The 63,568-nt window shown below is 41.7% G+C and overlaps 2 protein-coding genes across 5 annotated transcripts; one reads left to right on the top strand and one right to left on the bottom strand.

Moving 5' to 3' along the window:
* Positions 1-5,387: 5,387 nt before the first annotated feature.
* Positions 5,388-7,372, bottom strand: DDX28 (DEAD-box helicase 28). Its single transcript, XM_073307572.1, has one exon. It carries the CDS (start codon positions 7,312-7,314, stop codon positions 5,647-5,649), a length of 1,668 nt encoding a protein of 555 aa, XP_073163673.1. The 5' UTR covers positions 7,315-7,372; the 3' UTR covers positions 5,388-5,646.
* Positions 6,878-61,474, top strand: DUS2 (dihydrouridine synthase 2). 4 transcript variants are annotated; one of them, XM_073307577.1, is made up of 17 exons: positions 12,580-12,658; positions 15,184-15,254; positions 15,721-16,551; positions 21,383-21,428; positions 27,067-27,158; positions 28,594-28,637; positions 29,702-29,766; positions 36,117-36,160; positions 39,356-39,421; positions 43,903-43,973; positions 44,535-44,621; positions 46,105-46,273; positions 49,103-49,224; positions 51,206-51,349; positions 53,223-53,310; positions 55,042-55,115; positions 57,895-61,474. In XM_073307577.1, exons 4-17 carry the CDS (start codon positions 21,401-21,403, stop codon positions 58,133-58,135), a joined length of 1,335 nt encoding a protein of 444 aa, XP_073163678.1. In that variant the 5' UTR covers positions 12,580-12,658; positions 15,184-15,254; positions 15,721-16,551; positions 21,383-21,400; the 3' UTR covers positions 58,136-61,474. The 4 variants fall into 4 exon arrangements, with proteins under 4 accessions (XP_073163676.1, XP_073163675.1, XP_073163678.1 ...); XM_073307575.1 differs by lacking the exons at positions 15,184-15,254; positions 15,721-16,551 and adding an exon at positions 6,878-7,508 and having other exon boundaries at positions 12,516-12,589; XM_073307574.1 differs by lacking the exons at positions 15,184-15,254; positions 15,721-16,551 and adding an exon at positions 6,878-7,508 and having other exon boundaries at positions 12,516-12,658.
* Positions 61,475-63,568: the final 2,094 nt, after the last annotated feature.

Here is a 63,568-nt window from a genome sequence, read left to right as displayed (position 1 = left end):
AGTGTTTCTAGTGTATGTGAGCTGCATTTATTTTTAATTAATTTGCTGAGACTGGGTCTCCCTTCTTCATGACAGGTTTTCCTAGCCCTCTTTGACAGAGTAAAAGCAGCTCAGTGCATTCATGTAACTGACTAGAGTCACAATTTATGTCTCAGAGGTCTGAATATTTATATTTGTCTGCTCTGTATCACCTTGTATATTTCCTGGTTTGAATGTTAGTACCAGTTATATTCAGGAAAACATCATCAATCATTGTCTCTAATGCTGGTCTGTTTAGGACCAGCGAGGGGGAGACAGCGAGATTTAAAACTAAAACTCTTAAGAGTATATTGTTAAGTGTCAGTGTCTTTCTGTTCAAAGGTATTGTTTACACAAGGTTTTGTTTGTACACATACTGTGAGCCTACCTTGCCAAAGCATCAACTGTACCATAGCAACCATCATTCTGAGGCCTTTAAACTGAGCATTATTGCTGTATAAAGCTGGTGTTTGTAAATATACAAAGTGCCATGCTAGTTCATTTTTTACATTGTATGGCTGAATATTTTATTTTTTCCACTGTTACGTAATTTGAAAACATTGCATTAAACATTGTGTTTTGCAATTCGGATTGAGCAGTGTTGAAGTGACCCAACAGAAGGGGGGGGGGGGGGGGGAGAACGGGACGGGACTTGCAAGCTGCTCAAGGGACTTAAAATAAAATCCTTTTCACAAAACATTACAACAACCACCTTTATTAAGGTTTTATGGTTTTCAAAGGGTTAATAAATGGTTTATTGATTAACCAATGTGCCAAACAGGTTGCTTATACCCACGTATAAAAGCTTCTACTGCTATAATCATCTGTAACATATACTAATGTCTGCAGCATGGTTATAATACCTGTCAATCACTTAACCCTTTACCACTTTATAGTTTGTACCTTAATATGTGAGCAAAACATAGTTCATAAATTTACTGGGATCTTAAAACCATACCAAAAAACTAAGGCTCTCTTCACTGTCCCTCATCATAACCTGAGGGCAGAATTATCTTGTCTGATCCACATAGTGGATACCTTATTACATTTCTTCGCTCATTTCCCTTGAAGAACTCTTGATATCAAGGAAGTGTGTGTAATGAGGAAGAAAGAGCATTATCGAGTAGTTCCAGCATGGGACTGGAAGTCAAGAGTCAAAACTCATGTAACTGAAAGAGTCAGGGTAGCTCAATTTCCCCTATAACATGGGGATGCTATATACCTCCATATTGGCTGGTGGGAGCTTAAACTGGTTAACTACAAGATGTACTATACACAACCAAGATTTGCAACAGTGAAGAATGATGAATTTTGTCCTGAGAACTTAATTCCACAATGAGACATATAGTCCATTGCATACAATAGCTAAATAATGGGAAGAAGATTCAAACTCGGTATCAAAAATCCAAACCAAAAGCCTTTACTAAAAGTAAAAAGTCTGCTCCATCTGCTCAGCTAGTAGACACAGCCATTAAACCTAAGGAGGACAACACATTCCATTAGACTGGTGCCAACTGAATATAGAAGCTAATGAAGTAAGCTGCTACAATATAGCTTTGTCCCTTGTCTTGTATTAGATCAAAGACATTTAAACACCACATGCATTTCAGGCTCCCTTTCTCAGTGAACCTCTGACAATGGACTGGAATAGAGATTCAGGCTCTAATTGTGTCAGCATTTTGCCTTCAGAGACATGTAGTTGCCCAAACAAAAATATACAGCCTCCCTCTTTAGCATCAGACAGTTTTGTAATCTTTTAATGGAGCACAAAACACTGGAAACAGGAATCTGAAAAGGAGAAGAAGTTTGAAACCAAATAATAGAATCTAAAGCCAGAAGGGACCTCCAGATCATCTAATCTGATCTCCTGTGTATCAGAGACTACCAACACCTTCTAGCATTCACACACCAAGCCAGCAACAAAAATTAGATCACGGTTAATTACACCCCTAAGACGACTAAACTATTATGTACCACAGGCAGAGAATAGGTGGGACTGAGGAGCGCCAATGCTGGAGGCATTGCAGTAACAAGGGATTAAGGGAGAGAGACCCAGATGATCCTGACAAGCAACCCACACACCACCCTGTAGAAGAAGGTGAAAACACCCCACAGGTCACGGCCAATCTCACCTGAAGGAAAGTTACTTCCCAACTCCACAGATGGCAATCAATTAGCAGCCAGCTAAGCACCTGAGAGAGTGAATGCTCACTACCGCCTCAGCACACCAGCACACCCCATCGAGTGTCCCACTGCCAGCTGTGGCCATCTGATGCTTCAGAGAATGGAGATAACTCCAGCACATATGCTCAGGGCTTCAGCCAATCACCTGAGATTTTAGGATCAGACATAAACCAGAAGAAACCCTCAGGGCTGCCTCCCACCATCACAAGCCACCTTATCATATGATCCCACTCAAATTTGTCCAGCTCTCTCAAAACTAGTTAAGTTGTTTGCCCCAACTCCTCTGAGCAGGCTATTCCAGAATCTCACTCTGATGGTTAGAAACCTTCTAATTTCCAGCCCGAATTTGTTCATAGCCAGTTTATACCTATCTGTCCTTTGCTGTCATTTAGCTTAAAAAGTTCTTCACCGCCTCTGAGGTTTATCCCCACCTCCCCCACAATGTATTATAGAGACCAATTATATCCCCTCAGCCTTCTTTTTGCTAGACCAAACAAGCCAAGCTCATTCCAGTCTCCTCTTATAAGACAGACCTTCCATTCCCCTGATCATGACAAGTAGCCCTGCTCTGCACTTGTTCCAGTTTGAATTCATATTTCTTGAAAATGGGTGACCAGAATTGTACACAGTATTCAAATGACCAGTACCTTATAAAACAGCATTAATACTTTCCTAGAAATGCCTTGCATGATACATCCTAGGATCACATTTACCTATTAAGGTCCATCTGTAGCTCACGAAAGCTTATGCTCAAATAAATTTGTGCCACAAGTCCTCCTTTTCTTCATCCCATTTCTATTACTCCAGTCTTCAAGGTCATTCAGTTCCTCCTCTATAATATTCTGATTCTCTTCTGTATTGACAATGCCTCAACACACTCCTACTTTTTGTACCAAGATCACTAATGAAAACATTAAATAAGACTGGCCTTAAGACTAATCCTTGAGGAATTCCGCTGGTGACTTCCCTCCAGTCCAACAGTTCACCTTTCAGCACAACCCACTCCCTTCTGCCCATTAGCCAGTTTCTTACCCACCTTATCATTTGTTTATTAATCCCCATCTTCTCTAATGTAACTAATTTCCCATGTGATACCACAACAAATGCTTTACTGAAGTCCAACTGTATTAACTGCATTTCCCATTGCATTTCCCTGATCTGAAAAATCATTAAACTTGATTGGGGTGCCCTATTTGTCTTAGAGAACCACATTATTAATTATTATTATTACTACAGACTGCAATGCGAAACACAGAATTACAGGCTCTCTTTACATAGCATGACTGTAATTGGGTCGCATTCATCTCTCACGAACGTTCCGTGTGCCTGCATTCACTTTCTTAAGTTTGTGGTGGGTCTTTGGTGACTTAGCCCTCTGGCCGAGTCTCACACTTTGTATGTGAAATAAAAACTCCTTCCGGGGAAACAGTCCAACCGGGTTTCAGAGTAACAGCCGTGTTAGTCTGTATTCGCAAAAAGAAAAGGAGTACTTGTGGCACCTTAGAGACTAACCAATTTATTTGAGCATAAGCTTTCATGAGCTACAGCTCACTTCATCGAATGCATGCCGTGGAAACTGCAGCAGACTTTATATATACACAGAGAATATGAAAAAATACCTCCTCCCACCCCACTGTCCTGCTGGTAATAGCTTATCTAAAGTGATCATCAGGTGGGCCATTTCCAGCACAAATCCAGGTTTTCTCACAACCAATTTATTTGAGCATAAGCTTTCGTGAGCTAACCGGGGGCTCTCAACCTTTCAGGAGTCTGATTTGTATTCTGTACCCCCCAAGTTTCACTCCACTTAAACTACCTGCTTACAAAATCAGACATAAAAATACAAGTGTCACAATACTATTACTGGAAAACTGCTGTCATTTTTACCATATAATTATAAAATAAATGGGAAAATAAACATTGTACTTACATTTCAGTATATAGTATGTCAAACAGTATAAACAAGTAATTGTATTAAATTTTAGTTTGTACTGACTTTGCTAGTGCGTTTTATGTAGCCTGTTGTAAAACTAGGCAAATATCTAGATGAGTTGATGTACCCCCTGGAAGATCTCTGTGTACCCCAGTTGAGAACCACTGCTTTAAGGCTCTCTCTCTGGAGGCAATGTCCTCACCTTCTCTGGGCCTTTCAGGCCTCAGCTCTCCTGCTGGGCCTCTAAAAGAGTTCATTTCCCCATATGGGATGCATCAAAGTCAAAGCCACTTTCCTAGTGGCTTCGGGGAGGGGAGGAGCCCATTCTCTACTCGATCCCAGCTCAGCCCAGAGATCCTAAAGATAGCACCTGTCTGCCGTGCCCCTTTAACTAAGAAGCATTGCTACTATGATTCCCCGGGCCATTTCCTCACAGCCCAGGATGTTCTTCATCCTTACCTCAGGTCCCAGCAACCAGTCCAGAGCTCCTTCAACCAGCCACACACAACATCTATGCTTCTCCAACTCCAGCAAGGAACTAATCTCACACTGGCCCTGTAGCTCCTCTTATACTAGACTGCTGGGCCCTGACTGGCTGCCCCCTGCAGCCCCTTTCTGATTGGCTGTTTCCCACACAACCACTCTAAGTAGCTTGGAGGACTCTCTCCATAGCCCTTCTCTGGGGTGAGGTGTGGCAGGGTCACGAGGCCTCGAGCAGGGGGCATTAGGGCCTGGTCCACCGTGCCAAAGTGACCATACATCCCGTTTTTGCCAGGACAGTCCCATTTTTAAGCTCTGTCCCGGACATCATGCCATTTTTGGTAAATCTGGGCATTTGTCCCATTTGCTCTTACCCCATGGGAGCACAGAGGACTGTTCGGGCAAGTGCAAATGGGACAAATGCCCAGCTTGGGGGAAAAAAAAGTTTTAACGGCCCCTCTGGCCAGTAGCAACACAAGCCCTCTTGTGCCAGCAGCCCCTGCAGGGCTGGCCTGAGCCACCTGGTGTTGCCACTGCCTCTCTGAAGAAGTCAATTATTATTTCTGCTTTTAAGTAAGTTGCATCTAATAATCACTGCCTACTTGAGGGAATATTGTGATTATGCACCGATACCTTATCCTGTACTATGTTCAAGACTATAATAAATCAACTAATAGGTAATATCTTCAAGTCATGCCTACTTTAAACTGAAATGAAAATTACAAGATTTCAGGAACTGATCAAATGCAATGCAGCCCTTACTAAACAGAGGAAAAATTTAGCATTTATTTATTAGTTGTGGAGTTTGTTACATCTGTTTAGATTTAAAAAAGCATGAAGTAGCAGTTCATACTGATATGCATCAGTGCACCTGCCAGTAACTAACCAGGCAGAAGTGGTAACTTTAACACTTTTGTTATGTTGTTTTTTCGCACATATCCTCATTTTGACTCACAAAACTAAGTTTAGCTGATTTAGCCTTCAATAGACGTCATTATCAGTACCCTAAATCCAATTTGAACATTAGCATTTCATTGTTCGTCAGCCTGAGTCGGGTCTGTTTTAGGCAAAGGCTCCTTAATGGCAGTCTCCATCCCAGGGAGACTGGTCCTTCTCCGGGCTGCAGTCTCTATCTTCCGCACCAGATCAACATCCCAACGATGGGTTACAAAACTAACCACAGTCCCAGGCACCTTGCTGCCTACACGCCCAACCCGCCCCACCCGATGGAGATAGTCCTGCAACGTGGATGGGAAGTCATAGTTGACTACAAGCTCCACACGGCTGGTATCCAGTCCACGGGAGGCTAAGTCTGTGCAAATGAGGACATCCCTTTGTCCCTTCTGGAAGGTGGTGAAAATGCCTGCTCTCATAGCTGCAGGCATCTGTCCCTGGAGCCTCAGGTGCTTGATTTTGTGATCATCTAGGATGTAGCCGAGCCAGTTGACGGTGCTGGCATTGTTACAGAAGACGAGAACGGCTCCGCTAGAGGGGCCCTGGTCTTTGATGAGCTGCAGTAGCTCAGATGACTTGTCGCTGCCTTTGAGGCGGATGAATTTCTGCTTGACATGGGGCAGGAGGTGGTGCAAGTTCTGGCTGGTGAGAGTGATGAAGTGACCCAGATCGGTGACCTTGCTCAGCAGCTGACCTAGCCCTTCAGGGAAGGTGGCTCCGACGATCACTAGCTGGGTTTTGATGTCCCACTGGTCGGCCACCTCCTTGGGGCTGTGGGCGATGGGGGCTTGCATGAGCACCTCCTCCACCAGATCCAGGAAAGAGGAGTCCAGCAGCGTGTCAGCCTCATCCAGCACCAGCCAGCACAGCCGCTCCAGCCTCACCATCCGCTTCCGCAGCGCCTTGCACAGGGCCCCAGGCGTGGACACCAGCAAGTCGGCATCGGGGTCCGAGCGGAGCTGGTTTTTCACGCTGGCCATGCCCCGGCCCCCGCCAATCTCCCGCACCCGCAGTCCCAGGGAACGGCCCAGGGAGGAGGCCACGCTGCGCACCTGCTCCGCCAGCTCCCGGGAGGGCAGCAGCACCAGGCTGCGAGGGGAGGGCGGCCAGGCCGGGCCCAGCGCGGGCCGAGACAGGAGTTTCTGGAACAGCGGGAGGAGATAGGCCAGGGTCTTGCCGCTGCCCGTCTCGGCGGCGCACAGCGCGTTCCCCCCGCGCAGCAGGGCGGGGATGGCGCGGCGCTGCACGGCCGTGGGCTGGGTGACGGAGAGGGACCGCAGGGCGGACACCAGCGCCGGCCCCAGCCCCAGCGCCTGGAAGGAGGCGCCCCCTCCCGCGGCTCGGGGAGGCTGCGGGGCCAGGGCCGGCGCCTGCTCTTGGGAGCGCTCCAGCTGGAAGTAGTCCCCGCAGGCGCGCCGGTGCTTCCAGCCCGCCGAGACCAGGAGCGGCCGCTCCCAGCGCCCCAGCGTCAGGCAGCGAGGCTGGCTCAGCTGCGGCCGCCGGCTCCGCAGCAGCAGCTTCCCCGCCCGGGTCGGAACCACCGGCACCTCCCGGCCCCGCCTGCGCGGCTCCCGAGCCAGCCGCAGCTGCAAGGCCCGGGGGATCCGCACCACGTTCTCCGGGGGCCGCGGGCCGCCGCCCTGCGCCCAGCGCACCAGGAGGAGCCGCGCGGCGGAAGTCCTGGCCCCGCCCAGCGCCAGCTCCCCGGGGGCCGCCATCAGCCGCCCGGCCTTGCTCAGCGCCATCCCGGGCGGCTACCGCGGCCCCGCGCGAGAAGCACCCACGTGGGGAGGCGAAGGGGCGCCCCCTGATGACGTGCGATACGAGCGCCGGGAGGGGAGGCGCATGCGCAGCGGGAGCCGGTGCAGGCTCGGGGGGTGGTTGCGGCCGTGCAGCGCGAGGGCGAGCGAGGTGCCGCCGGCGAGGCTCAGTTCGGCAGGTGAGCGGAGCTGGCGAGGCCTGGCTAGGGGCGGCGTTAGCCGGGCGGCTCCAGTGTGTGTGGGGCGCCCTGCCCTGGCGGGCTGGTTCTCCGCGATGGGGATGGGCGCCTGCTCCCTCCCCCGCCCCTCAGGGCCGGCCCTGGGGCTCCCGGCCGGCCCTGGGGCTCCCCCCCGCCCCCCAATAGCTGCCTCATGCCCTGCTCCACCGACCCCAGCCCCCCCCCCGCGGCCGGCCCAGGGGGCCCCCTCCCCTCCCCGGGGCGCCCCCGCGGCCGGCCCAGGGGGCCCCCTCCCCTCCCCGGGGCGCCCCCGCCCCTCCCCGGGGCGCCCCCGCGGCCGGCCCAGGGGGCCCCCTCCCCCCCTTCTGCTCCAGGTCCTTCCCCATAGGCCCCCATTCTCATAGCCCCTTGTGCCTCCACACACACCCCTGTCCCCAGGCTCACCCATGGCAGGCCTTGTGCCCTCACAGTGCTCCCGCTCCTCTCCCTCCTCCAGGTCCAACCCCTCCCTCCCAGGTCCAACCCCTCCCTGCGGCTGCCCCAGTGCCCCTTTCCCCCCTTTATTGCCATGGTCACCGCCCTGTCATATCCCCCTGGGCTTTTAACATCCTCACAAATCCTTACAGTTGCTATAATCTCTCCTTCCCCTGGCACGCCGGGCTGTTACCCCCATCTCCATGGCTGCTTCAGTAGCCCCCGTTTCTCCCCATTTTTATAACTGCTCCAGTGTCGTCTTCTCTCACTCCCCAACCCCTGGTCTCCTTAGTCCAGGGGTGCTCAGATTGTCATATAAAAGATGCAGGCCCTTGAGCACCATCCTGGGACCAATCCCTTGGCAGGAATCCTTGTTATTGGGTGGGAGCCAGTACTGAGAAGACCGAGCTGCCCCCTAGGGCACCATGGTGATAATTTGTAGAGATAGAGATTACAGTGGTGCTTAGCATGTGCCAGGCACTTTCCAGTCACTCCCTGCCTCGTGCAGTGAGAAAAATTTTTGTCTCTTCCACTGCACTAATGGCTTCTTTCTGCACCCCCAGATCTTGCTGTATCCGCTTCTAACTAAGAGGCTTAGTAGTCACCTCTAACTAGTAGATATCTGCCCAATTTTTAAACCATAGGGTTGTGTTCTTCAGATGCATGCGCAGATGGTAAGCGTTAATAATGCTAATGGGTGTTGCATGTATTGACAGAACTCTTACTGACTTATCTGGTAGCAGAAGCAGGTCCCTTGTTTGTAATTAAAATTGGTTGGAAATAAGAAAGTGATCTGGTCAATAGGGGCCTCATGCACCACCCATGGAAGTCAATGGAAAGACTAATTGACTTAGTGGGCTTTCAATCAGGTCCTGAGAGAGTAGCAAAGTATGCTACAAAATATCTGAATGCAAATCATTATTAAAGGTGATAAAGACAGCTGCAACAACCTCTCCCAGTTTTTATTTGAGGACACTGGCTCCTGGCATACTTGCAACTTTAAAAGTTAGATCACGTGCAGATGTTATATTACACGTTACAAGTTGTTTCTAATTAGCCAGTTCACCTAGATAGGTGCTCCTTTCATATATAGTTTAGACTTATTCCAAATATGCTGTTTTCCTATTTATTCTAAACTCTAGTTGCCTACTTTAGATCAGTCTTAAGTATACGCTGACCCAGTAGGCAAAGAAGAAAAACTATCCCCCAGACCTCTTACCATGAATTGTCATCTTGCATTTGTCGCTTCTTTTGTGGTGAGGAACTGCTTGAGAATGTAGATTCTGGGTGCTCTGATTCTTTAGGCTATTGACTCCGGTTCTGCTAATGTGTCAACTTTTGCCTCTGACTTAAAATTAACTGATCAGTTGTGTGAAAAATTGACTTTACATCCGCAAGGTAGAGGATTGAAACCCTAATAACGAGAGGCCAATAGGAAAGATGAAGAGGGACTTTCACAACAATGAGATCCAAAGATGATATGCAACGGCAGGAAAATGTCAGGGAGAATGCTAGAATAGATCAGTCTGTTGTACCAGAGAGCCTCAGCTCCCTACACCCAAAACTCCCCTCCGAGCCTTCCAAACACCCATCCCACTGAGCACCACCCAGCATTAGGGTTGCCTTGGTCGGTGGCTCATACCCTGCACTGGGCTCAGCTGCTAGTCCCGGCTGAGCTGGGGGTGGGGAAGGAGCACAGTTCCCCTACAGGGAGTTGCTGGGACTGGGTCAGACCTACCCCCATAAACTTTCCCTGGCTGCAGGAAATGCTGCACCCCATCTCCCGTTTCCTGCGCCCATCACTACTTAGCCACGGGGGAGCTGCTCTTCCATCCGCCCAAGCCCTCCGCACCCAGACTCCCCCGCTGAGCGCTCCAGACCCCCCCTGCTGATCCCCATTGCCCTCCAACACCCAGACCCCAGAGCCCTGGGATGTGCCTCACCACCAGGGGTGGGGGGGTGATGTCCCACCCCTGGTGAAGTTAGTGGCCTGTTTCTCACTGCAGTGCTGAAGCCTCCACATTTATTTATTGACAAATAAAATATGCAAATTTTTGCAGAATTTTAAAATAGTGTGCACAGAATTTTTAGTTTTTTGGCACATAATTCCCTCAGGAGTAGTATGTAGCTGACTCCAGCTACTGTAACAGTTTGTTGTGAAAGAGGACACAAGCAAGATAAGGCTGCAGAGCTTGAACTCCACAGCTTCTGTTGCACTCAGCATCACGTAGGAAGCCTAGTGCAGCTGCTGAAGAATTGGTGTGATGTGATCTCCATAGCTGATGTCTAATGGATGCTTTCTACATCAGCTGAAAGTGAGCTTGAAGTATAGCCCTAGCAGAAGAGTATTGCAGTTCTCCAGTCTAGAAGTCTCAAAGACGTGGACTGTTTATTCACATAAATTCCACACCACTTCTTTTAGTCAGATAAACTGAGTTCTACTGTGTATATCAAATACACAAACTAAACTGAAATAACATTATTAAGGTTGCAGAGTGAAGCACTCAGAAGTAAGGAAATGCTGGAATTGAGGTTGTCTGTGTAACTTTAATTCACCCCTCTCTTGTGCATATTAATTGTGATAGTCTTTGATTACATGTTCACATGGTATTTTTTTTTCGATGGTACCTGATCACTATAATGTTTGTGAAGCACTTGCACTCAGATTTCCCCATACACAACCCTCTTATCCCACACCTGGAACACTCCCCCCAACACCCCCTGTGAAATTCATTCACACTAATGAATTTATTTTCACAGGAGATCTGTGAAATGAGAGGTTATTATATCCCCATTTTACGGATGTGGGGACGGAGATTAAGATCAAAAGCATCCATAAATTGCCTAGGACTGAGTTTTACAGACTCAGTAACATTATGTAGGACTCTGTGTTCACAGCTCCAATTGACTTCAGTTGTAATTGTAAGTAATCATCACTTTTGCAAATCACATGCCGAAGTCTCAAGTCAAGTATCCAGAAAATAAGCAACACATAATTAGTGACCACCTTTGAAAGGTTTGATTTAAATGAGTTGCCTAGCATCACACAGGGACTCTGTGGCAGAGAGAATCCAGTTCACCAGGGCAGCATTCAACTGCCTTAACTATGAGACCATCCTTTCTTTTCCTGCAAGCCCCTGTTCAGTTACTATACACCTTCCAGATTCTGCAACAAATGAAGCAGGGGTCCTACAGACAACAGTCTCCTTCATTACACACCCCTGATTCATCCACAGAGCAAGTCTGTCCTGTACACTGAATGAGGGAGGAATGCTTTGGAAAAATGATATGTAATTAAAGTTTGTATCGTAATGCATATGCTCAAAGGAGGCAAAGTAAGGTTTCCCAGGCAACCTTAATTCTGGCAATTCCTAAATCTTGAGAGCTTGACTTTGCAACTATAATGTTTTCATCTAGTGTTTTTGATTTCTGTGTAATTTCGTAGGCTATAAAAAACTAAACTGCAAAAGCACAAATTCCATCCTGTGACATCTTATCAACCCCAACATGGGTCATCAGTAGAGTTAGAACCTTTAATTCTACCGTACACACCTCTGGTACTTGAGCTAATGGAGTAACTGATAGTTGATTGTAATTCTGTATGTGTACTAGCAGTAGAGAGAAATGAGACGCTTTGTCAGAGGGTTTCACAAGTATTTGGTGACAGCAGAGGAATGGTTGGACTCAGGCAGAAATCTTTGGTTCCATTGCAGGCTCTGGAAGGGAGTGTGCTGCAATGGGCACAGACCCTTCTGCTCATGCCATCCAAGCTTTATCCCTTTTGCCTTGTTCCCTCCACCCTGTCCCTGTCCTGTTCTGCTCACAGGAACTTCCATGCTCCACTTCTCCGGCTTCTCATGCCAGTCTGTTTGCCCAGACATTCCAAACTCTTCCTCCACCTTGTCTCCTGTCTTCTTACCCAGCCAATCTCAGTTCCTCCCTCCTGCAGCTCCTTGTCGAGTCTGTTTTTCCCATCCTCCTCCTGGTGTCCAGTTGACTCCTCTCTGCCACCATGCCTCATCAACAATAACTGTGCTCCTAGACAAAAGATGTACACCACTGCATGGATGGTACTCCTCTCTGAGTGTGCAAGCTGCTTGCGCACACTAGCGTGACCAAGGACAGCTGCTGGTGAGCCTGGTGCCCACTGGAAGCAGTAAAGCCATGCTGGAGGAGCTGACCGGGCTGGGTGCTGGCTCCTGTGAGCGGCATCCCGACATGGTGCTGCAGTTCCTGGTAGAGCCCTGCATCTGTTAGATGGTTGGCTTATAAAACAATCTACTTTGCTCCTTAGCAGTCAAATGCAGGGATTCCTGAAGAAACTCATTTGAGAAAATGTGAGGTTAATCCCTTTAGCTAGATCCATTTTCTATCAAAATGAAAAAGCAAGCTGACAACTTTTTTTAGTAATAAATTGTAGGTTTAAAAAAACAAGAACATGAATTTTGATGGCAGTGGGGTAAGGAAATCTTGATTCTACATGTACACTGGCAGAGAGAATGTTTCTCTCATTTGTTTTGCTTTCTGTTTCAGAGCATACAACAAAAGGAATGACTGTGAACACTCCAGCACTCTGTTTCAGAAGCAAGAAAATTCTGGCTCCTATGGTGCGGGTTGGAACATTACCCATGCGTCTTTTGGCTTTGGATTTTGGTGCTGATATTGTATACTGTGAGGTATGAAGGCTAAGGAGATGGGGGAGGCTCTGTTTTCTTATGATATGGCAGTTTTATGAACAATATTGGTTTCTCAGTAGTCATATCCTCATGGATGTTAAAGGGATTAGCATTGTTACTGAATGGTCTTCAAACTTTCATGTGTAGCCTTTTATTTTATTTAAAGTGAATTTTGTAATGTGGTATTACACCCCCATGGGTTTGGCTCTGGTGGCCACAGTTTCAAGCTTAACGGAGTGAAAGTCACCTCTGCTATTTGCTTCAGATTTAGCTTCTCTAGGAACACATAAGGACCAAGGATAGTGACCACTCATACATTTACAAGTATAAGTCTGTTTTATAAATTTTATTAAAGTTACAATTAAAGTTATGATTACACACACACACACACACATATATATATAAATAAAAATTCTATAAAGACCTTTGCACAAGTTACGAGTATAGTTATACTCACATCCTAAACAATATTCTTATGGTCTGGTGGCTGCCTTGCCAATTGATCACTAGTAGAGGTATGGTTCCTGCTAGAGTTTTCCATAGGAAGCTCAGTTTTTCTAATCTGGGCAACCTCATTTTATAATATGATTCTGACTACACCTCATTAGCATTTACACAAATAGTGTACCTTGTGGTAAGAGCATGTGTCAGAAGAATGTGACTACCGGGTATCTTGTCAACAAAAAATTATTTTACTGTTCATTTTTCGCAAGATCACCCATAGGTGCATCTTTTCCTTTAATCTTGTGGCATGGGGTCATTCTTTGGTCACTTACCTGTGTCAAGCATTTCTTAAGCCAGTGGCCTAGTATAGCTAAGCTAACATTTTACAGGCCTCAGCCTGTAGGCCTTGCATTTCAACCCTACTTACTTAGGGTATGTCTACACTAAGAAATTAGGTCGAATTTATAGAAATCGGTTTTGTAGAAAGCATTTTTATACAGTCGATTGTGTGTGTCCCCACACAAATGCTCTAAGTGCGTTTAGTCAGCGGAGTATCAATGCAACCGTTGACTTCCGGAGCGTTGCACTGTGGGTAGCTATCCCACAGTTCCCTCAGTCTCCGCCACCCATTTGAATTCTGGGTAGAAATCCCAGTGCCTGATGGGGCAAAAACATTGACGTGGGTGGTTCTGGGTACATATCGTCAGGCCCCCCCCCGCCCCCTTCCCTCCCTCCTTCCGTGAAAGCAACGGCAGACAATCGTTTCGGGCCTTTTTCCATCACAGATGCCATAGCACTGGGAACATGGAGCCTGCTCAGATCACTGTGGCAATTGTGAGCACTATAAACACTGCGTGCATTATCCAGCAGGATATGCAGAACCATAACTGCAAGAAAAGTGAAACCAGGCGAGGAGGAAGCGACTGCAGCGCAGTGAGGAGAGTGATGAGGACATGGACGTAGACTTCTCACAGAGTACGGGACCCTGCAGTGTGCACATCATGGTGTCAATTGGGCAGGTTCATGGTGTGGATCGCTGATTCTGGGCCTGGGAAACAAGCACAGACTGGTGAGACCGCATAGTGCTGCGGGTCTGGGACGATTCCCAGTGGCTGCAAAACTTTCGCATGCGTAAGGGCACTTTCATGGAACTTTGTGACTTGCTTTCCCCTGCCCTGAAGCACAAGAATACCAAGATGAGAGTAGCCCTCACAGTTGAGAAGCGAGTGGCAATAGCCCTGTGGAAGCTTGCAACACCAGACAGCTACTGGTCAGTCGGGCATCAATTTGGAGTGAGCAAATCTACTGTGGGGGCTGCTGTGATGCAAGTAGCCAACGCTATCACGGAGCTGCTGATATCAAGGGTAGTGACTCTGGGAAATGTGCAGGTCATAGTAGATGGCTTTGCTGCAATGGGATTCCCTAACTGTGGTGGGGCGATAGACGGAACCCATATCCCTATCTTGGCACCGGAGCACCAAGGCAGCGAGTACATAAACCACAAGGGGTACTTTTCAATGGTGTTGCAAGCACTGGTGGACCACAAGGGACGTTTCACCAACATCAGCGTGGGATGGCCGGGAAAGGTACATGGCGCTCGCAACTTCAGGAACTCTGGTCTGTTTCAACAGCTGCAGCAAGGGACTTACTTTCCAGACCAGAAAATAACCGTTGGGGATGTTGAAATGCCTATAGTTATCCTTGGGGACTCAGCCTACCCCTTAATGCCATGGCTCATAAAGCCATACACATGCACCCTGGACAGTAGTCAGAAGCTGTTCAACTATAGGCTGAGCAAGTGCAGAACGGTGGTAGAATGTGCATTTGGGCATTGTGGAAGGACAGCATGAGGTCAGAGAACATTTCATCGTGAGTGCGTTTTTTTCACCTTCTAATCTTTACTAGCCTCTGGGAAGGAGAAACATATGCAGCTGGTGGAGGGGGAAAAAAGAAAGGGAGAGTGGTAGTTAAAAAGACACATTTTATAGAACAATGGGTACACTCTTTCATGGTAAACCTTGCTGTTAACATTACATAGCACGTGCTTTCATTACAAGGTCGTATTTTGCCTCTTATTGAAGGTATGCCGGTTTGGTGTGAGAGATCACTCATGCAGGGCCGGGCAGTAGAATTCGGCTTGCAGGCAGCCATGGTAAGCCACAGTCTTTTGGCTTCTTTAACTTTCATAACATGTGGGAATGGCTTCAAACAGCAGCGCCCTCGTTTCCCATACGAAGTCGCCATTGGGTTGCCCATTAAAAATGGGTTGGCAATTTAAAAGGACGGGCTGCAGTTTCCGGGTTCATGTGCAGCAGAAACCCAACTAACCCCCACCCCCCCCACACACCCAATTCTCTGGGATGATGGCTTCACCCCTCCCCCCACCGCGTGGCTAACAGCAGGGAAGATTTCTGTTCAGCCACAGGCAAACAGCCCAGCAGGAACGGGCACCTCTGAATGTCCTCTTACTAAAACCACCCTATTTCAACCAGGTGACCATGAATGATATCACTCCCCTGAGGGTAACACAGAGAGATAAAGAAGGGATATTGTTTGAATGCCAGCAAACACCAGGACCATACGCTGCAATGCTTTGTTCTGTAATGATTCCCGACTAGGTGCTACTGGCCTGGCGTGGTAAAGTGCCCTACCATGGAGGATGGAATAAGGCTGCCCTCCCCAGAAATCTTTTGCGAAGGCTTTGGGAGTACATCCAGGAGAGCTTTATGGAGATGTCCCTGGAGGATTTCCGCTCCATCCTCCATCCCCAGTTGCTGAACTGGCCGCGAATGCCAGGGCAAATTAATCATTAAACACACTTGCTTTTAAACCATGTATCATATTTACAAAGGTACACTCACCAGAGGTCCCTTCTCCGCCTTCAGGGTCCGGGAGCCCGCCTTGGGTGGGTTCAGGGGCGGGGGGTACTGGGTCCAGGTCCAGGGTGATAAACAGATCCTGGCTGTTGGGGAAACCAGTTTCTCCGCTTCCTTGCTGTGAGCTATCTCCAACCTCCTCCTCATTATCATCTTTCTCGCCCCCAAAACCCACTTCCATGTTGCCTCCCACTCCTGGGACGGAGTCAAAGCACAGGGTTGGGGTAGTGGTGAATGGTGTGCAGCTCATCATAGAAGTGCGGCATGTCTGGGGCTCTGAACTGGAGTGGCCGTTTGTCTCTCTGGTTTTTTGGTAGGCTTGCCTGAGCTCCTTAATTTTCATGCGGCACTGCTGCAGGTCCCTGTTATAGCCTTTGTCCTTCATGCCATTGGAGATTTTTTTCAAATATTTTGCATTTCGTCTTTTCGAGCGGAGTTCTGCCAGCACGGATTTGTCTCCCCATACAGCGATCAGATCCCATACCTCCCGTTTGGTCCATGCTAGAGCTCTTTGGTGATTCTGGGACTGCATGGTCTCTTGTGATGATGATCTCTGCGTGGTGACCTGTGCAGGTGAGCTCGCCACACTGGCCAAACAGGAAATGAGATTCAAAAGTTCACGGGCCTTTTCCTGTCTACCTGGCCAGTGCATCTGAGTTGAGAGTACTGTCCAGAGCGGTCACAACTGAGCACTCTGGGTTAGCTCCCGGAGGCCAATACCGTCGAATTGTGTCCACAGTACCCCAAATTCGACCCGGCAAGGCCAATTTCAGCGCTAATCCCCTAATTGGGAGTGGAGTAAAAAAATCGATTTTAAGAGCCCTTTAAGTTGAAAAAATGGGCCTCATCGTGTGGATGGGTGCAAGGTTAAATCGAGATAATGCTGCTAAATTCGACCTAAACTCGTAGTGTAGACCAGGCCTCAGATATCTAATACATACTTATCACTTCTAATTATTGATCATTCTTATACTTCTATAATCCTACAATTGAAATCTATGTAGCATACAATGATTATCTATGATATAGCATATGAGTTAATTATAAAATCACACAACACTTAATAAATGAATGATAAAATGGACCGATTGGCTACACATGCACTTCCTTAATTAAAAAATAACATTAAGAGGAAATAGATGACTCAAGATATTGGTAGATATAGAGCCTTTCATTATGTTGCCATTTGAATCCAGCACAGGTTGGTCATGAAAGTTTATTTGATCACTGTTTGGGAGCCTCAATGAAAGGAACGTGGTGGTTTAATTTTAGTTGCAAATGGAAAATTGTCTATGAACAAAAGCCATCACCAGAACTACCTCTAATTTTCACACTTGTTAGCATTCTTGGAGGAGAGGCAAAGGATTGAAGTGGGCTAGCATTATGGGGTTTGTCTATAGTACTTCTGGGAGTGAGCCTTCCAGGCAGAGTAGAGAAACTTGCACTATCTTGGCTTGAGTAGCAGTTTCCAACTCCTGTCTCTGAATGCTCTCAGAAATTACCAGGTAAGCTGGCCCCAAACAGAGAGTGTACACACAGCTTGACTGGTACAACTCAGGATCTGGTCCTTAATAACATTGCAACACTGAAATATATTTATAGTAAAACTTTAAAAGATAGTGAATAAGGCTGATAAATAGAAATGGTTACATATATAAAACAAAACATAAAATGAAATCTTAGGTCTACACTTATTAGTAGTTCCAGTTCCTGTGTAATGAAGTTGATTTTCTCCCAAGGATTCAGTCTTTGACAGAGCTTCTGGTTTTCAGTCAAAACAAGGATCTGAACTTTCATGAACACCCCCCACCCTTCAAGGAATTTCCTCTGTGAATTGATAACAAAAATTTCGCACTTATTGCTCAGTTATAGTTCAGTAAACCTTTTGAAATGCTCTCTGATTTTAATCTACTCTTCTTGATAATTTCACATCCCCTTGTTGGTTGCATATACACATGGGGCTTCCATTGTATTGAATAATAATGCTTAGCTTACATCTGAAACAGAGAGAGGTGACTAAACATGCTTTTTCAGGCAAAGAACTTGTTTATGAACTCTGCCATGTTACAGCTTTTAAAACGTATCTTCAGTGTGTAAGTGTAACTCCTTATATAGTGTCTATACGTTCATTTCACAATGATTAATTAATGAAGGGTGTATCATTTGATACCTTACATTTAATACCTTGCAAGATGCTATTGATTACTCCTCCGGGAACTCTGCGCCAAAAAAAATTATGCACACAATATTTTAAAATTCTGCAAAATGCTGCAAATTTTATTTGTCAATAAATAAATGTCTCTCCAGCATGGCATGGGGAGCATAGGCCACTAGCTGCATTGAGGTGGGAGATCACCCTGAAGTTCCAACCTCCATCAGTACAGAGACTCAGCAGTGAGGCTTCACCTGACCCTGAGACAATGCAGAGCTGGGCCTGCCCCAGAAACATCCTGGGGCCCTGTCCCTGTGTGCCAAGTGTGGGTGGGCAGGCTTAGCCCAGCAGGATCCAAGTGTGGGGGGATCCAGGTGTGGGGTGAGAGGGTTCTGTGCGGGGCAATCTGGGTGTGGGTGGCTCAGTGGGAGATCAGGATGCACAGAGGCTTGTTGGGGTGTTCCAGGTACAGGATCAATGGCATTCTGCAGGGGATCCAGGTGAAGGTGGTTGGGGCTCAGGAGCGTGGAGCTGGGTGTGGGGAGATGGGGCTCGGCGAGGGGGGGCTGGGTGTGAGGGGGCTCAGTTGGGGGGTCTGGTTGCTGGGGGAGTGGGGCTTGGTGGAGTGGGGATCAGTGTGGTGGGGGTCTGGTTGTGAGGGGAGGGGTCCAGGTGTAGGGGGGTTGGGCTTGTCAGGATGAAGGTTTGATGGGCCTGCTTAACAGAGGAGCACCAGCTTCTGCCGAGCGGATGCCACCTGCCGGGCTCCAGCTTCCCCCAGCGATTCTCCTATCCCCTTTTCTTCTCCATCCCCCTCCCCCATTCCAACCCCCCTTCCTTTCCCACTGCCTCTGCCCCCATCCCTTTACCCTCCTTTCCCTCATTTCCCCCACCCCCCCAACCCAGCCCCACCGCGGGCTCTCACTGTTGCACAGAGTAGAAAACAGGAAGGCTCCCTCTCAGCACACAGAAATGGTGTCTGACTGGCACTAGGACCCAAGAGGCAGCATTCAGCTGCAGTCAGTGGGAGCTGAGATACAGCTTCCTTCAGCTGGGCAGCTCTGCGCTTGTGGAATGAGGGGGGCGCAGTGGCATGTTAGCCCATGCCTTGCCTCTGTTTGGAGGGGGGCAACCGCCCCAAAAAACTGCATCCATGGGTGCACAGTCCCACAGACTCCCCCCCCCCACGAGTATATTGATGGATAAATACTATGAAAGCAGTATGTTAGGTGTAATGAGCTTGTCTGGCCTGATAGAAGTTGCTTTTACAGAACAGTGAGCCCTTTGCCAATTGGCATTAAGAAGTTCTGACGATCACACACACACCCCTTACAATGAAACAGCATAGTCAGCCACCAGCTATTCTGCAGGCTTTTGGTCATAACCCTCTTGCCTGGACAAGTATCTGCTACAATATTTTTTCTTCCCTTAATATGCACAATTTTCATGTCATAGAATCATAGAATATCAGGGTTGGAAGGGACCTCAGGAGATCATCTAGTCCAACCCCGTGCTCAAAGCGGGACCAATCCCCAATTTTTGCCCCAGATCCTGAAATGGCCCCCTCAAGGATTGAGCTCACAACCCTGGGTTTAGCAGGCCAATGCTCAAACCACTGAGCTATCCCTGGCTCCCCCCCTGCATTGTAGTTCACTTTAGAAGTGAATGTAGTTCATTCTCCTGAATGTCCCTGTGTAGAGAAGACCAGAGAAGACAAATCATCCCCAGTTCATAGATGGGGAACTGAGACACAGATGACTTGCCCAAGGCCATGCTGAAAGTCTGGCAGAGTTAAGAGCTGAATGCAGGTTTGTGTCCCAGTCCAGGGGAAGCAGCTGAATCAGTTCATACTCTAGATGCTCTGCCCAAGCATACCCTTTTACTGGCAGCCCATGCCAGTTTTCTGGATTGTACCTGCTGACTTTGAGTTCCTTGGCAAAACAGTGTTGTGGATTGTCTGTGCTGCCAAAACACCCTTTTAGGCTTCCTGCGGTCTGGGGTCTTGAAGCTTTGGTTTCCAGCACAGAAGCCTGCAGAAAAGAACCTATACATTTTAATTCCCAGGCTGAGACACTTTTTATAGTTACAGCCTGCAGCTTTACCATCCAAATTAGAAGCCCTGAAAAATTGATTTTGTAATAGAAATACTGGCAGACCCTTTATGTTGATTGTGGAATGGCCATTGTAATAGTCTTCAAAATTATCACAGGATATGAAAATGTCCTGTTCTGCGGGCCCCGCAGACCCAGAGTGGCCCGGGGGATTAGCGGGGGGCTGGGAGCAGCCCGCTCCGCTTCCCTCACCCTGGCCCCAGCTGTGTTGCTCGGGGGAGGGAGCTTGGGGGAAGGGATCCCTCCCCACACACACTCACCAGCAGCGATGGAGGCGGAGCAGCCTGGCTCCAGCCCGCTCCACTCCGCCAGCTCCCAGCCACGGTGTCTGAGTGCCTGTCAGGGGGCAGGGGTGTGGATAGGTGTCGGGGCAGTCAGAGGACAGGAAGCAGAGGGGTTGGGTAGGGGATGGGGTCCTGGGGGTGATTAGGGACAGGGGGTCTCTGGAGGAGGCGGTCAGGGGACAAGGAGTAGGGGGGCCAAAGCAAGTTTGATATAACGCGGTTTCACATATAACGCGGTAAGATTTTTTTGGCTCCCGCGGACCGCATTATATCGGGGTAGAGGTGCAGTTTGAGCAAAGACAAAAAATCATATTTATTGTTGCCTCGTTTAATGGCTGTTGGATAGTGAAGAAATGGAGAAAAGTTGTCAGTAAAATCTGATTCTTTCAGCATTTGAGAATATCTCCAGGAAACTGCAGAGTTTCTCCGATATAGAGAGGTGGGTCCTGGGCTTCTCATCAAGGTAATGCTACTGGACTTTGCTGATGAGAGGTTGCCCCCTTTTGTATCAGCCTCTGCATGATAGGATTAGTCTCCTGGCTATAGGTGTCTGGTCACTTTTTGCCCCAAGCTCTAGAATTACCATAGGATAGTTGATTAGATGGGTCACTGATCTAGTCTGCTGTTATAACATTTCTGTACATATGGTTATGAAATCTAATTGTGGTCATAAACTATTGTATTTTACAGTGTTTCTTTAATTTTCATTCATGTCCTCTTGTGCTGTTTCTCTAGAGCTGAACTATAATATCTGTCATAAGAGGCAAATTAACCAATTTTACATTGATAAACATGCTAGTGTATTTTTATTTTGTTTTTTTAATTCACTTGCATATATTTCTGATCTTTATTCTAAGGAGCTGATTGACATAAAGATGGTGCAGTGCAAAAGAGTTGTAAATGGCAAGTACAATATATTTTGATAAAAACTTTCAAGTACCATTTTTCTTCAGTAAATGCTGAGAAATGCTCGTTTACTTTGTTGATTTGGTAGCTAGAGACACTTAAGCAGTAGCTACAAGAGGTGTTAATATTCCCATTCCATTGAATAAAGAGTTAGAGGGACACATTTGGGTTAAAAATAAAATGGAAAAAAAATAATTTCATTACTGTTATTCATAATTACTTACATTATTAAAACTAAAAGGTTAAGATCTAATTTGTTTTTAGCAACTTGCACATAATTGGTGAAATCTTCTAAAATGACTTCTTGCTTAAAGAATGAAATGAGTTTATATGTTCTCCAACAACTGGGTCAGTTTGCTCAGCTTACAGAGGATTTTTTTTTTTTTTGGTCAGGTTTTAGTTCTTTCTGTTATAACAGTAATAAAGTTTCCATAACTGAAATTTAGTTGATAGTTTGGTTGGTGTCACATAATATAGAATAGATTCCAGCTTGCTTTGCAATGGATGTATGCAGCTAACAGGACTGAAAGCATTTTTAGTAATGTTTACAGATAGAATTTGAAGACGAGGGCTGGTCGATTTTTTGAATGCAAAATGTTTTAATAAAAAAATCTCCTTTTTGTAATGGAAAATTAGCACCAAAAATGTGGGATTTTTTCCCAAGTTTTCTGGTTTTCAACTGAACTGGAAAAATAACTAGTCTTTTTTAATGTATTTTTTAAAGTTACCCCCTATTCTCTCCTTTTTCCCCTTCCCCTTTTATTGGCAAAATGGAAAAAAGGGTGGGGGGAAAAAAAGGAAAAGGGTAGGGGGGAGAGGAAAAAGGAAGAAAATTACAGTGGGGTTGTGAAATGGGGGTTAAAGGAAAAATTAAACTAAGAGAGCAATGTTTGAAACTGAAAATTTTCAAAGAAAATATTGTTCCATTTCAAAACCTGCAAAATTAAAATGACTTACAAACTCTTGTAGAAAATATTGAAGTCCTTTTAAGTGTACTTCTGCTTTTGACCAGCTCTATTGAGGAAACATTGGGAGCATTTATGTTGAATTATAGATTCAAATTAACGCATTTACAATTTTGTGCCCTTTTACCATTTAAACTGAGGTGGTTTTAAGTGCACTCAATGCACTTATTTCCATTAAATGTACACTGTGTTTTATCTCTATGTATTCAAACTCATTGGTGCTGAATAAACTTCCTCCTTAATAACTTTAAATTGGGAGAACTCCAGTGACCTACATCACATATATAGGTAGTCTTCTGATTAAGGATTTAAGTATTAAATCTGAAATACAATGGGTTTTGGGTTGTTGTTTTTTATGAGAAAACCTAGAGGCAATTATTAGAACAGACCTTGGAACACACAAACATTCATGTTCGCTGTTAGGATATAGATATGCAGGCCTGCCTGTAAAGGCCTATACTTTAAGAATTTAGGTATATGTTTATTATTTAGCTAGTTATAGAGGTATAAAAGAAAGAATCAAGCCCCCTAACATTCACAAATAACTATACCAAGCAGTCTCTTCTTTAATGTGATAGCTCAGAGGGACACTCAAGGATAATAGTCTTTAACATAGAGCTATTCTCAGTGTAGGTCAGTTTTTTGAGCTCTTGCCTTGGCTATTTGGCTTGCCCCTCTCCCCATTCATAAGCTGAAAACCTACAATTTCTATACTGTTTTAAGGTACATAATGGTGAATATCACAGTAATGGTGCTGTACAACCCAGAAAAGCACATGGTGAAATTTTTGACTATCATGTAAACATGTAGCAAGCTGGGTCTTGATTTGTTTTGTTTCATAAATGTTTGTTTTAGTAAGTTAGTTGAAAAGAAAAGATAAGATACACCTGAATTGTTTGAAAATGACAATGGGGTGACAAAGGTGTACGTCAATTTTTACGTTTCAGAATAGTCAACTAAAATAGTGGCTTCCACTTTTGTACAGTGCCTAATGCAATAGGGTCCTAACTTGGTTGCCCTTAAGGTGCTACTGCAACATACATTTCAAATAATGAGTGGTGACTGCATGAAAGGGGTGAAGAACTGGACTAGAAACAAGGCAGAGCATACATATTAATGGACTGGATGGAACACATTCTGTGTAGATTTATATAGTTAATATAGTCCTGTTGGCTCTAATGAATTTTGCTGTGTAAATCATTACAAGATGACCCAGTTTATGTTAACAGTTTGAATGAGAAGGGCTTAACTGACCCTTCTGAAAGCAGATAAAATTTGAGTCTACAGGTATATGCTTTCAAGAAATAAGATTCATCCCAGTGTGAATGATCCCCACAATGCTCTATACACCTCTTCTGCCCTTCAGAGAGGATCTTAAGAGATAAAGGGGGACTGGCACTTTCATCCTAAAGGTGTCAGGTGAAATTGGCAATTATGACTTCTAAGGAATTTGTATATGGTGTGGTGTATTAGTATACTTTGTCTAATATTATTCTTATTTTTGCTAAAAGACCACATTTGTTTTCCTTAGTTGCTGACACCAGATGTCAATCTATTTCATCTGTATTTATAATTATTTTTCATTAGGACGTTCTAGGTGGCATCTGTCAGCTAATCACATGAAAACTGCTGCTGCATAATAAAATTCTTTAATGTTCCAACTCAACCTTGGAGTCAGTTTGCTAATTTTTATATTAGAGAGTTATTGGCTAGAAAATTGTATTTTTTTCCCCCATCAAACTTACAGATTAATGGAATTAAAGCCAGAAAAGGCTATTGTGATTCTCTAGTTTAATCTCCTATATAACACAGGCCGTAGAACTTCCCCAAAATAATTCCTAGGGCGTATCTTTTAGAAAAATATCCAATCTTGATTTTCAAATTGTCAGTGATGGAGAATCCACTGCAACCCCTGGTTAAATTGTTCCAATAGTTAACTGCTCCCACTGTTAAAAAAAATTTCTGCCTTTTTTACAATTTTGAATTTGTCAGGCTTCAGCTTCCAACCATTGGGTCGTGTTATACCTTTCTCTGCTAGATTGAAGAGCACATTATTAAATGTTTGTTCCTCTTGTATAAACTTCAACCAAGTGACCCCTTAATAGTCTCTCTTTTAAACTCTAGATTGAGCTCCTTTAGTCTCACTATAAAGCATGTTTTGTAATCCCTTAATCATTCTCGTGGCTCCTCTCTAAACCCTCTTTCATTTATCCACATCCTTGTTGAATTGTGAACACCAGAACTGGACACAGTATTCCAGCAGCGGTCACACCAGTGCCTAACACTGAGGTAAAATAACCTCTACTCCTACTTGAGATTCCACCATTTATGCAGTCACAGCTTTCACTTTGAACACTTGGAGTTATGGTTTTTCAACCTTTTATCCTTCTGCTAACCCACACTGAATCACTTTTTCTGTTCTGTGATCCCATATTTACTACTTGCAGCCAGTCCTCAGTTACACCTCAGAATCCTGTGTGCCATTTTCCATGAGAACCAGTATAGTGTTTTATGGGTGCATTTGGCACCTGAGGACTGCTTTCAAGTGGTTAAGGAAAACTGGATGAGGAGAGACATTTGCTTGTGGCCACGTTTTTAGAACCGCTCACCTAGATTAATGAACATAGGCCAAATTGAGCCTTGGCATAAGTGGGTGCTACTCCCATTGAAACCAAAATGGAACTGCTCCTACTTAAACCATGGTTTAATTTGGCCCCATGATGGGAGTAGAAAAGGGGACGTTTGAGGTATTTGATCCAGCCCACTTTAATATAGGAATATCAGCAGTTTTGAAAAGGTAAAATTAGTTACTGTATTTTGATATATAATAATCTATAAAAATATTCAGTCTGAACGAGTAGAAAAATAAACCATTGAATCAATGTTACTTACAGCTTCTCAGTGGCTTGTCTGTTTTCGTCTTGATCATGGAGTTAAATTCAATTGTTTTATACTCAAATGAATTCACTGTATTAAATTCAAGGCTTCATAACGCATGTGCAATTCTCATTAAGACCTTTTATCAAGAAAATTTTAGAATCTGGTAATTTCTGTAGGCTAATACAAGTCACTGTTTTGCTGTACCATACCTCTCTTCACAAATGTTTTAGAATACTGCCGTAATCCTTTTGGATTTAGCACATGGATTTTGCAGTAGTGATCACAGCTGCGGTCCTTCCCAGAGGACCTGGCAGTGTTTTGGGGAGAGGAAGAATGCTATGTATGCTTTCAGTAAATTACACAAATTTGAGATGCCATCAGGTTAGCTTGGGCTCAGAATGTTTTCTAAAAACAAGATTTAAAAAAATTGAATTTTTTTCAATTGGATTCAAGTCGTTTTAATTCTAGTATAGGGTAACGGTAGGAGATGTCTGGAGTCCAGCATTCTCCTGGGGTGTCCATAAGCAACACTGCAGCGTTATGTCTGGTGATTGAGAACTGGAGAGTGAAAGTGACTAGTTCACATGCATTGTGCAAGGTGAGAGAAATTAATGAATATTAAAGGTTCACATTTTAAACTACTTCTCGCTCTTATTAGAAATTGAAAGAAATTAAACCTATAAACCTATTAACCTAAATGTTAACGTTCCAAGTGTCTTTGACATAGCTCACAAAGGCAAATAATAAAACTAGTGACTGTTGCTTACCCCAGGAACTACACATCTTTACACAGGCTTTAATCCTTAAGCCTCTCTCTCTCCAAATGCCTTGGCATGGCCTGAAAATCAACAGACCTATTTTTTGTTTTATTTTTTCCAGAACATAGGCTAGATTTTAAAGCTGAGGCCGCCTCATAATGAAGGCTCTACCATCAGCTTCTCCTCTAAATCAAGAGAGATCCAGTTCAGGTTCTTGCGCTGATTGTGGGTGGATCAGTACGGCATGAGAGAGAGACATGGACAGTCCCTCAAGTAGTCAGATTGTAAGACATTTAGGGCTTTTAAAAACCAAATCAGTACCTTAAGCTGGACTAGGAAACTAGCCAGTGCAGAAGATAAAAGTCCATGTCAGTTCCTGTTGGTAAGCACAGCCTGCCAAATAGGCTGCCTCTGGTTCTGCATCAGTTTCAGCCCCCTGGTTGGCTTAAGGTGCATTGCAGAAGCGTACAGTTATATTAGTAGCATTGACCAAGGAATTTTAAAAAATACATATTTCAACATAAAATTGTCTTTAGAAAAGCTAGCCAAAGTGCGTTACTAACAGACAGAGCAGAAGAACTGCTCTAGCCATTCAGGGAAATAACTCATTTATTTCTATGTCTGCTTTCATAAACAAGTTTTGTTAAAATTTCAATAACATCAAGTTAATAGTTTAGACTCGTGAACTAGGACATTCAGCAGTAAGTCTTGCATTTCATGCCCTGATTCTAAAACCACTGTTTTTCACAAATATCTGTGTGAGGGATGAAGCATTGGTTGTAATGCTTAATTGTCCATTGTATGACAACCTAATGAACTTTTCAGTCTAGCTGATTTTGCATATATGACTCAACTCTGCATTGTTTCTTGATAAACTTTGATTCTGACAGTGAGGTGTACAGTTTTATTTGGTAGAATTTCATTTTATATGCACATTGTATATTTTTAATTGCTTCGGCTGGCTTATTTTGTGATTATATTTAGCTATATTATTTTCTCCCATTTTTTGTCTCTCTATCCTATTTCATGTAGAGGTGCTTGAAACAGTGGACTTTGTAGCTCCGAACGAAAGAGTTGTTTTCAGAACCTGTGTGAGAGAGAGAGATTGTGTTGTCTTTCAAATGGTAAGACACCAAGAACAGTTACATTTCTGATATCAAAGTAGATTAATTTTATTGGCACTGTACTGTTTAGATATAGCTAAATGTAGCTCTGTGTCAGATGTTAAGCAGCTCCCAGATTTCTCAACCGGTGTTAATCTTTCTGGACTCTAATTTCACACTGAGTGCATTGCAAGATTTCTAAACTAATTGTATACAAGCATACACAGAATAGGTGACCAATGTGTATATTGTGGGCCACAGATGTAGCTTATTTCTACACCATGTCATCTTAGCTATGTGTTCAAACATACTGGTACCAAAACTAAAATACAGTGAAATGTGATCTTACCATCATTTGTAATTTCATTAAATAGAACTCATAGCTAGACATCATTTGTGTTTTGTAGTTTTAATAACATTTAACATTTTTTTTATCAACATTTTTTGTTGTTCATTCATTCAGTTAACTGGTTCATTTGCATGTGTCAATCCTGTAAATAACAGTGATGTTTAACATTTCACAATGCCATACAAGTCACAGAAGAAAGAAGAACATTGTTCCCGCCCCAGATAATACAAGTTTTAGACAACCCAAGCAACATTTGGTGGGCAAGGATTACAGAGCTACAGTTACACAGGTCTCAGTTTAGGCATATCTGTGTCATGGTGGTTCAGCTAAGATTTGCACATTTAGAAGAAAAAAGGGACAATATTTATTGTGAATATAATGTTTTTATTAGATTAAAACAAATTCAGTTTTGACTTTTAAAATGCAGGACAACGTGTGGCCCTGATCCTGCAAAGATTTAAGTACATTCTTAACTTCACACACTATGCTGGCTTCAGATTTGTCTTTAACTGACTAATTTTGCTACTGAGTAGTGGATCTCTGTCATATTATACATATACCCACTCTAAAAAGTGTATAAAATATGTATATCTACACGAGGGGTGGCCAACCTGTGGGTCCGGAGCCACATGCGGCTCTTCAGAAGTTAATATGTGGCTTCTTGTGTAGGCACCGACTCCGGGGCTGGAGCTACAGATGCCAACTTTCCAATGTGCCAGGGGGTGCTCACTGCTCAACCCCTGGCTCTGCCACAGGCCCTGCCCCCACTCCACCCCTTCCTGCCCCCTGCCCTGAGCCTTGAGTGCCCTCGCTCCTCCCCCTCCTCCCCAGAGCCTCATGCACACCACGAAACAGCTGATCAGGAGTTGCGGGGAGGGAGGGAGAGGTGCTGATCGGCGAGGCTGCCGGTGGGTGGGAGGCACTGGGAGCGGGATTGGGGAGCTGATGGGGGGCTGCTGACTTATTACTGTGACTCTTTGGCAAAGTACATTGGTAAATTCTGGCTCCATTTCAGGCTCAGGTTGGCCACCCCGATCTACACAAAAGCATTTATTATAAAACAGAATCAAGTGAACAAATATTAATTTTATCCTTTTTGCCCCACAGGGATCAGCAGATGCTGAGAGAGCCTTGGCTGTAGCCAAGCTTGTGTAAGTTCTCATAGAATCTTACCTGAAAATAATTTCTTTCCCTGTGGCTTGCTGGGGTGTAATTTAATTTGTAAAGACTAGTTTTCAGTTTTATCCAAATGCAGCTATCATTTGAAACCAGGCATTGATGCAGTTTGATGTATTTTTTTTATTTGTATTAGTAGTAGTAGTGGTAGGTAGGTAGTTAGTTAGTTAGTTATAAGTCTTCAAGGGGAAATTAATATTTTTAGAGGTCAGAAGTAAGGTATGAGAGTCCTGTGTGATTAGCAGAGCTACTAGGGTAAACAAAAGTTCGACTAAGTGTTGAAGCAACTGCTCAGCAAGTTGCAGCAGATTTCGCCATCTAGAAAGATCAGTGGGGGAACAGCATGAACAGGCTGTACTCCTGCTCCCATTAGCAGTAATGATTTTTTTTCAAGGCAGTAGCTGCTCAAGCAATTACTTTTCATGCTAGTGACTGCTGTGCAACTTTGTAATAGGCATGCCAGGTCTCTGTCCTCAGCGTGTTTTTTTTTGTGATGCTGCACACCTGCTGATAAAGCCCTATTGACCAATTTCTTGTGTTATTTGTGATTTTAAAGCTCTCAACTGGATGTGTGTTAAACAGAAGAAAAACAGTAGAAGTTTTGCTTCAGTGGTGAGGAATATAACTTTTAAACCCACATAAAATCACCTGAGAAATCATGAGAAATTTTTCTTATTTATTTTTTAAAAATGATATAAAACAATATTTTGCAGGGTATGAATTTGTAGGGAGAACATCCTAACTATGTTTGTTCCCTAAGAGTCAGTAAGAGTCTTTGAATTCTTCCATAAGGGCAAATGAAATTCTTATATACGTATTGAAGTGGTTTTGGAGACCACTGTATAAATATACACAAAATTTAAACTAGTGAGGAGATAAAAGAAAAGATTCAGAGGTTTGGAAAAAATCTCCAAACTTCAAATTCTCATTTAAACCTCTTGGGGATGGAAAACTCACTTAAGCAGGCTCTCTGGCAAGATGCTTTTTTCCTTTTCTAGTCTGAAATATTTGTGGGGATTTTTTGTTCTTTTCTTTTCAGAGAGAATGATGTAGCTGGGATTGATATCAACATGGGCTGTCCAAAAGAATATTCTACGAAGGCAGGTTGATTTTAATCCCTTTAAATATTCTCTTTTCCTGCTTACAGGCACAGGATGCAACACATGTTCTGCTTTTCTGGTTCTGGCAAGTTGTTATTTGATTTTCTCTGTTCTGAATGTTCAATTATTTATAGTTGCAATGAGTCATTCTATTCTTGGCTGCAACTGTGATCTCTTAACATTCAGAAATAAGGGCAACTGTATTTGTCCAGACCATTAGAATCATCAGGCCAGCCATTTTATTGTTGCTCCCTTTTCCCTGATCTGTTGTCAAAATTTGGGGCCTTGCAGGCTATTTTAAATTAGCAGGAGAATGAAATTCAGGTATTTCTTAGGTGCAATCCTGCTTTTTTACAAAAAATGTACATGCAGTCATCTTTCCCTGAACACAATAGGAACAAAGAGGAGGCAGTTTCCTTGAACAGAATTTCAAGTCTCTTTCCAACCAGTATTCTGCTCAAAAAGAATTTCTCTCTCGGCTTTCTCCTAGGGCCATGTTAAAAGTGCTTCTCTCGCTGTCTGCTGGCTTACCTGCTATGGTGCCCCTACCCTCCTCCACTGCAATTCAATCAATCCCCCTGTTTCTATTATCACTAAACAAAAGGGAATTTCGTTGCTCCCTCACTTAGGCTGAATGAAAGGCTGCCAGAATGCTCTCCAGCATGGCATCATAATTGGAAGGTTCTTTTCAGCTTAAACAATATTTCATCTTTAGGGATGCCGTGGCTTCAGAAAGCTGCACGTGGTGGCTGTTCATCAGGCCAACCTATTGACAGGAATAATTAGCTTGTTGTATGAACAGAAAAGCAGGGAAGCTTTGCTCCAAGTAGATATAATGCTTCTGGGGATAGGGGACAGAGGTGTTAAGTGACCCCTGATTTCAGTGCATCTCAGTTCTCTATTGGAGGGTTACAAAACCCAAAATCTTAGCCTTCTGGTTATCGTTGTTGGCTAAAGAAATTTAGTTTGGTATTTCAACTTCCTTTAAGTGAAATATATTGGGATTTTGGATCAGTTCTATTGTAGCAGGGTGATGCAAAAGAGTCTGACTTGCAGCATCCTTTAACTAGATATCAGAATTAGCATTAACATTGATTGGTATTTTAATTGCTGTTATCACTGTCAGTTATAAAAGAAAAAACTAATATTTATTCCACTCTTAACATGAAAAAGGAACACCTCAAAATGCTTCATATAAAAATTATTTTATTAAATAAAGAGATAGCAAAGAGAATTAATACTGTCTTTCTCAGAACCAAAAATCTATTTTATTGAGGAGGAAAATTTCATGTTTATATTTACAGCTCATTAATATTAAATAAATACCAAATATTCATTAGTACCAAATGATGCTGATTAGTTAAATCACACAAATAATCTTTAACAATAAAATGATTGCTAAATAACCAGTTAACTGGAAATCAATGATATTTTAAAGACAGTAAAACCACAACATTTGAATAGAATGATCAATTTCATTAAAATATAATTCTTGATCAGTTCCTATTGTCCATATGACATTTTCATATGCTAATCTATTTATGGTTATTTATAACAGGGTAATGTTTATCCTGTGGAATTATATCAAGGACAGAAGTAACAAAAAAGTTTAAATATAGATTATATATTTTGGGTCTGAAAATCAGATTTTGATACCTTTGAGCAGTTTGTAGCTGAATTGTGAACAGTATTCTTTCTGCTATAAAATTGCAAATAAATGGGGATAATCATAATTTTTAGGATACACATGTTAACGTATTTCAGAACAAAATTGGTACGTCTCTTTACAAGAGAAGAATAGATAAAATATTTTTTGTACACGATAGTGGTTTTCATTTTGAAACTATAATAAGAAATTTACCATCATCTTCAATTGTTGAATTAAATGAATATGTTGTAATCAGAGAGAATGTTTTAAGATTGATTGGTTACACAGACGGCTGGTAATAATGCCTATAGTCATGGTTTTCTAATGCTTTCTAATTGTAAGACTGTTTTCAGTTGGAAATTTAAGGTTGAAATGTTCTATGCTGGTCATCTGCCTCAACCAGAATATTTTTGGAAAGTTCTATCGAAAAAGATTCAGCTATTTCCAAGAACAAAGTTAGGAGGAAGTGTTTTGCTAATATTAAAAAAAAAACAGCCTACCCAAAAAAACCACCCCAAACCAACCCAATTTGTTGAGAAGCATTAGTTCCATGCTTGGAACAGAGACTTAAAATTTGGCAGGGGTCACTTTGGGATCCCCATGATCATTCACCCAAAATTGGCAAAGTTATAAACCTCCGAAAATCACCATTTGCACATGTTTAGTAGGGGTTTGTTAGTACCTGGCAACAAAATTTTCTGAACATTGTGTCTGCAGGGCCTGAGCAGTAGTTTGCCTGCAGTCGCTCTTCCTGGCTGCTGTGATCCCAGTCCCCAGATCTGAAGGCACAGATGCTCCCTACTGTGTTCTGAATGCTTTCCTGCTGTTGCCCAAGCAGGATGGAGAAGGAATCAGCCTTATTTAAATGCAGGGTGAAACTGGAGTAGAAGGGGAAATGGGGATGAACAGGGCTGGAGAGACTATAAGTTCCGAAATACTCTCTTTCAGAACTGAGCCCAGAATTCCAGAGTGCCAACATTACTCTCTTGTTTAGCAGATAGCTGTGAAGCACGCTGGAAAAGTTCGTAACTCCTCCCCTTCTAGTGGGTAGCCACATATAACAACCTACTATTAAGGTGCCAGTTGCTCCAATAGCTCAAGTAATAGAGCTCTGTACTGTGAATCTAAAAGTCCCAGCCCTGCTTATGATCTCTGTGAGATGACTGACATGGTTCCACATGATGGAATTTGCTTTTTTTCAATTTTCCTTTTTTAAAAACTGAATTTTTAAAGTTTGTAATTTCCTGTGGTACGAGACCATTTAGCCCACTCAAAAGTTAGGAAATTGCAAACTTCAGGTTGCTTGTGCAACCTTAATTTGGCTCCCTTGTTCGTGTGTTATTGGCAATCTTTTAATTACATAATCTGTATTGGTCTATTCCATGGTAATTGTAAGATCGTTCTTTAAATATACAGGTGTCGTTTGAAGAGTATCAGCAAGATATTTTAATTTTGCTGGGGACTTATTTAGGTTTTGCACCATTTTCAGGTAATGGATATGTGATTTTGGGTGATTGTATGTTGGAAGGGGAAGGTTGTTGTGGAGTTGTGGGGTCTGAATTCCTGTAGGTATAAAAAAATTTCAGTGTCATCAACTTAAGGTGAGATTTTAAACCAATTTAGTGAAACCAGCACAAAAGACTATATGAACATAGACAAATCTTGTGTGCTTTGGATATTTTGACCCCGATCCAGCAAAATACATAAGCATATTCTTAATTTAAGCATTTTGCAAGTTTGCTCTTATATTTTACTGAAAGGACATGGTCTTGAAGGGAGGCTAGTATGGATATTTAATGTTGCTTAACTGGTGATTTCCTTGATTTTTAGTGGTGGCATGCCCAGGAAACTTAACTTTTTTAAAATGTAGGAATATATGTCACTGAATATAAAAGAATTCTGTAAATTATGATCTGCAATATTGACTACTACATTTTAAATAGAATTTTAGTTAAATCAACCTTACAAAACATAGTTTCCCACTTTCCTGAGGCAAATAAATTCCTTGATGGATGAGTATAATATTTTCCTCCTTGGCATAGTAAAGATGAGTGGCTCAGATTTAGATCGAGGCAAGTAAACTTTAATGACAGTTTTGTAAGCCTGAGTTTATGTAACTGGTTAGTTTTAATAAATATGTTGGGAATGAACAAATCAAAACACTACCCCTACACATGCAACATTAAAATAATCCTAAATCTTCTAAGGTTAATTTGCATTAAATTAAATTTTTAACTTTTTGACATTTCTAAACCAGCTGAAGTATAAATAGAGCTTTTAACAGGCCATGTTGCTCCACTTTAATGTCAGGTACACAAGCAGAAGAAAATGCAGAAATGTTGCAGCGATTGTCATAGCAAAGAGCTGAAGCTCACACAAAATGACTTATGACTTCATTCCAGAGAGAGAGAGAGAGAGCCTGGTTACAGTGTTAAAACACTATATCCTGCTGTCCTTAATGCTGTTGGCATAGTTAATAAACCTCCTGTGAGATGTAGCTTTCAGGCTTCATCTTGCAGAGACTGAAAAGACAAAGCAGCTTCACAGGTAATAATTAAACATTGTCATTCTGTATAGTTTATATTAGAATGTGGAGTATTTTACCATATGATTATTATAATGTTGGGATAAGTGAGTGTTAAATCTGGACTTAACCTGCTGATCAGTGTTCATTTAGCTAGAGCCATATTAAAAAAACCCTTAACTATTTTCATCTAAAAGCTTAAGACCAGTTTCTGTGGTATTTTATTATAGCTAACCTGTGAATAGTCTTAGAAAGCTGTTTGAAATCAGACCTTCTAGTATTCCAGCTGGTTTGAAAACATTGCCAGTAAAGTGGGGAATAATAAAAATGCCAAGGCTCACATTGCCAAACATGTCCCTGTAATGTGTATTGATATTGCACAGACTCTGTTTTGCGGTGCAGGCAGAGCTCTTTTTTCTATTTTTCAAGCAACAGGAATAGGATACTTATGTCTGAAAGGACTCCTGTTTTCTGGAACATTTCTTTTTGTCAGACTGTTTGAAAAGGAAAGGTGTTTGTTTTAGGCCGCATGACCTTAGCGAGATGGAAGAAAGGTAGAGTTGTGCTGTGCAATAGGTCTGTTTTATAGTAGATGAACCAAAGAAACATAGTGACCTTCTGCAGGGGATATTAATGGGTAATAGTGTTTTTTCCCATGCCGAAAATTGTGTTAGCTGTGGACACTGATGACTTAAGGAACATAAGAACATAGAAGTTGCTTTGAAATAAGGCATCTTAACTTAAACACTCCAGTTAGTCCCTTATCTAGGGTCTGACCGTGGTGAATATCATATGACTCAGAAGACTGTGCAAGAAAACTTACAATGTAAAACTATAGAGTATCCAGTTCCTAGGAAAAGTTTCTTCTTAACCCCTTTTGGTCACTTGTTGGCTTATCCATTGAAGCATGAGAGTTTATATCCCTTCTAAAAGTGTGTTTTATCTATTGTAACTATGGATAGTCTCATCTTTATAAATGTCTAATCCTTTTGTTTGAATTCTGCTAAACTCTTGGCTTCGACAATAGATTGTGACAATGAGGTGCACCAGTAAATTATGTATTCTCCAAACAAATACTTGCTTTTATTATTTTTAAACTTGTTGCATTTTAATTTCATTGACTGTTCCCTTGCTCTTGTATTGTGAGAGGGTAGATCAGAACCTCTCTATACCATACACTATTTTGTGTGCCTTCCTTTTGTTCATCTTCTCCCTAAACTAAACAGTCCTAATCTTTTCTATGTCTCTGTTTTCATCACCAGTCTCTATTGCCCAATCCTCCCACTCCCACCTCCGCCCATTCCTGCTGAGTTTTTGAAATAAGGTGGTATTTTCTCAGCACAGTATTTTGGGCCATGGTGCATCATTGAGTTACAAAATGGCATTATAATATTATCAGTGTTGTTTTCTTTTACTTAATATTTTCTTCTGTATCTTAACAAGAACTGGGTAGAAAACAGTGTTTCTCTGAAAAACTTGCATATCTTTCTAATCAGGATGAAAGGACAAAAATATTAAAAATTTTGCAGGAGGGAAATACTGAAGAAAATTATTTTCAGAAGATGCAAAAAGAAATTTTTTGGCATGTTCCCTGACAGCTTGTCACAGTGGACAGGCAAGACAGCAGGAAAACAACCAGAAACCTGCCTGGTTTCTGGAGGAAGTTTTGCCGCAATCAGTGTGTTCCTGGTTTTGATTTCAGTGAATCTGCTTTTTCTGACAGAAAAGTATTCCATCCAAAAATTTCCAAACTGATCTAATGTTAACACTTACAGCTAGCTGATTGGGTGTCTGTGTGTATGTAGACAGGGTGATCGAGGAAGAACATCCAAATTAGAGGAGTGGAAAGTTATATTTTAAAAATAGTAGTAGTTGTTTTGTGCTGCCACTTCCTTTTGTGTAGGTACATAGTATGGCAGACTGTATTGGGACCATTGACATTTAGGGCTCATCAATCAATTGAATGGTGCTAGGGAGAACATATGAATGAAATTTATCATCTAATAGGAAGAAACAAAGCAATTCGTGCTTACATGAAAACATTTTTCTTGTATGGGAGGATTTAGTTTTGCTGTAGTTTCCCGTTGGGCAAGATGCTTCTTACAAAATGAAGAAAGTGTTGATTTTTTTTAATGTTTTCCAGTCTGTAATTTATTCTATTGCCATGTGTTTCCCCAGGGAGGTATGGGAGCAGCGCTGCTGTCTGATCCTGACAAAATTGAGTGTGTAAGTATCCAGTTTGTTGGTTTTATTGTGCCTAGGAAAATATGGTGCTTATGTACAATAATTGAGTAATTCTTGAGCTGCTGGATTTATTGGAGTGAGAGAGAATTGTGTGAAAAGCAGATATGGGAGAGTAAGGGATGGAATAATGTCTAAAGTTTTGCAGGTTCAAATGAAATCTACTTAGATTATACTGCTGGTTTAGTTTCCTTTATAGCCACAGGAACAACAATATTGCTGCTGACTTCCTTTTCAATTTTTAAACTTGCACCTTTTGGTGCTGTAGTTGGATTTTCTGTTTTTCTGGTCATTGACAACCTTTTATTTTTAGTTTAATTCTAGCACAAAGCACAGCAAACACTTTACAACAGTATGACACAGTCCCTGCCCCTGAGTAGCTTTACAATGTTTAGTTTTCAATGGCCTACACGTTGGGAGAGCTCTGCAAGAACTCTTTTATATAGCCTTAAGATTTGGCTCAATGAGGAGTAGTGGGAAAACTGAGTATATTCAAGTGAAAATATAACATTCCTTAAATGTCAGACAAATTGCTTCTATATGATAGCAATCAACCTTAGCTGATGTGTTTAAACTATAGTTCCACATGCCAACAAAAAGTTACAAATTACCTTTTGAGCAGTGACATTGAATGGCCTTGTTCGGCTCTCCATGTGGCTTTTGTCAGGTAAGGGTCTGGGCAGTGGACTCCTCTTTTCCTCTGCCTCAGGCAAAACGTTTAGAATGTAAATCACAGGAGTACACACTGAGCAAATGATTTGGTATGAAGAAAGGGTGCTGTTGGGATCCCTCCTGAAAGTCAGAGTGTAGTTCCCTTCTATCCAGTAGTTAGTTAGGAGTGGGGTGACAGACAGGAAACGGGCGGTGGAGTAGAAGGGAGCTTTCTCAAGCAAGTGTATGGCTCCATTCAAGGCAAGAGTTAGGAGAATTAAGTACACTGGGGCTATCCCTTTCTCTTCCAGCAGTCAGAGGAAGCAGAGCAAGGGGACTGATCTGAAAGCACCTTAAGAAGGAGATCAGTATCCTTATCCCCATTTTGCAAAGTGGGACACCGAGGCACAGAGCGGTGACGTGTCATGGCAGAGCTGGGAATAGTACAGAGATCTGAGTTCCAGTTCAGTGCTCTACCCACTGGGGGAATGTGGAAAAGACCGGAGTGGGAGAGGTTGCAGTAGGTAAGGCATGAGATGAAGTTTTACACTCATGGACTTTAAGGCCAGAAGGGACCATCATGATCATCTAGTTTGACCTCCTGCGCATTGCAGGCCACAGAACTCATCCCCACGCACTCCTGTAAGAGACCCATAACCTGAAGTCCTCAAGTTATGATTTAAAGACATCAAGTTACAGAGAATCCACCAAAGGTTTTAACAGTGGTAATAGAGAGAATGTGGAGATGAAACTGTCAGGATTTAGTGATTAGTACTTTTGTGTGTAAGGGAGATGAGACCTCAGTCTAAAGAGTTTAATCTCACACAACCAAAAATATGTTGTCCTTATATGGCCAATAATTTTGTCTCTATCTGAGTCAGAGCACTCTTCTTGACAGAGAAGATGCAAGTTTATGGAAGCAATCTTCATAGGCTGATAAAAATGTTGTCTATTTACTGAAAGGCAGATGGGTTGATTGCTTCTAAAGTGTGTTGCAAGAAGTTCTTCTACTTTTATTGCTATTGGGTGTCTTCAGTTTAGACACACAGGTTACCTTTTAATGTGTAGTGTAAAAACATTTTTCTCATGTTGGGTGACTGAAGGGATGACTTAGTAGCAGCTTGCCATTGCCATTTAAAATTATAACCTTTGCACCTGTTATCCTCAGTATATGCAATCAGTACTTCTTACCAGGTATTTGAATTAAATCTGTTCCTCAATATTTGACCTTGATCCAAAGGCTGGCCTAGATAGCTCCCACCCTGTTGTTATGGAGGTTTGACCTAAGGACAATGGACTTCAAAAAAAGCAGACTTGAACAAACCCAGGGAGCTGGTGGGTAAAGTCCCGTGAGAAGAAAATTAAAGGGAAAAAGGAGTTCAGGAGAGCTGGCAGTTTCTCAAGGAGACGATATTAGAGGCACAGCTGCAAACTATCCCAATGCAATAGATAGGAAGAACAGTAAAGGCCAATATGGCTCCATAAGTAGTGCTTTAATGACCTGAAAATTAGAAAGGAATCCTACAAAAAGTACAAAAGAATAGCACAAGCATGTAGTGGAAAAAATCAAAGGCTAAGGCACAAAGTGTGTTACACCTCGGAAGGGACATAAAAGGCAATAAGATGAGACTTTTTAAAATACGTTAGGAGTAAAAGAGAGACGAACAAAAACATAGGTTTTCTGTTTACTGGGAAGGAGAGCTAATAATTGATGATATCACGAAGGCTGAAGTTTTTAATGCCTCTTTTGCTTCAGTCTTCACTAGAAGGATTAATGGTGACCAGATACTAATATTAAAAAGGGAGAAGGAACTCAAGCCAAAATAAGGGAAGAACAGGATAAAGAATATTTAGGTAAGTTAGATGTATTCAAGTTAGCAGGGCTTGATGAAATTCATCCTAGTGTACTTAAGGAACTAGCTGAAGCAATCTCGGAACTGTTAGCTTTTACTTTTGAGAACTCATGGAGGATGAGTGAAGTTCCAGAAGACTGAAGAAGGGCAAACACAGTACCTATCTTTTAAAAGAGGGACAAAGAGGACCCGAGGAATTATTGACCAGTCAGCCTAACTGTGATACCTGGAACGATACTGGGACAAATTATTAAACAATGAATTTGTAAGCATCTAGAGGATAATACAATTATTAGGAATAGCCAGCATGGATTTTTCAAGAGCAAATCATGCCAAACCAACCTAATTTCCTTCTTTGGCAGGGTTACTGGTCTAGTGAATAAGTTCAAGTAGTAAATGTGATATATTTTGTTTTTAGTAAGGCTTTTGACACAGTCCCACATGACATTCTCAAAAGCAAACTAGGGAAATGTGGTCTAGATGAAATTACTATAAGGTGGGTGCACAACTGGCATATAAACTTTAACTAAATAAATGTATTGTAAAAAGCAACATTCCATATAGGGACCTTTATATATTTTTCTTTTGAGAAGTGTTTAAATGTCTTTATATGTTCAATAGAGCAAGATTTACTCATGTTGCTTCTGTAATAGTATTTATCCCCTCCTTTGTTTAGATTCTGAGTACCTTGGTTAAAGGAATTTGTAAACCAGTGACCTGCAAAATCCGAATCTTGCCTTCGGTAAGAATCTGTTTTATAATGCTTTGTTCCAGTTAATGTTAACCCTTGGAACCAGATTAGAATACCATAGACATTACAATGAAATTTTAACTGATTTTACCCCAGTGGATTAAGAGATACAGAAACATGTACTTTTATTCTGAAATAAGAGTGTCCACACATTGACACAATAGGACAATTCCACTGGTAGATAAGCCCAACGTAACTGACAGTGAATTTCTTAGAGAGGTAAGATGGTTGCAGTAATATCTTTTATTGGACCAACTTCAGTTGGTGAGAGATACAAGCTATCAACCTTACACAGAGCTGCTCTTTAGGTCTAGGTAATGTACTCAGTGTCACAGTAAATACAAAGTGGAACAGATTGTTTAGCATAAGTAGTTAACACATATTTCAAGGGACCATTCATGGTGAAGAATTTTGCTGACTCAGCCTTAAAGAATTTTTTCACAACAATGAAGATGCCACAATTACCACATCCCCACCGACAGTCATAAGAAAAAAAAAAATCACCTGACTGGACACCCCACAGCGGACCACCACACTCTTACTCATTACATTGATTGCTTCCGGAAAAAAATTGACAAGGATATCCTTAACATACATCACATCCGTCACAATCTTTCCACTGCTGAGAGGACAGCTGTACAGTCTCTGAAACTCAACCACCAGATAGTGATTAAACCAGCAGACAAAAGGTTCACCATCGTAGTCCTCCATTGTGATGCGTTCTTTAGCAAGGCCAACCAGCAACTGTCTGACTCTCCACCTACTATCAAGAACTCAAAGTAGACCCCACACCACAGTTTACCCAGGAATTTAAGGATGTCATCAAATCCTTCCTCAAACAATTCTGAGAGAAACTCTACAACCTCATCCCCATGATCCCAACTCAGGGGATCTTCTCTGTTTTTCCCAAGATACACAAACAAGGAAACCCAGACAGATCCATCTCATCTGGCCCTGGCACTCTTACTAAAGAAATATCGAGACTCATAGAAACCATCCTCAAACTACTCGCCACACAAAGTGCCGGCTTCCTCCAAGATACTACTGACTTTCTCCACAAACTCCACAGCATTAACAATCTCACTCAGAACACTGTCCTTGATGATGCAGTTGGTTACAATTTACTTTTTAGTCACTAATTTATTTTGTGTAGAATAGAGTTTTTAAGCTCCAATAGTCAATTTGTCTTCCCTTTGGTAATTGCATCTGGTTATTTTGCAAATTACTGCCTAATTATGTGCATAGTTATTATGACTGCACATGCAAGTTGAATGTATGTATATATGGACAAATGTGTAACTAGTTGTGTAAAAATATCTGATGTGCAATCAGTGATTGCATGCACAGATTAGGCCTGTACACATTCTTTAAAATCATGCGTACACTGATTTTACTTTAATACTTTTTATCTTCAACAATCTTCATAGATTCCAAGGCCAGAAGGGACCATTTTGATGATCTAGTCTGACCTCTTGTGTAGCACAGGCCATAGAACTTCCCCCAAAATAATTCCTAGAGCATATTGTTGAGAACAACACCCAATCTTGATTTTAAAATTATCAGTGATGGAGAATCCACCAGAACCCTTGGTATGTTGTGTGACGGGTTAGATCACAGAAACCCCCTTGGGGCTGCCAACTGATGTGCCAAGACTACTTCTCCCCCTGCTTTCCCTGCCAGTTTGGGACTCCAAAACCCTGCCTGGTTGTGCCAGACACGCTTGCCGGCTACAGACACAGATCCAGGTCTGAACCACATCTCTCAAACTGCAGGCTTAACAGAAAGGAGCTTAAGAAATGTTCCTGTCTCTAACACTCAGATGCCCAACTCCCAATGGGGTCCAAACCCCAAATAAATCCATTTTACCCTGTATAAAGCTTATACAGGGTAAACTCATAAATTGTTTGCCTTCTATAACAGTGATAGAGAGAGATGCACAGCTTTTTGCCCTCCCCTCCCCCAGTATTAATACATACTCTGAGTTAAATAATAAGTAAAAAGTGATTCTATTAAATACAGAAAGTAGGATTTAAGTGGTTCCCAGTAGGAACAGACAGAACAAAGTAAATTACCAAACAAAATAAAATAAAACACGCAATTCTATGCCTAATACAGTAAGAAAACTGAAAACAGATAAAACCTCACCCTCAGAGATGTTCCAGTAAGCTTCCTTTTACAGACTAGTCTCCTTCTAGTCTGGGTCCAGCAATCACTCGCACCCCCTGTAGTTACTGTCCTTTGTCCCAGTTTCCTTCTGGTATCCTTTGGGGGTGGAGAGGCTATCTCTTGAGCCAGCTGAAGACAAAATGGAGGGGTCTCCCGGGGTTTAAATAAACTTCCTCTTGTTGGTGGACACTCCTCCCTCCCCCAGTGTAGAATCCAGCCACAAAATGGGGTTTTGGAGTCACATGGGCAAGTCGCATGTCCACGCATGACTGAGTTCCTTACCAGCCAAGCCACATTCCTGGGAAAGCTTAGATGTGGATTGGCGTCTCCAAGTTCATTGTTGGCTTAAGGGCTTCTTGATTGGGCACTTACTGAAAATAGTCTTTTCTCAGGAAGCTGACCAACTGCTTCACTGAGGCTATTTAAAATTAAACAAGTATACAGCCAATATTCATAACCTTGAGTACAAAAATGACACATGCATACACATAAGATGAATATATTCAGTAGATCATAACCTTTACAGAGAGATGTTACATGGCATATGTAGCATAAAAACGCATTCCAGTTATGTCATATACACATTCATAAGCATATTCCCATAAAGCATTATGGGGGGCAACATCACATTTGGTTCATGGTTAATTACTCACTGGTAACAACGTACATCTTATTTCCAGTATGAATTTGCCTAGCTTCAACTTCCAGCCATCGGATCGTGTTATACCTTTTTCTGCTAGATTGAAGAGTTTATGATTAAATATTTATTCCCCATGTTGGTATTTACAGACTCTAATCAAGTCACCCCTTAACCTTCTCTTTATTAAGGTAAAAAAATGATCTCCTTTAGTATATCATTGTAAGCCAAGCTTTCTAATCCTTTAATCATTCTTGTGATTCTTCTCTGAACCATCTCCAATTTATCCACATCCTTCTTGAATTGTGAACCCTGGAACTGAACATTGTATTCCAGCCATGGTCGTACCAGTACCAAATACAGAGAGAACCTACTTGAGACACCCCTGTTTATGCATTCAGGGATCACATTTGCCTTTTTGGCCACAGAATTGCACTGGGAACTAACTCATGTTCAGCTGATTGTCCACCACAACCCCCTCTACAATCGTGAGATCAAAGAACTAGCATGTTCCCTTTTCACTTTGAACTGTCCTAGATTCTCTTCCTTCTTGTTTCAAGCTGGTTTGCCTAGCATGTATCTTCCAGCAGAACAGGAAGTAAGCATCTGTCTCTACGTCCATGCTATCTGCTTCTCCCAAAGGCTGAATGTGCTACAGTAGAACCTCAGAAACATGAACACCTTGGAAATGGAGGTTGTTTGTAACTCTGAACAAAACATTATGGTTGTTCTTTCAAAAGTTTACAACTGAACATTGACTTAATATAGCTTTGAAAATGCTGCTTCTTCCCCCACCCTCACCTTTTTTTTAGTAGTTTATGTTTAACACAATACTATATTTGCTTTGGAGGGGAGGAGGAAGTCTGCTGCTGCCTGATTGCGTACTTCCGGTTCCAAATGAGCTGCGTGATTGACTGGTCAATTCGTAACTCTAGTGTTTGTAACTCTGAGGTTCTACTGTACTTTCAGATGAACCACAGTCTACTAGCCCAACATCTGAAAAGAAGGTGAATCCTTTGCTTTTTCTAAAAGCTGCATAATTGCACGTAGCAAAATAAATTGGCGATGTCCTGAATTCCTCATTCATTAGGCTCATGTTTTCTCTTTGAAGGAATAGAAGGGTTGTTTTTTTTCTTTATTTCATGAGACAACCGGTAATGTATGGATATTAATCAAATTCTTCAGTCATGGGGGGCATTTTTCAACATCTATCCTAGGGAAATTTTTGTGAATATTTCGTGCATGAATAGATGTGAGTGATATCTCTTCCATCCAAGATGCAGTATATATGTCTTATAGCATATTCAGTGAAATAGTACCTGCCAATCAAGTGTGTTTTTATGTCTTTTAAAAGACAACCCAGAGACGTGTGAAGGGAATTAGTCTCAAATGTTGTATTCCCTGGGTCAAGCAGGTTCTTAAGCTGTAATTTCTAAGAGACATATTAAAAATGGCATGACTGGAATCCTGTTTTAGCCATAATAAATAGTTCTCAGTAAAGCTTATATTAAGGGTTATGTTCATCTTGGGTATGATCGTAGTAATGTAGGAATTGTGTACACTTCGATGGGAGAACAGATTTCCTGCATGTGTTTGTATAATGATCATGTGATGAAGAGCTCTTCCTCCATCAAACTAAAATAACGTGTTCCGTTTTTTCCCTCCTCAGCTTGAAGACACTATAAGCCTGGTGAAGAGGATAGAAAAGACTGGTGTTGCTGCCATTGCAGTCCATGGAAGGTAAATATGTTTGTGTGGAAAGAATTATTATTACTGTTGTTATTTGTTGGCAGGTAGAGAGAAATAAACTAGGGCTAGCAAATTTACTTCACCTTGTCTAGTTCAGCTGCAAGGAAGTAGTTCTGATTTCAATGACAGCAGCTGGGTGCTTAGTACTTTCTACATTAGGCTTCTTATTCAGGAGCATAAATAGAGATTTAGCAGCTTAACTTTATGCTTCTGTTTTTCTAAAATCTTAGCCTTGGTAAAACCAAATAGAAGGGAAAAATTATCTAACATTAAAGGAATTAAATAGTTGCATGCTAGATTTTAATTCTCAGGTGTGTGAGGTGTACAGCTGTGCACCCCAAACATTAGCTGCTTCACCTGCACAGGGAACCAAAATAGCAATATTTTTCAAGGTGTGTTTCGTGTGACGCAGTTTTACACCTTGCATATGAACGTAAACTGAGACTGACTAGGTTTGTCACTACAGGACTGGAATTGTCTGCTAAGAGTTTACTTAGGCACAATTTCCACTAGAAATCTTTGATCTTGTCTTTTTCTTTCTGTGTTGCGAAGGAAGAAGGAGGAGAGGCCTCAACATCCTGTCCACTGTGAAGTGATCAAAGCCATCTCTGAGGCAGTCTCTGTTCCTGTAATAGCAAAGTAAGTTAGATGGTCATCTTAAGGTATCCATGTCTAGTAGTAGACATTATGCCAAGGAAATCTAACTGAGCAAGAAGGGATTAAGTGTAGGAAACTAAGGGTCTCTTTATATAGGGCAAATGAGATAATTACATCTGTTGTCAAATCACAAGGTTAGAGTGAGGCTTTGGTATTCAAAGTTAGCGATCTGAAATGTCACTGTCTTTGTTTTAGTGCAAAAAGGGCTCCTTAATTATTATGCTGTGAACACCACTAGTATTGTGTCATGACATGGCCCAGTCCTCCTCCTCTCTGGGCAGACCCCAGTGTTCTGTTTTGAATCCAATGGCTGAATTCTATGTGCTTCTAAGCCATGTGGGTAGTGACTGATTACTGTTCCTAGCTCTGGGTTTCTCAGGCACTCTCCCTGGTGCAGACTTCTCCCTGGGCAACAGGACCCCGCTCTCTGATCGCCTAGGCCTTGAAACCAGTGCCACAGCCTTCCAAAGCCTTCTGTTGCTGAGATACATTTCCCCAAAGTACACCTGGCTGTGGGAGCTCTGGTTTCTTATCAAAATGTTGGGTAACTATCCTATATGTCAAAATTAACAGTAGCTCTTCATTTAAGGGGACCCTGAAGAATTTTTATGACTAGTTTTAGTCCACCTTCAAAGTGAGTTAGTGTTCTGTTACAGTTAGAAAATTGTTGGGAGGGGAAAACAGGATTTTAAATTATTTTTAGCTTTAGATTGATAATGTTAGAAAATGATGTTTTCTAACCATAGAACATGGTACAGCGTAGCTAGAGGCAGAGCACGCTTTTTGCTCACTGTTCCCCTGCCCATTTGCCTCAGACTTGAGCCTATGCTCATTCAATGTTAGTCCTTTCTACTACAATTACCAACAAGGGGTACCAGGTTTGGAGGTGCACCTGATCCACTGGAAATTGAACTAAGATCTTCAAATTCATTTTGCACAGGCCACCAAACAGCATTCTCTTTCCAGAACAGCTAACTTTTAAAACCTATTGTGTAGCTAATGAAGGTGGCACATACAAAATCAGCGCTTGTCTCCTTTAGGGAAACTAAGCCAATTTATGCTTATTGGGGGATGTCTTGAGTTAAGGAGAACTGTTCACTAGAAACTGGATTGGTACCACCGAACTCATTTTACAGAGGCTGCCTACCAATCAGTCATCAGATGCTAATAACTTTTGGTCACTACTGGCCTGGTCTGACTTTGGAAGGCTTTCATATCCCATTACTAATAATCCTTTAAGCCAGTGATGGGGCGCAGATTGCCCACCACTGCTCTAAGCCATCCATTCTCCCAGAGTGGTGCTGATTTCCTAAATAGATTATACCAACAATGAATAACATGACAGTCCATAAGCCTTCTGTATTATCATGCGTGCCCAGCTCTATTAATGCGCAGAATACACTGTTTTCTGCATGGTGGTGTCATGTTAATCATTGTTAATCATAACAAAGATGTTCGTTTTCAGTGGAGGATCTCATGACTTCATCAAAGAATATACTGACATTGAAGCCTTCCAACAAGCAGCAGGTGCTTCATCGGTAATGATAGCTCGTGCTGCCATGTGGAACCCATCCATCTTCAGAAGAGAAGGCCTTTGTCCCTTGAAGGAAGTCATGCAAGAATACATCAAATACGTACGTTTGGGAAGATTTTACCTGTAATTAATATAGTTTAGAGATGTTAACCCAAGTTTGTGTAGGGTGTCTTTAATTCCTCATTGTTTTTCAATTAGTAAAGCTCCTGTAATATTTTTGCATATTGCATGAGATGAAAACTATTACAATTTTTACCAACTTTTCAGTGACTACATCACTGAATTTTTTGTCTAGTATACAGTAAATATTTTGTTTTGTTTTATTACATACTGTGGTTGCCTATTCTCATTCTTGATGCCCAGGTTTTAGAAAGATTTCTCAGGCTTTTGGGATGCCCTCAAAAATCTCTGCATTTATGCAGAACTAGTGCCAATGTTGTGAATGCTACAACAGTGAATGTGATATTGAATGGAGTAGGAATAGAAAGATGAGTTCTGTCTAGGAAGGCTGCAGAGTTTCACAGTTTTCTAAAGTCATTTAAACTACTCTAGAGAATTATTTTCCTCTTCTAGAAAATGTTAAGGTTTTTTCAAATGGCAGAAAAGCACAGAGAAGGTTGTTCAGTCAGTTGTTTCATTATAGTGCAATTGGTGGGCCATCTACCATTTTATTGACAGAGTTGCTGTGAAGGAGCACAGAGACGGCTGCCAGGCACAGCAGGGGTTAAAGAAAACCTGTGGGTTCAGCTAGACCCGCCCCTTAAACCTGCAGCCAATGCCAGTCCTGGAAGGGGGAGAAAAAAGGGGAGCCTGGCTCAGTCAGGGGCTGACTGGCAAAGAGGCAGGAGCTCTCTGTGTGTCTGCCTAAAGGCAGAGACGCAACCTGTCTGCCAATGCAACCACTGGAAGCAAGTAAGTCTTCCCCTGCCAACGGGAATCTACCGCCAAGCCCCAACTGTGGGGAAACTGGACTAGCAGGGCCACTCCCCAAACTAAAGGACTTACATAGGGAGACACGAGGTCCTGAGCCCCCCGACCTCATGGCTGGGCGCAAGATCCATCTCCCCTGTCAAGGGGTGTGAGTGGCCCAGGACTCTGAGCCAGGACCTGAGGGAAAGGAGGGCAGGTCCCCTCCTCCAGCCCCTAACCAATGATCTAGCCACTAGGGTGCCCGGCCACTGAAGGCCCTATCACAGATGCATGTTTTTAAAAAAAACAGATTAAAAGAATAGGACTTCAGTGTCTTACTTTTTTTTCTTATTCAATTTTGTAACCATCATGAGAAAAACTACATGCTAAAAATCTAGAAAAGTTCAATTTAAAATAAGTTTAAGGCCTAAAATGCATCATCACCTTGATCGATCAGTCCTTCAGCCCTCGTATAGATTGCGCCGATCACAACACGTCTTTCATTTTGCTCGTATCCTGGCCTTCCTTCTCCTTGTGCCGCCATGTCTTTTCACAATAAAATCTTCCCATCTCTTTGGAGGTCGACCGAGTGGTTGTTTCAGTTCCTGTGGGTAGCACTCAGCAACAGCTGCAGTCCATTGATTATCAGTGAGCCTCGCTGTATTCCAGGCCTATCGCATTTTACTATGCCTGCTCTCAGTGACGACATCCTGCCTTCCACTCTGCTGTCTGATCACTTCACTGGGGACTCGGTTGTGGATTGAAATTCCCAGAATTCTTCTTTCCATCACCATCTCCATGACAGACAGTTGCTGCTCTGCTGTCTTCATCAGTGCCCATGTTTTGCTGCCGTACAACATTGCTGGCAGTAGCTGAGCTGAAGGTATTGTGTGAAAATACTGTCAAACTACAGAAAATACTGCTAGAACACAAAAAGCAGCCAAGTCGGACTGAAAACTAAATGCTCCAAAACAAAATGTATGCTGTCTGATACCTTGCCAAAAGCCCAAATAACAATCAAGGGAGAACAAATAGAAGAAGTTGACCAATATGTATGTTTGGGCCAAGAAATTAATATGCGCCACGATCAGGAAGGTGAACTCTCGTGAAGAAAGAAAGCAGGTTGGTGCGCATTCAATTCTATCAAGGATGTCCTTCAAGAAAAAAATCACCAAGGTAACATGCGCCAGCCTCTTCAAGTCAACCGTACTGCCTGCAATGTTGTACAGCAGCGAAAATGCATAATAAAGAAATATATTTTCAGCCCTACAAAAGGTGTGCCAATTCATTTGTGCTATTAATTCCATTGTCATTGGCATTAAATCAGAGATTAATTTGGCCCAGTCTGTTGAGTTACCTGTGTTACGCAGTTAAATACCAAAGATTATTCCTAAAGCAGAATTTACAATACAGCTTATACTTCTGAACTATCAGAGGTGACTTATGTCCAGATCAGCAAGACATTTGTGAATGTGAATAGTCCCATTGACTTCAGTTGAACTGCTTAGGTACCTTGCTGAATTGGAGACTTGGCTAACAAGGCCACATTTGCAGTAAGTGCAAGCTGTATTTATTTTTATACAAAACCTTTCCCCCTCCCGCGACCACATACAGCTTTGATCTGTTCAAATCATGAGGGTAAAATCAAGGAATGGAAAAGGACAAAAATCAAATTAGTCAAACTTCCACTGCACCCAAAGGTGTACATCCATCAATTTGAGTAGTAAAGTAGTATATGTGTGAAATTCTTGTCAACTACTTTCTTGTTTTTCTCAAGTGTATAAAGAGCCAATAATAAAATAATTCAGATTTTTTTTCCAGAAAAAAACACCAACCAGTTCTGGACTATGTTAATAAATGAGAGTACTGAGTAGACTTTACTTTATTGAGAACTGTATACGCTGTGCTGTACATTCCTTAAACTATTTTGAAATGTAGCCAGAAACATGTGAAAGGTTAGGTAATAGGAATAGTTCTTTCTTTAGTGTATTTTTACATATTACATATCTCTTTCCTTCAGGCAGTGAGATATGATAATCACTATACCAACACAAAGTACTGTCTTTGTCAGATGTTAAGAGAACAGTTAGAAACCACAGAGGGAAAGAAACTGCATGCTGCACAGTCGACTCAAGAAATCTGGTAAGCATTTTATATAGGTAATAGGAATTGCCATACTGGATCAGACCTCGGAGTAGCAGCCGTGTTAGTCTGTATCTGCAAAAAGAAAAGAAGTAAAATTTGTTAGTCTCTAAGGTGCCACATGTACTCCTTTTCTTTTTGTGGATCAGACCTGTGGTTCATCTAGTCCAGTATCATGTCTCCAGCAGGTGCCAGCATTTCATCTGCTGGTACCAGAGGGATGAGCTTTCCCTTGACTCAGCTAATTCATAGGGGATTTTTTCTGCCACTGTCATAGCATAATTCTGTGTTTGCAATATGCTGTTTTACATCTTTAGGATAACCGTTTACCCCCCTTTCTTTGGTTATCTGGTATGCTACTTCCACAGCAACGGGTGGCAGTGTTGGCCAGAATGTGCTCAATGCAACTGTATGCAATGTGTCCTTGTCTGTCTGGCCAGAAGAAAAAGGGGCTGTTGCCTCTTTAAGGGCTCCCTGTGTAACTAATAGCGAAAGGGGAAAATTTACCCAGTCGAAGGGGGGGCTCTTACAAAAACTGATTGTGTTAAATTTTGGATGCATCTAGAGAAATGAAAGGCACAGTTTATAAAAATGAAATAATTAAACAGAGACCTTCACTGTATAAGAGCAATGTTGTGCCATTTTGAAAATACGTTCCATAGCTTTTTTGCATTTTTGTAGACCTCGAAAGAGATTGACCAAGAAGCAGTTTCACAGACCTGTCTTAGCGGGTCCATAAGCCTTTGAAACAATGTTTTGAACAGTCTGTTTAATCACTACATAACTGAAGAACATTTAGTTCTTTTTAAAATGAGAAAACATCTCTGTAGATAGTATACACACTGTATATAATGTCTTCTGCAGTTTCCACAGTATGCATCCGATGAAGTGAGCTGTAGCTCACGAAAGCTTATGCTCAAATAAATTGGTTAGTCTCTAAGGTGCCACAAGTCCTCCTTTTCTTTTTGCGAATACAGACTAACACGGCTGTTACTCTGAAACCTGTAGATAGTAATGTGATTTAACACTGCTGCCTAGTGGTGTTAACGCTAAATTGCTACCAGTAAAAGTTTTAGCATACTACAGAGTTTTCATTCTAATTGAGTGCTAGAGTGTGCACTAATATATTAAAGTCAGAAAAGAGTTTACATGGCTCAGCATATATGGACGGCCTTGTCCACTCTAAGGAACCTCCTCACTTACATAATTATTCATCCTCTATTGTTCTACTGATAACACCAACAATGGAGACCATAGTGTACACAGCGCACATGCATTTTTACTATTGAGTTGCCTTACCCCACTATGAGACATGTTATGATACAGTGGTTAAAAAAATACTGAACATTGTGTACACTGCAGATTTCATAGTTACTACCATGTGTGGGGAATTATGGATTCCAATTTTGCCAGTGCAGTTGCGCCTCTGATATATCTAATGCATAAGATAATCAGATTATCAGAAAAGGGACTGTAAAAATCAGAAAAGGGACTGTAAAAATATCATCTTGCTCAACAGATCTGCCCTCTATATGTATTCAAATTCTTTTGACAATGTTAACTACTTTTTGTTCCTACTAGCCTTTCAGAGCTGATACAAGACTGGGAGAGAGAGTTGGGATCTTTATTGGCTTATGCATCTGTAAAGTTGTAATTTAATTGAAATTGCAGAGTCTGTGATGGCTTCTGGCTTGGCTTTCAGATCCCAGGTTGAGTCTTTAGGTCAGCAGGTAGAGGAATGAACTTCTTTCTTGTAAACTGAGCAAACTTTGCAAGAAGCCAAGGACAGGTGATGAATATAGAATCCCATGACTCTAGACAGCGTTACTTTGCAACATATAACTGTACCTCAACTTAGTTTTCTAAGCACATGCAACTTCTTTGAAATACATTTTTAATATTTATTTTAGTTATTAAAATGGTGTGTGAACACACATAAATTGACTCCTAATGCTAATAATAGAAGTAATTTTTTTAATAGTGAAGTATTTGAAATGGGCGGTTTCTATGAAGAAACAACAGCTATTCTGGAAGCTAAGAAGGCATCATTAAAGGCCAAGACACAAGATGAAGATGAGCAGATGGAAGACACAGATGTGATAAAAATGGCTGTTAGATTTGACAAGTAAGCATGCAAAGTTTATTCTTCACCATCTTTTTGAACTTACTGTTACACTTTTTTGTCTGATCTTTGGTACCTGACAAAACTTTTATAGGTGAAAATTGGCAGTTCAAATATTACAGCACCTTCTTGGATAAACTTTTTAAGAGGAGACAGTCCATATGACATTTAATTAAATAGTGCAGTATGTTAATTGATGATGATAAATTTCAGGCACACATAAAAGAATGTGAACATTGATCTAAACAAAGCTGTTTTGTGTGTTAAAACTTCATAGAGTTTAATTCTTTTTAATGAAATTTAATTAAGCCACAGTATATTTTTCTAAATACTGTGGTTTTTTTCTGCTGAAACAAGGAAGTTCTAGCAGGAAATTATGAAGTGCATAGTAATAAGCAGCCTCAAAATGCTTTTTCTATTAAGAAAATATATTTTTTAAGAAATAATGGTCAGTGATTAGTTAAGTATATCACTCTACTGAAACTACCTCTCCTAAACCTATGTACTGTGCAGGAGCTTGAAAGCACATTAATAATTTTTCTTTAATATGTACCAGGAGTCTTCAGAAGATATCTCTAGGCATTCCCTGAGACATTAAATTGAGGAACTGTGCAAATCACAGTTTGTAAACATTCTGTTATTGATCTAAGATCACCTAATTTTGAAGTGATCCTGCAGAATAATTTTTTTATACTTCATGTTTGTCCAGTCTCTTGAGAAACCTGTCAGTCCTGTCCCAATGAATCATAGAATCAGGGTTGGAAGGGACCTCAGGAGGTCATCTAGTCCAACCCCTTGCTCAAAGCAGGACCAGTCCCCAACTAAATCATCCCAGCCAGGGCTTTGTCAAGCCTGACCTTGAAAACCTCTAAGGAAGGAGATTCCACCACCTCCCTAGGTAACCATTCCAGTGCTTCACCACCCTCCTGGTGAAAAAGTTTTTCCTAACATCCAACCTAAACCTCCCCCACTGCAACTTGAGACCATTACTCCTTGTTCTGTCATGTGCTACCACAGAGAACAGTCTAGCTCCATCCTCTTTGGGACCCCCTTTCAGGTAGTTGAAAGCAGCTATCAAATCCCCCTTCATTCTTCTCTTCTGCAGACTAAGCAATCCCAGTTCCTTCAGCCTCTCCTCATAACTCATGTGCTTCAGCCCCCTAATCATTTTTGTTGCCCTCCACTGGACTCTTTCCAATTTTTCCACATCCTTCTTCTAGTGTGGGGCCCAAAACTGGACACAGTACTCCAGATAAGGCCTCACCAATGTCGAATAGAGGGGAATGATCATGTCCCTCGATCTGCTGGAAATGCCCCTACTTATACAGCCCAAAATGCCGTTAGCCTTCTTGGCAACAAGGGCACACTGTTGACTTATATCCAGCTTCTCGTCCACTGGGTCCTTTTCTGCAGAACTGCTGCCTAGCCATTCGGTGCCTAGAGTACTGGTTGAGTATTGCCCAAGATGCCTTAAACCCCTGTGGTGCAGCTTGTCAGATTCAGTCCAAAACGCAATAGAATGCAGGCAGTTTGGCCCAGCTTTCCTATCAGTACCTTGTCACTGCTTGTATGACTGCACCGAGTGAAGGTGGGAGGTGGTAAATAAAGAAACAATATTTAATAATAGTTTTTAGATACCAATTTAAAGATGTATTTATTGGACAGTTCCCTGAGGAAAGGGATGGGAGACCTGTCGCTTGGGAGTTTTAAAATTAGACTGGAAACAAAAACTAGTAAAAATACTATAGTACCAATCCTGCATTGATAGAGAGATTACCTGTCTAACTTAATATAGGTCTGTTCTATAGAAATATTTTCTGTACAAACCTTTTCACTACAATTGTGGGATTATTTTGTATTTCATTTTTCTGTCTAGGCGAGAATATCCACCACAGATTACTCCCAAAATGTATCTCTTGGAATGGTGTAGGAAGGCAAAGCACCCTCAACCTGTTTATGAAACTGTGAGTCTCTGCATTTCTCAACAAAAGTACAAGGCAGATCCTTAGCTAATACATTTATGCCATAGTTTACTGAGGACTATCAGGAAACTGTGAATTGATTGGTTTGAAACAAGACGCTCTCGAAGTTTAAAAATGCTTTTTTATTTTTAAACTGGAGTTTTGTTGACACAGTTGCTAGATGCTTTGGTATGGACACACATGTAATTTTCACGAAATTAGCACACGAAATTAGCACATTTCTACAGCATAGAAACATTTCTCTTTAGGTATAAAATTTAACCTCCCTTAAAATCCAATGAAAATGTCCTTATTTTTTCTGTATAAAACTAGTGATCTGTTTTAGCACTAATGATAGTGAGGAACTCAAGTATTGGGCAAGCTTCCCCCTTACAATTCTGTCTATGTATCTCAATTCTGACCTGCAGTTCTTCCCACTGGCAACCCCCCGGCCCATGGGCGCCTCAAATGGAAATGGTCAATTGTGAGGTAATTTTGTAATACACAGAGTAGGGGATATGGATGAAACCATCAAATTTATTTATTATATTTCACTGAGCCTACATTTGAACTCATTCTTGTGTAGGTGAAAGAAGTAGTATCTTATTTCATTGGGCCACCCAGTCGTTATGTCCAGATTATAAACATTTTTAAATTCACTAATAGCATTTTCTAAAATGCTATTTTGCTGTGTTCCTGAAAAAAATGTGTGCACTGCCTGTCTGAATTTTCCTTGTGTCTCTGGAAACACATGATAAATGATACTATATCTAATATTAAAAAGCTAAGTGAGACATGGAATATTAGAATGTAGCACCACTGAATTCCTAGAATTGTGTTCATTCTTGCTAATGTCATCTGGTATGTCACAAGTCTGCTTTTTCTTTTCTATCTAGGCAGCAGCAATTTTTGCAACTGCTGTGGTAGATAAACAAGAAAAACATGTTTATAAAATGAGAGAGTGAACAACTATTACAAAAGGACATCTTAATTTCAAAATTCTAACAGTCTACTCCATGTCATAAGTGCTATGCCAGGTAGTTCATGTTTGCATGATCAGGTTTCTAAATGATTAAGCAAAGGTAAGGAACCCTGTCGTGGTGTGATTTGGTCCTGTAACTTTTATCGGTATAAGTTTTACAAAGTTTGGATTTAGAGTCTCTTTAATACAAGAAAAACTATACAGGTAATGAAATTGAAAGGCATCTGATTTAAAACTGATAAAAGGAAATACAGTTTTTTAATACAACACAACTTACTGTGGAATTCATTGCCACTGGATATGATTTAAATCCAAGAGCTTGGCAGGATTCAAAAGGGTTAGATGTGAATAAGGATAATATCAACAGTTTTATTAGATGGCATAAACATATAAAAGAGACAAACCCTCCATCTTTTACTGACTAGGGTTGGGAAGAAATTTCCAGTATGCACAGGTTATGATATAATTGTTACAGGGTTTCTTGTACTTGCCTATGTTGCATCTGGTGATAGCTGTTGTTAGAGATATGGGTAAGTGCAATGTGCCTATCAAGCAGTTCTTGAAGCAACTCTAGTTTGGACAATAGATTCCTTGAGTATTTTGAACACGTGAGGGGAATTTTGCAGTGTGAAGGCTTGGGATGTTAATGGTGTTACATGCTCCCAGAGTAAAAAGAAGACTAGGAAGGACTCTGTTGTTGCTCGTTTTACGAAATGCAATAAGTTACACCTGTAATTCTCTCCTTTCTCTAGGTTCAAAGACCATTAGATAAATTATTCTGTTCAGTTGTCACAGTAGCTGAACAAAAATATAGATCAACCTTATGGTAAGTCTTCTCTGATGTGTTTTGTAACTGGGCCTTAGTAAAATATTTGTTTGTGATGTACTGTTGGAAAGGCAACATGTAAACATGGAGAGGAAAAAATACTAAGTAAACTTTACTTTATAAAGGTATAATGGAAAGGAAAAAACTTTAAAATGTCTCTCTAAAGTGGGACATGATTAAATGAGACATGCCAAGGAGGAGTGAGTTCCATAGCTGAGGGCCCTTCATAGCCAAAAGACTGTCTCCAGTAGTAGGATCCTTAAAAGGTAAATAGTGTGTGAGCCCATGTTTCCACTAGGACAGTCCTCAAGGTGGCCTCAAATAAGGCAAAGGCCTCTAACATTAAGAGTTTTAAACTATGCTACTGGAAAAAAACACTTCCTCACTAATATTTGAGCTACAAGCTTTGCATGGAAACCTTCGTCAAAGTGATGCAATACTTCTTAATCCTGCCCACTGTTTGCGTAACGTTCCCTCAGTAAGCAAGGGATTTTTGAGGGAAGACGTGGCCGTCTTCATGGCGATAACCTTTACGCAGCAGCAAGGCTTCTCCTTTTTTCAGGGTGGAGAACAAGATACAATCCAGTTGGCAACTAGAGCTGAGTGAACAGTTGATCAGAAGAATTTGGTTTGTTTCTAACCAAAACTGTATTTTTTTTGCTGTTTTTCTTGCTGAAATGAAAAAACAAAAATATTTCCTTTGGGTCAGTTAACATTTGACATCTTTGAAAGTAGATGGCAATATTATCAACTTTTGCTCCAGAGCAGTGACACAACTTTCTGGATTCATAAAGCAAAAGAGATAGTTGCATATCAGCAGCATTCTGATGATACTCATCCCAGTGTTTAGGAATATTATGTATCTATTTCTTTGAATGAAGTCTTACAATGGTTCAGGCCTGGGATACTCGAGCTTATATTGAAAATCAGATTACATTAATTTAATTGTTTTATGGCAGTGGTTCCCAAACTTGTTCCACCGCTTGTGCAGGGAAAGCCCCTGGCAGGCCGGGCCAATTTATTTACCTGCCTTGTCTGCAGGTTCAGCTGATCGCAGCTCCCAGTGGCCGTGGTTCGCTGCTCCAGGCCAATGGGAGCTGCTGGAAGCGGCGGTCAGTATGTCCCTCGGCCCATGCCACTTCCCGCAGCTTCCATTGGTCTGGAGCACTGAACCGCAGCCACTGGGAGCCACGATCGGCCGAACCTGTGGACGCGGCAGGTAGACAAACTGGCCCGGCCCGCTTGGAGCTTTCCCTGCACAAGCGGTGGAACAAGTTTGGGAACCACTGTTTTATGGAATAGATTTAACAAAAATGGGTGTATATTGCAATATAGGAAACACAATGAAACAGACAAATTGTAATCAAATATATTGACTGTAAAATATCTTTGTATTTTGTGTAACTAGTCAGCTTTATTTCACCACACTGCCCCTCAGCATTTTGTCCTCTCATCTACACAAACTTTTCCATGTGCTTACTGAAGATCCCCTTGCCTGCTCATTCCTTCTCACTTTGAAGACAGGAGGAGTTTTTCCATTGATTAGAGTTGGAGCTAGATTGGACTCCTAATCCAGTTTAGGAATATTTACAAATCCATATTTTTATAAATGTTCTGCCTTATTGTACTGTGAATACCTTCAGTAACTCAATAAATAAAATAAAGTGAAATGGTACATAAAGGCATCCAGATAGCAACTTTTTAAAATGTTCCCTGTCCCAAGACCATGTTAAAAAAACAACCAACCTAAAGCTGGGAAGAAATCTGTCTATAGTTTGAACTAATTAATGTATTGAAACACTGAATCTGAAATGCCCATGATAAAAAATACTCCACACTTGAAAAGTATTCTTCATCCATATATCCCATCAAAGATAAGTAGTATTCCCATTTTACATATAAAAAATGAGGCAGAGAGGGGTTAGATAACTTGCCAGAAGTCACAAAGTGAATCAGTAGTTGCCTCAATTGATGCACTAAGGTTCCCAATAATATATTATAGAAGCATCTATTAATAATGAAATTCCTTGAGTTTGTCTCAGGAAGATATACATAGGGTTGCATCTAGTAAATTGCAAATTGAAGATCAGTGTTAGACAAATCCCCTTTTAATACGTATATGCAACAGACAGCAGGTTATTTTAGCATTGTACTTCCAATGCTATAATTGTCAATCAGTATTCCTATGAACTACTCAGACTTCAGCAAACTTCCAGCTAGACCATAATTCTCATTCCAGGCTTAGCTGAATGAAGAGAAACAGAGAATCCTTTCGTGTGTTAAGTTTCAAGAACACATAACCCTGTCCTCAAAGCTAGTTTGTTAGGTTTCAGTCCTGGTGGAACTGTGCCCATTTTAGCTGACTTCAGTGGAGTTGCACTCACATTTAGGGATACGTTTGGACTTGAGGCTCTTTCCATAAATTGTGCTTTATTCAGGGCTTTTGATGTTAGTGGGAGTAAGGATTGCAGCAATTGGCCAAACTTCCACTGGCGTCCTACCTTCTGAGCAAAGACGGTTGGGACTGCAGGATTTGGCTCAGTATTCTTAGACAGCGTTTTCCTACTTGAAGTACACCTTAGAGAAGCACAGGCATCTAAAGAGATGTGAATGTGCCTGAGCTCTTTCCACCTGTTAGGCTGTCATGAGTATTGCATACTGTTTGTTTCACTGTGTTGCAGCGGAGACCGGAAATGAATTCTTTCAAGCATGTAATATTGTACTTGGCAACATGCAGGCTTTGCTTCTACCTTTACCTGTGCTCTGTCTTACTCTTCAGGGACAAGTCAAAGAAGCTAGCAGAACAGGCTGCAGCTATAGTCTGTCTTAGGACGCTGGGTCTCCCAGAGGGGAAGCTTAATGAGGGAGAAAACCACCTGATTAACAAACGCAAGAGAGAGAACCAGGAGTTCTTGAACAACAAAGAACATGAAGATGACCTACTTGTTGAGGCTTCGCATAAAAGAGCTCATTTTACTGAGGGAGCTTCTGACTCCAGCTCTTCTGAGGTGCCACGATAGCATGAAAAGCTTATGCTCAAATAAATTTGTTAGCCTGTATTTGCAAAAAGAAAAGGAGTACTTGTGGCACCTTAGAGACTAACACGGCTGCTACTCTGAAATCTGCGTAGCTACCAATTCACTCACTTTTTTATATCCTGCTGTTGTATTTCATCTAAAGTCTGTCAGTCAGAGACAGGTAAACTCTGCCCGATTATGAAAACCTACTGGACTGGGTAAATGTTTTTTGTGTTCTGCTTTGGTGCCTTTGAAACAGGATACATTAGCAGCCTGGGTTTTAAATAAGAATGAGAAGATGATCCCAACATTAAATTCTGTTTCAATAGCAAACTATTTTCAGTTTAGCTTTTGAGGTTTTGAGTTTTTTGTTTAATATATTTAATAAGGAGAAAGAAGAGTTTTAAACACACACGAGAGAGGTTCTTAACAGATTGTTTCCAACCGTTGGAGTTTTGAGGTAGTTTCCATTAACAGGGATAAGTATGTTAGAAGTTATCAGCTCTTGTCTGAAACAAAGCAGGTTGTGTCATGATCCCTAAAGTAGTTTGTATGAAGAAAATATTAAGAACATAATTCATTGTTGATGAACTATATCAAAGTGGCTTCCCTATTTAAAAATAATATACACCTTTATTTTAAATGGAAGTGTCTTCGCTAAACCATTGTTTTCAAACGGAACAGCAATATCTAACTGGGATTATGTTTAGAGTTTTTAAAAGATGTACGTGCATATTGAAGTGACTGCTACTCAAATCTCTGAATTTTTAATAAATCTGCATAGTTTGCATTTAACTGAAAAATAATTGCAATTCGTTTCCTACTTTGTAGACTGCAATTAAAAAAAAACAGTTTTAAAAGCTGCTTTCATAACTAAATGTTCTAGTTTCACACAATGGTTTTAGTCACAGAACACTTACTTCAGAGCAGTGACAGAAATTGTAGTCTAGTTAACAAGCCATAAACTTCAGGAATAATCCTTTCCCCACTGAGATTCATGTCTGGGCAGGAGCTTTTGTCAAGGCCATTTTTATACCATCATGAGGAATGGTCATGCAAATACTATACCAGAATCTGATTCATTCGCTGAGTTTTCCTGGCAGAATGCAGGTTGCAAGGCCCAGTGATGATAAGCAGCGCAAGTTGTCTGCAATCCAGCTCTGCTGGACAGGTCAGAATTGAGCAGTGCATCCCCAGTTCTGAGAGAAGGCCTAACTAGGGAACCTGGGAGATCCACTGGAGCTCTTCTGGATCACCATCCAGAGTTTCTTGGCAGAAACTGGCCAGGCATATTGTGGAATCACCATCTATGCTACCGCGGAGGAAACTGCCTCAATGGAAGTTGCAAACTGCAAATCCTGCACCTCTGGGAGGAAGTTTATTAACCCCAAGTCTGACCAAAACTCTAATTTCTTGATTCTCTTAGTTTAATTAAAGCTGTGTGTCCTGGAGAGTGGTGATGTATCCCTGGATGAGGATGCTGCCTGACAGTAGAGACCAGGTGACTTTTAACAGCCACACTTTAGTGTGGCCTTTTCCGTCCCATTTGCTATGGCATTCCCTTCAGGAGGCTGTGGGGTTGGAAAGCCAGAGGGCATCCTGTCAAAGGGAGCAGCCTTTGAAAAGTCTTTGATTCAGCTTCCTAGTTTCTCTCTTCCTGTGAATCTTAGTTTGCATAAACAGGCTTGTCCTCCTCCATAAGATCTTGTAAGTGACCTAATTTGAGGTCATTTTATGTTTGCATGTCAAAAATAATAGTGTTTTAAAAACACTTTTTTCCTGGAAAGCCAGGGAACTTATGGCCCTGAGTGCCTGCATAATACTCACATGAGCCTTAATATCAGTGCTGCCTTCACCACTAAAGGTTTATGGACTATTTGGGCCAAACTGTGTCTTCAAACACGAGAACCAAAGGAAGAGCATAATGGAATGTTGTGACTCCCTTTGAAGCACCCAGAGAAGTCACTCAGCAGAAGGTCTGCAACTGAAAGCATGGGGCATTCCAGGATGGAAGTCTAAGAGCCCTGGCCTGTGTTGCAATGCTTTTACACCATTTTCTTGTCCTGGCAATTGGCCTTATGTGACACCCCCACAAGCTACACCTCTCCTACAGTGTAAATTTTTCTGCTCCTGGCAGAAACAGTGTGCCTCGGGAAATAGACTTGTGAAGGGAACCACAGGTAATCAGCACACAGATGCAGGCTAACCCTGCTTTTATAATATCTATGTGCACCAGTTCGGGGGGTGGTGAGAAAGGGGCTATTTGGTATATGGCCTCTTATGGGGAAGAGAGAATACAAAAATTAAACATAGGGAAGTAATAGAAGATCAGAGAAGGTGCTGCCTCAATTTAATGTCAATGTCCAAAGAAAATACGATCAATGTTTTTAGTGTGCAACTACAAAACATGTATATAATGATTTGACTGAATCAAACTGAAGTGTCGTTGAAATAAGTTATATTGTCTAGAAGACTTAACGCTTGCAAGGTAAGTGTTTAAATAACTACGTGATAACAAATCATTATTTTATTTATCTAGTGTAAAGCTTGTAGAAGTAACTACAGTTAGTTGAATAATATATAATTGTGCTAAGATAAACAGTGTAGCATCTGCAAACAAGAAAGTGAGGTGCTGCTTTGCTAGAATGAATATTTCAGACTAAATTTGGCAGTGATGTAAATGAATGGTCAGAAAATGAGTGCATACAAAGTGTGATTTAGAGTCCCATTTGATGTCCTTGATGTGGGTCAGGAAAAGCAACTAATGGGAGTCTGTAAGTGTGTTTTAGGGAGAATCCTTTAACTGAGGCTATGATTACACTGCCCCATGGTTCAGACTTTGAGGGCGTGAACAACAATGTACACCAAAGTGCTGTGCAGTAACTCCCCTATGTGGGCACTGTGGACATAAACTAAAAGGTTCTTTTTTTGCATTAATGTCTTTCTGTTTGAAGAGGACTACGTTAATGTGAACAGGGAAGTTCACACCTGAAAATTCAGGCCTGAAATGGCCTCACAGGAGAGTTACAGAGTGCAGCACTTTGGTGTGCACTGCTGTTCGCGTCCTTGTAGTCCAAACTGCAGGGCAGCATAGATAAGCCTTAGTTGCTCTTCCTGCTGCATTCCTCCTAACCCACTTTCCCCTGCTGTGTAACTTTTTGCACCATTCACATCGCTGAATTCATGCTAGATACATCTGTGATAGTGGCACCTGCATATATACCAGTTCTGAGGTTTGCTTTTGATCTTAAAACAGGTTCTTATTCTGGGGAACAAAATGCCTTTTTTCTAGAGACTGTTCTATTCAAGGTATTGGATTGGAACCATATCTTTTGTAAAAAAAAAAAATAATAATAATAATAATAAATTTTAAAAAATCTAGACCGTGGCTCATCTGTAACATTTGTCGTTTATATTTTCTGCATTCTCTCTTGGCTAAAAAATGGATCTATCTTCTGCGTATTCCTTGTATAAACTGGAGATGGCAGATGTCTTTTGTGCACATGCCAATTCCTGTACTAATGTGTCTTAGCCGTACAGCTGCTGCACTACTACATTCTTGCGTAAGATGGCAATCCAGACCACAGCTTGGATTTCAAGAAGAAATTTAACACCAACCGTAAGAAATTGTGTCTGCTTAACTTAATGTGGCCATGTTACATGAATATGGTAGTCAGATAATACTGACCGAAGTTATTCTCTGTTTTAAGCATTTGTTTGGTAAAGGAATTTCACTACTAAATTGTCCTTGGAATTTAATGAAGCAATTGTTCTTTTCTGTCACAAGGTAAAAAATATGGGAAGCTGTGCTTGATATTGATGGCACTGGGACCAGAAAATATAGGTAACAATACCCTGCAAAGTGTGAGGATTAACTGTACAGGATCTCTGTGTGTAGGGAGCAATCTATCCCCATTCCACCCATGTATATACTTTGTTTATTTGTAACATGAATGGGAATGTGAAGGCGTTCTTCTGAGTCTTTTATCTTGGATGCTCCCAAGTTGGAGACTACCTCCTGAGGCCTTGTTGATGGAATGCTTTTTGGAATGTCCCAGGCTCCAAGCCCAACCCTGCCTTGGAATGTGAGGTTAAATGTTGGCGGTACAAACACAGTTTGAATATTTAAATTGTAGAGTTCCCTAGTACTGCAGTTTCAGAAAGCTGGCAAGTGTCAGCTCAGCTGCTGTCTGATTCAAAGAGTAAAAATGCCTTTGGGTTTGTTTGGGGGTTTTTTGAGCGGAGGGTTCACTTCCCCGTTATGACCTGCAGAGGAGCACAGTTTTCAAAATGCTTTACCCAGCAAGCCTGCAACTGGTCACAAACAGGTGCTGGCTTGTTAAAGAAGCCCTCATTCACAAAAGTGTATTGTCACTTTTTTTGTTGTCAAAGCCACAGGCCCGGTGTGTCTGAGGATATGTCTGCATTGCAGTAAAACACCCATGGCTGGCCCAAGTCAGCTGATTCAGGTTCATGGGGCTATAAAACGGCAGTGTAGTCGTTCAGGCTCAGGCTGGAGCGTGGGCTCTGGGACTCTCCCCACTTGGGTTTCAAAGCCTGGTCTCCAGCCCTAGCCGCAACATCTACATTGTCATTTTATAGCCCTGCAGCCAAATCCTTATGGGTCCAAGTCAGCTGACCAAGTGAGCCATGGGTGTTTTATTGCAGTGTAGACATACCCTCATAGACCAACTATCATGTCATTTTTAAATATATGTATTGCTTTTGAGTAAATGTTTATTTAGGGTCTAAGCCAAAGCCCATTAGTCAATAGAAAGGCTCCCGTTGACTCCAGTGGGCATTGGATTGGATTTAAATGTTAACAGTGCAATTTTCTTCTCATTCTCAGGTATGAGAAGGTAGTGTGAATTATACATGTAGTTCACTGACTGTTATAGCTCTTTGAGTCATTGCATAAGACTTGGAGAAAACCTCCATTACAACAAAACTGCAGCACTTCCATCCCATGTAACTCCCCATCTAACTAAGAAAATCAGAAGTTGAAATCCCCTCCCTATATTGGAATTGGGCCAAAACTTGGACACCATGTAGAGCATAAGTAAATAGCTGGGTGCTAGATACGTATAAGAACCACAAAACACATGTAGTCTTAAAATAGTCTTAAAAACAATTCAGTGTGGTGTAGCTTCACTTTAATAAGAGAATAATTAGTGAGAATAGACTATCGTTTAGACTAAATTAATTGATGTTTGATAAAACACTTTCCAACAAACTCATCAACAGACCAAAGAGGTCAAAAGTAGATTATATAGTTTAAGAGAAATGTAACATCAGTATCAGTTTCCTTCTAGTGGTGAATTACATGTGCAGACTACACAGTGTGAGCTGGGATATTTGCACATCCCATATTGATAATGGAATTTAATTAACAAATTGTATTTAGAAAACACATGATGCAATTTTGAGTTGCAAACA

This window comes from Lepidochelys kempii, chromosome 12, assembly GCF_965140265.1.
Source record: "Lepidochelys kempii isolate rLepKem1 chromosome 12, rLepKem1.hap2, whole genome shotgun sequence".
NCBI classification, from domain to species: domain Eukaryota; kingdom Metazoa; phylum Chordata; order Testudines; family Cheloniidae; genus Lepidochelys; species Lepidochelys kempii.
The sequence above is the reverse complement of the archived record's forward strand: the minus strand, read 5'-3'. Positions and strand labels throughout refer to the sequence as shown.

Bases quoted from the DNA above. Each gene is read 5' to 3' on its own strand.
- DDX28 (XM_073307572.1), bottom strand. From the start codon at position 7,314: ATGGCGCTGAGCAAGGCCGGGCGGCTGATGGCGGCCCCCGGGGAGCTG.
- DUS2 (XM_073307574.1), top strand. From the start codon at position 7,415: ATGCGCAGCGGGAGCCGGTGCAGGCTCGGGGGGTGGTTGCGGCCGTGC. The intron at 7,509-12,515 runs GTGAGCGGAGCT...TTTCTGTTTCAG, and splicing joins GGCGAGGCTCAGTTCGGCAG to AGCATACAACAAAAGGAATG. The intron at 21,429-27,066 runs GCAAGTACAATA...TATTTCATGTAG, and splicing joins GTGCAAAAGAGTTGTAAATG to AGGTGCTTGAAACAGTGGAC.